General features: G+C 51.2%; 1 long non-coding RNA gene and 1 other non-coding gene across 2 annotated transcripts; both read right to left on the reverse strand.

Annotated features, from left to right (window-relative positions):
• Positions 1-19,896: 19,896 nt before the first annotated feature.
• LOC116270472 lies at positions 19,897-20,037 on the reverse strand. The gene has a single exon (XR_004178499.1). It is a non-coding gene; the product is annotated as a U4 spliceosomal RNA (small nuclear RNA).
• An 18,582-nt stretch (positions 20,038-38,619) lies between these two features.
• Positions 38,620-46,914, reverse strand: LOC108581555. The gene is made up of 2 exons (XR_001893860.3): positions 41,018-46,914; positions 38,620-39,321 (listed from the first exon to the last, which is right to left on the reverse strand). It is a non-coding gene; the product is annotated as an uncharacterized LOC108581555 (long non-coding RNA).
• Between the last annotated feature and the right edge of the window lie 24,324 nt (positions 46,915-71,238).

Raw genomic sequence — 71,238 nt, forward strand, 5'->3', positions numbered from 1 at the left:
AGCTGGGACTACAGGTGCCCGCCACCTCACCCAACTAGTTTTTTGTATTTTTTAGTAGAAATGGGGTTTCACCATGTTAGCCAGGATGGTCTCGATCTCCTGACCTCGTGATCCGCCTGTCTCGGCCTCCCAAAGTGCTGGGATTATAGGCTTGAGCCACTGCGCCCGGCCTAACCAAGGGCTTTAAGTCCTGAGTGTAATGATGGCTTTTCCACTTACTGGTTGTGTGATCTTGATTGTGTTATTAATAGGGAGGCCAGACCAAATACAGGATGTTCAGTTAAATTTGAATTTCAGGCCAGGTGCAGTGGCTCACGCCTGTAATCCCAGCACTTTGGGAGGCTGAGGTGGGCAGATCACCTGAGGTCAGGAGTTCGAGACCAGTCTGGGCAATATGGCAACCCCCCGTCTCAACTAAAAATACAAAAATTAGCCGGGCATGGTGGCAGACACCTGTAATCCCAACTACTCAGGAGGCTGAGGCAGGAGAATAACTTGAATCCAGGACGTGGAGATGGCAGTTAGCTGAGATTGTGCCACTGCACTCCAGCCTGGGTGACAGAACGAGACTCTGCCTAAAACAAACAAACAAAAATTTGATTTTCAGATAAACAATAAAGAGTTTTTAGTATAAGAATGTTGCATGCAATATTTGCTAACCCTGGCAACTGCAGTTATTCTTGTCTATAAAATGGAGCTGTTGTGAAAAGTAAATGGGATCATGCATTAAAAAGAACTTGCCACAAAGCAGCATCTGATGAATGTTAAAAAAATTAAAAATGGGCTGGGTGTGGTGGCTCACAGCTGTAATCCCAGCACTTTGGGAGGCCGAGGTGGGCAGATCACGAGGTCAGGAGATCGAAACCATCCTGGCTAACACGGTGAAATCCTGTCTCTACTAAAAATACAAAAAGTTAGCCAGGCATGGTTGCGGTCACCTGTAGTACCAGCTACTCTGGAGGCTGAGGCAGGAGAATGGCATGAACTCAAGAGGAGGAGTTTGCAGTGAGCCGAGATCACGCCACTGCACTCCAGCCTGGGAGACAGAGTGAGACTCCATCTCAAAAAAAAAAAAAAAAAATTACAAATGAGGCTGGGCACAGTGGCTCATGCCTGTAATTCCAGCACTTTGGGAGGCCGAGGCAGGTGGATTACCTGAGGTCAGGAGTTCAAGAACGGCCTGACCAACATGGTGAAACCTCGTCCCTTCTAAAAATACAAAAAATTAGCCGGGCATGGGGGTGGGCGCCTGTAATCCCAGCTACTCAGGAGGCTGAGGCAGGAGAATCACTTGAACCCGGGAGGCGGAGGCTGCAGTAAGCCGAGATCATGCCATTACACTCCAGGCTGGGCAACAAGAGCAAAACTCCGTCTCAAAAAAAAAAAAAAAAAAAAACATAAAAATATAAAATGAAAAACAAACCCTGGTAGAAGGCCATATAAATTATCTCAGGCCTCTTCCCTTTCCTCACCTTAAAACCCTTCACAACTAGGGTCAATAAACTTTTTCTGGAAAGTTCCAGACAGGAAATCTTTTAGGTTTTATGGCCCACGCAGTCTCTGCTGTGGTGGCACAAAAGCAGTCAGAGACAGTATGTGATCAATGGATGTGGCTGTGTTCCAGTCAAACTTTATTTACAAAAGCAGGTGGGGGTAGGGTTCAGTCTGGGGCATTTGCCGCTGCCTGCTCTCCTGGGAGCAACTGGGTACTCAGCAAGTGATTTGATCTTAGGTCTTCACCTTCCTTCTGTATTTGCTCATGGTTGGCTCATGGCCAAGCACAGGTGTTTTGTTCTTGTTTATCAGAAAGCCACACACACAGAGCCCTGACAACCACAGGCCTGGGGCCTGGCTTCCCTGGGAGCTTGCAGCCCCCTGGCTCACCACGCCCAGAGTATATGGACAAGGCCTGGTGTTACCCTAAAGCTGCCACAGACAGGAGGGTGGCCCACCCCAGCAGGCTGGCTTTCGAGGCACACATGGTTCCGTGCTCCATTGGCCAGGGATTGCCATAGCAACCGGGGTTGCCGCGGCCGCCTCCTGCTCAGTGCTGAAGAGGTGTGTTCCCTTGCAAATGAAGTCTCTAGCGGGGAAAAAAAAAAGAACCAATGTCTCCAATCTTCAAAGGTGTCATTAGGTCTGGAAGGACCTAGTTCCTTTCAAATCCTTCCATGGCCATTTCGAAGTTACTGTCCTTGTAAGGCAGGGACGTGGAAAGATTTGAAAGAAATAAAATAAGACCAGTAATAATGATGATAAAAGAAATATCCAAATCGTCTGTGGTGTATGTTCAGGATTTGCCGGTCCATGATCTCAATGTATCTTCACCATCTGGAGCATTTCGTCTAAGTCATGAGACTGCCTGACACCTACTGCCTGTCGGGAGCCATTCTAGGCCCCAGGGATTCAATGATGAAGCAGACAGACGTTGTCTCTGCTCTCATGGACTTTATAGTTTAATGCAGGGTTTGCCAGGGAGCCAAGGAAAGAGGAAATAAAATATTACAAACTGCAAGAAGTGCAGTGAAGGGGAGGCACAGGGCATGGAGCACTAAACAAAAATTATGGAAGGTCATTGACTTGGACTAAACTCCTGTACAAGGCCCCAACAAGTCAGACTAAACATCAAAGTGGAGTCACCCAGGCTAAAGTCCCGCATCACTAAACTGAAACTAAGTTGTTAGCTGACCGCTCAAGAAATCAGCAGAGAGGTGACAGCCAATTTCCCAAACAGGCTGGTTTCAATCTTCCACTGACACGATAATAAAGTTGCCTCTATTTTAATCCTTACACATAAAAAGGTAGCCTGGCTGAAGTTAACAAATAAGTTAATTTGCTATTGTTCTGTCTCCCTGTCCCCGTCTTACAAGGACAGTGGCTTTGAAATAACCAATCTACTTTTTGTCCTCTGTGTCCTTTCTGTCTATAAAGGCAACCTCTGCTCAGCACATCAGAACACGTACTCTGTTTCATGGAATCCTGTGTTGCTCAATTCTAGAATCACAAATAAAGCCAATCGAGATCTTTAACTAAGTTCATTGTAATTTTGTCTTTTGACAAGAGTAAGAGATTAATGTGTCTTTGGGGTAAACCTACCTGGGTAGTAGTATGGTGAGGGCTGGCCTCTCAAAGGAGATAATATTTAAACTGAGGGGCCGAAGGGTAGCAGATGAAGTCAGAAGCAAGGGCCAAACCCCAAAGCACCTTCTGGTCATGGTTTCCCCCATACTGTTCTCATGAAAGTGAATAAGTCTCACAAGATCTGATAGTTTTCCTTATCAGGGGTTTCTGCTTTTGCATCTTTGCATTTTCTCTTGCCTCCACCATGTGAGAAGTGCCTTTAGCTTCCTGCGCTGATTCTGAGGCCTCCCCAGCCTAGGTGACGAGAGCAAAACTCCGTCTCAAAAAAAAAAAAGGACAAAAATATAAATGAGTGGGGCAAGGATTGGAGGAGCAACAGGAGAAAGGTATTGTTACCCAGAGATGAGTAAGAGGCTGATGCCCCTGGGCCCATGAGCCCACATGCTTCCATCCTCGTTACACAATTGAGCAACTGAGGCTAAACTTTTCAATAAAATGAAGGGCCTTGTTTTTATTATATACAGCCAAAAAAAAAAGAAAAAAAAAAGATTTAGAAAAATGTAACTAAATGGATGAAATACTGAGTAAATGCTAAAAATAATCATAAGAGCCCCTACAAGTCATTAAGAGAAACACTGACAACCAACAGGAAATTAGGTACGGTTATTAACAAATGGTTCTCCCCAAAGGGAACACAGGTGGCTCTGAAATATATGAAAAGATGCTCACTTCACTGATGGTAAGAGGAATGGAGAATAAAAATCCCGCGGCGTATTAGGGTTCTCCCGAGAAACAGAACCTAGAGGGTATACAGTCATACACTGCACACCAGCATTTCATTCAACCACGGACTGCACACGTGATGGTGCTCCCATAAAACCATAGTGCTTCCACAAAATTAAACACCGCATTGTTACTGTACCTTTTCTATGTTTAGATATGTTTAGATACACAAATACTTACTATTCATTGTGTTCTAACTGCTACAGTATTCAGTACAATAACATGCTGTACAAGTTTGTAGCCTGGAAGAAACAGGTTCTACCATACAGCCTGGGTGTGTAGCAGGCTATGCCCCGTAGGTGAGTGTAAGCTCTGACATTCACCAAACAACAAAATCGCCGAAGGACCCATTTCTCAGACTGTATCCCTGTTAAATGACATGCGACTGGGTAGATGGATGGATGGATAGATAGATAGAAGAGAAGGGGTTTGTTAGGCGAATGGCCTCGCAGTTATGGAGGCTGAGAAGTCCCGTGACAGGCTGTCTGCAAGCTGGAGACCCCGGGATGCTGGCAGCATAGCTCAGTGCAAGTCCAAAGCCTCAGAACCAGGGAAGCTCTCAGTCTCGGGGTGATGGCCTGGGAATCTGGCTCGAGGAGCCGGGATGCAGAGGGTACTACTGGTGTGCGGCACTGTACCTGGCTTTCTTCACTGACTTTTTTCTGGAAAAATAGGTGAACTAGAAATCATCTTTCAGTCGTCCTAGTCAAATGCCCAACTAAGTTATAAAACTTTGGGAGTGAAAATTTTTTGGTATAAAAATTAAATGAGATAAAGTATGAACATTTGCTTAGCTTAGATCCTGACATGTGGCAATCATTCGATAAATGGCAGTTGTTAGTACAATACTAACCTATGATTAATGGAAATTCATGTAACAGAAAATTCTGAACTTAAGAAACTAAGTCTATTTTGTTCCCCACTTAGAACCCAGGGTCTAGCAGAGGTGTGATGTATAGAAGACGCTTCATCTGTATTTGTTGAAGGAATGAACCCCACTGTAGTCTCCAGTCCCATTGTTAAAACCTAACCTTGCCATTACCAGCGACAGCAACCACCACTGAACTCAAATTCCAGCTGACTTCCCAACCACCGAACCCTTGAGTTGCCCAGCAGCCCTGCATGTCCCTAATGCCCTTCAGCTCCCCTGGGTGACTCGGCCTTGCCCCCTGGCATGTCTTTACGCTTGCCCGCATCTGCACCTGACGCTCTCCTTCCTCCACGGAGGGGCTGTTCACGCTCCTTCCCAAGGCACAGATTCGTACCAGCCCCTAGTCCCCCTTCCCGCTTCATCCTGCATTTCCCCCACCAAGTGGATTCTTCCCATTTGCATGTACATGTGCTGTTATTTATTTTTTTTATCTGTAGTCAGAGACCCCAGCCCAGCCCCTTCACTGAACTCCAGGCTCATTTTTCCAACAGTGTCCTCAAGAGCCCCACCTGGGTGTCTAACAGGCATTTCAAACTCACCACGTCTGGAGCTGTACCTCTGAGCTCACCCTGACAAGGTCCTTCCTGTGCTAAGCTCAGGCGAAAAACCTGGAGTCACCTTGAGTTACCTTACCCGCTCACCTCTTGAACGCCCTCCCCTTCATTTCCTGCAGGCACACTGGCAACCTTGCCCTTCCTGGAGCACACGGACGTCCAGACCTCTGCCTGGCTGCCCCTCACCATCTCCACTCAAACCGCAGCTTCTCAGGGCAGCTTTCCCCAGGCACCTCTCAAGCGGAACCTGGGCATGCCTATGCCCCAGCTGTTCCACTCCTACATCTGCACTCAGTAGCAACACCCTTGCATGTTCACCAAGAGACACGTCTAAGTATGCGTCCAGCAGCACTGCTCATGATACATTTTGAAAACATTTCTAATTTACCTTTGAGTTACTCCAGCACTTCTTCTAAACCTCACACAGAGCCCCACAGGGGACTAGGGTCTTGTCGGGCGAAAGGCCCGCCCTGCCTCACCGCCTTTCCACTTCGCCTTCTCCAGAGCTGGGCAGACTTCCTCATTTGCCCGGGGAAGCGGTGCGGCCAGGGGTTGAGGGCCAAGTTCTGAATCCAGCCTGCTGGAGTTTGAATCCAGCTCTTTCTCTTGCTGTGTGGCCTTGGCCAAGCTGTTTAACTTCTCCGTGCTCGCTTCCTCATCTGTAACGTGGGGATAATAACACCACTCGCCTCCCACGGCTGCTCATGAGGATTAGCCGAGTTCACACCTGTAACTGTTTGGAATGGCGCCTGCTGCAAGGCAGGGCTCAGTAACTGTTGCTCATTATTTCTGTAGCAAGGTCTGCTGGCTTAGTGGAGGCAAATGGGTCTGGGTCAAAGTGCGAGGCTGCCACGTGGAGTTACACAGCTGCATCCAAGTGGCTCAGCCTCTCTGAGCCTCAGTTTCTTCATCTGTAAAGCAGTTAGTGGTAAGTGCTTCTCAGTGTTTCCAAGAGGAAACTAATGCTTGACAAGTTCCTGCTGCGTTTTTCGGTGCCTAGATCCTCGCTCCCTTTTGCTCCCGCCACTGTCCTCATTTGGAAATCCAGCTCCCTATGCCCAGGTATGGCCATCCCTGCAATCCCTTTCCAATGGATTACAGAATGCCAGACTTGGAAGAGATGTTAGACCTGGACTGTCTAGTCTAGGTTGCTCAGTTTACAGATAGGGAGACCGAGGCCTATAGTGGGCAGTGATAGTCCACAGTCACACACCTCACGGTTCTGCTCACTTTATACCTCCTTCTCTGTGACAACTTAGACATGTTCGGCCCCTCGAGTGACCTGCTGTCCCCACTTGCCTGGGACCAAAGACATTCCTGGGACCAGGACTTTCCTGTTAACGCTAGGATGGGGTGTTCACTCTGGCCACCTCCAGAAGAAACGTGCTTGGAAATGTCAAATGCTGAGAAAACGTAATGGGCTTTAAGAACAGTGTTTAAGAATCACTGGGTCACGGGTGTGCACATATGCCCGAGCTCATCAAATCGTACACTTTAAATGTGTGCAGTTTATTTGATATCAATTATATCTCAATAAAGCTGTAAATGAAAGAAAAGAAAGAGATCCATCAATTAATTGGCCCTGAGAGATAGCAGTTGGTCATAAAATTGCAGTGGTGAGTATTAGTTGAACATGTGTTATGTGCCAAGCACTTTACATGCATTGCCTCCTCCTCATGGTGGCTGGAAATCTTTCTTTGTTGTGTCAAGAGGGAAACTGGGGCCCAGAGGGGTGAGTGAGTTGTCCAAAGGCCCACAGTCAGTCCTCCAGCAGTGTTTGCTTTATATTCTATTTATCTCATATGTGTATTGAGAGATCTTCATTTCCTCATCAAGAAATGCAGACAAGGCCAGGCATGGTGGCTCACACCTACAATCCCAGCACTTTGGGAAGCCAAGGTAGATTGGCCCAGGAGTTCAAGACCAGCCTGGGCAATATGGAGAAACCCCATCTCTACTAAAAATACAAGAAATTAGCCAGGTGTTGTGGCGCAGCCTGTAGTCCCAGCTACTCGGGAGGCTGAGATGGGAGGATCCCTTGAGCTTGGGAGGCAGAGGTTCCAGTGAACTGAGATTGTGCCACTGCACTCCAGCCTGGGGCACAGAGCCAGACCTTGTCTCAAAAAAAAAAAAAAAAAAAAAAAAAAGAAAGAAAGAAAGAAAAAAAGAAATGCAGGTGAACACAAGGAAGTTTATGGCTTAAACTGCTTTATTATGCAACAGCCCTTGCCAGAGACCTAGGAAGTGTCCTCCCAGACTCAAGGAAAGGAGCAATTGGAGTTCTTTGCTCAAGCCTGTCTTGGAAGCCACAGAGTACAGAGTCTACCAAATCTCCAGGCTTGGTTCCCAAGGGAAACGGAGATGGGGCCTCATGGAGCTCAGTTCTGGTGAATCTTTCCTAGTAGGGGGTGTCTGGGTCTCTGGATCACAGAGTTGCAAGATTCAGATTCACCTAACTTGAAATCAGAAAGAGTCCCTAATCCCCCCACTCCCCATTAGCAGATGGGATAAGCTAATGCCCAGAGAGGGGGCATGACTTTCCAAGGTCACACAGCAAGACAGCGGAATCCCAGGTGGGCCTCCTGACTGTGCTCTGACCATTTAGGTTCCCCTGAGCAGCACTGAACGGGATGTCTGCAAGGCAGAGACTTTGGAGAACTTACAGTTTTGAGGTTCCCTAAGCTGGCTGCAGAATCACCTGAGAATCTTTGAAGAGATACCCATGTCTGGACCCCACCCCAGACCAGCTAAATCAAAACCTCTGGGGGTGAGACCTGACATAGACATCCTTCTAAAGCTCCTCAAGTAATTCTAATGCGTGGCTGGCACTGAGCACCACTGCTCTACACAAACTAAGCGTGAGCCCCAAAGATGGGAAATGCCAGGCTGTAGTGAGAGCTCTGAAGACCAGACAGGAGCTCACCCCTGGTCTTCAACCCCACCTTCAGGGATTTTTTTTTGAGACAGGGTCTCATTCTGTCACCCAGGCTGGAGTGCAGTGGCATGGTATCGGCTCTCTGCAACCTCTGTCTCCTGTGTTCAAGTGATTCTCTTGCCTCAGCCTCCTAAGTAGCTGGGATTATAGGCCCCCCCAACCATGCCCCGCTAATTTTTGTATTTTTAGTAGAGACGGGGTTTCACCATGTTGGGCAAGCTGGTCTCGAACTCCTGACCTTGTGATCCACCCACTTCGGCCTCCTAAAGTGCTGGGATTACAGGCATGAGTCACTGCGTCTGTCCCAGGGCTCTTTCCAATCCAATACGCTGCTGCCTTCTACAAAGAGTCTGATGTTTGATCCCCATCAGAGCAGCGCCAAATCTGGCCGGGGAGGATGTTGTGCTCAGATGTGTTTGGAGCAGAGAGCCCCAGTGAGGGAGGCAGACTCCAGGTCAAGTCCCGAGCAAGTTGAGAATTCTAGTGTCACCATAGCTGAGTTCACTAATTTCCAGACTTGGAGAGACATAGCCACCCCACTATCCCCTAAGTCATTCTGTCCACCCTCCCAGTGGCAAGGCCTCTACGGTCTCTGTCATTCCAGCCGACCTGCAGTGTTTATTGCTAGTGCTAATTCACAGATGAACTGAATGAGGCCTCAGGGAGGTTAAGCAACTTGTCCATGGTCACAGGCCGATAAACAGGCCTTGGCCAATAATTTGAACCCAGTTCAGCATAAAACCAAAGAACATGTTCTTGTTCCAGTCTTTTGCCAACTCCATTTGGGTCTTTCCTGGATAGGCTCACATTAGCCATTTGGTCATCATGCACCCTGGTGTCTTTCTAGCCCCAAGTGCTCCTTTCCTTGAGTCTGGGAGGACACTGCCTCAGTGTCCGGCAATGGGCTGTTTCCTCCTGCTCCTCCTTGCCCAGAAACCAATGGCCGGATTATGGACCAGGGGCACACACAGCGTCTGTCAGGGTCTGAGACTGAACCTGAGGCTTGAGACCCATTAAGAACCAGCTCTGGCTCCAAAAATCTGCCTGTTGATCTCTGCAAAGAGCTGGTATAGCTGGAAGAGAAACAATTAAATCAGAGCCAAGATTCTGTGAGGCTTATGTTGCAGCAAAGCCTGTCATCTGAAGCCTGGACTTCCTTTTTCATCTTCATTTAAAAGGAGGGTGTTTATGCAAATTTGTCATGAAGGTTTAGCAATCTTGGCTTGTCCTGGTGCCAAGCTCTGCTTCCTAATTGGATCAGGGGTAATTGTTAATGCTTACAACCAATGTTCCTCTTAAAATTGCATGCTTTGTAAGAGTGGCTCTTGAAAACATATAATTCTGATGTCGTGAAACCATTGCATCAATGCAGAGTTTTGAAAACATGGAAAAGTTCACCAGGAAACTGAGGGGGTTGTTATTCTTACTTGTGACAGTCTTGGATGTCACTGGTTGTGATGCTGTCTGGACATCATGGAGAAGGAGACACAGGCACTTGTGGGTTGATGTCTCAATCATACAGGAAGATCGGTAATTCTGGGATGGGACACAAAGAAGAAAGAGAATCAGATTAGGAGGCCTGGCCATGCTGTGCCCCAGGCTGCTCAGCTGTCTGAGGCAAATCTTTGCAGCCTCAGTTTCCTCACCTGTGAAATGAAAGGGTTGGGCTAGATGCCCCCAAGTGACTTTGAGTCACTGAGAAACTTCACTTCTCTGGGCTTCACTTTTCCCATATGGCAGTCAAAGGTATTGACCTGGATGACTCAGAAAGAGCCTGGCCCTAAAATTCCATCACCTCTGAAATGTTCTAGTATTGCTGAATGATTCCCAGCCTGCAAGAGGTGTTGCTGGGCATCCCCCTTCATCGTCTTCTTCCCTTCTTCCCAGCAAAGTTAGTGGAATATTTCCTTGACTGCACGTAGCTTGATCTTTCCAGTGCTGGTAATACGGGTGGATTTAAGGAAATTTCATTTTCTCCTTTCATAGTCAATCACAGTTTAGCCTTTTTTTTATCCATTATAAATGTATCGATGGATGATGGGGGAGAATGAAAGGTGCAGAGCAGGCTTAGAGTCACATTCTTCCTTCTTTATTTTGAGACAGAGTCTCGCTCTGTCTCCCAGGCTGGAGTGCGGTGGTGCGATCTCAGCTCACTGCAACCTCTGCCTCCTGGATTCAAGCAATTATCCTGCCTCAGCCTTCCAGGTCACTGGGACTACAGGTGCACACCACCACACCCGGCTAATTTTTGTACTTTTAGTAGAGATAGGGTTTCACCATGTTGACCAGGGTGGTCTTGAACTCCTGAGCTCAGGTGATCCTCCGTCCTTGGCCTCTCAAAGTGCTGGGATTACAGGTGTGAGCCATGGTGCCCAGCTGAAACCCCCATTTATTTCTAAAGGGAAACATGGGAGTCTAGATGCCAGAATGCACACAAATCCTAGATTGAATTGGGGGAAAAACCTTGAAAAAGCAAGGCCAAATTGGCAGAAAGGTGGAAAATGTCACTGGAGGCCAGAAAGTCAAGAAAACAGAAATCCGGAGAGAAAAGTGGTCACTGAGGCTGGGGTTTACCTGGACAGACACTGAGTCACATAGGTGGGATCCCAGCGACTCGTTCGAGGCGGAAGGTCACACTGGAGACCCACCCCCAGCATAAAGCCACCACCACCACTTCTAAGAAAGGTGTTTGGGATTCTTGCCTGCCTGTGCCTGGACTCTGGCTTTAGGGGAAAAAAAGAAAAATTGTCCACTGAAAATGTGTAGCATAAGCCCCAAATCTTACTCAGGTTTAGGGCCAGAATTCTAGCAACCTACTGCCACTTTTTTTTTTTTGTTTTTCCTTCTAGCTGCCTTTTAAACAAAAATCCTGTTGCTGATTTAAATAAATGTTTGGCTTTGGGTCTTTCAGGCCACACAGATAGCATGAATTCCAATGCCTGGCAGGAGCAAACAGGAATCCTATCTGAGGGAAAAGCACTTAAAGCCAGGCCTCAGTGGATTTCCACAGATAAAATTCTAAGGAACATGAGCTGTCAACTAAAAATCACCAGACACATGCCAAACAAGTAAGCAGAAAAATCAATTCCAGAACCAGACCCTTAAGACTGCACATATTGGAAATATCAGACCTGGAATACAAAACAGGTAGGGTTGAGGTTTTGTTTTTTTTTTTTTTTTTTTTTTTGAGACGGAGTCTCGCTCTGTCGCCCAGGCTGGAGTGCAGTGGCGCGATCTCGGCTCACTGCAAGCTCCGCCTCCCGGGTTCACGCCATTCTCCTGCCTCAGCCTCCCGAGTAGCTGGGACTACAGGCGCCCACAACCGCGCCCGGCTAATTTTTTGTATTTTTAGTAGAGACGGGGTTTCACCGTGGTCTCGATCTCCTGACCTTGTGATCCGCCCGCCTCGGCCTCCCAAAGTGCTGGGATTACAGGCGTGAGCCACCGCGCCCGGCTGTTTTTTTTTTTTTTGAGAGAGAGAGGGTCTTGCTCTGTCACTCAGGCTGGTCTTGAACTCCTGACCCCAGGTGATCCACCCACTTCAGCCTCCCAAAGTGCTGGGATTACAGGCATGAGCCACTGTGCCTAGCTGATTAATTTTAGATTCTATTTCAGAAACTATGCATATCAAGATATCTAGATAAGTACGAAAGGGGTAATAATTGGTGTGTAAACTTCCAAACCAGAAGGGGGAAAAAATGGAATAAGAAAATCAATCAATACAATACAAAAGAGTAAGACAGCGAAAAAAAAAAAAAAACAACAGAAAAAGTGGGATGATTAGAAAGCACAAAATAAGATGGTAGGAATGATTCAAATATGTCAATCATTTCCCAGTAAATGTAAACAGACTAAATTATCTGGATAAAAGACAAAGATCATTGGAATGGCTGAAAAAGGTGGTTAGAAGAGATTTATTAATAACATAAGAAGAGAGGAAAGTCAAAAGTAAAAGGATGTTTAAAGATGTAAGTAAAATACTTACCAAAAGAAATGATATGAATATTTATTTAAAAATGAGAAAACAGACAATATGACCTCTATCACTATTTCTATTTCGAATTTCATGGAGTCTTAGTATAATAAAAATATTAAAATAAAACTTGTAAACACTAGAAAGAAAAAAATTGCCATTATTCACATATTATATAATTGTCTTCAAAGAAAATTCAAAATATACTACAAACCTACTCACATGGTAAAAATTTAAATGAGTATTGAGTGAAAATTAACTTCCCTCTTATCCCGGTCACCAGCTCTCCTTCCCAGCAGCAACTACTGTTACTGATTTTCTAGAGTACCCTTTCAAAGATATTCTATCTACCTATCTTCAGACTTAATGATTTTACTCCAAGACCCCCTGTGTGATTCTTTTACAATCACACCCCCAGCAGCATTCTCAAAGGGCTTGTCTCCCATATTGTGTGTCTGGGGGAGCTGCATTCAATGTGTCAGCAAGCTTTCACTGAGCACCCACTATGTACCAGGTACTGTGCTGGGGACTAAAAGATGAAGAAAACATTATCCTTCCCTGAAGGTTCTCAGGATCTAGTGAGGAGAGACAGGGAACCAACTAAGCCTCATATGGCAGATCAAATGATAGATGTCAGATGTCATAATGGAGGTAGAGAGAGGTAAAGAAAGCCTGGGGAAGCCCAGAGGAGAGAGGAATGGACTTGGCATCAAAACAGGACTACAGAGGAGGAACTTGAAGAACAAGTAGGGTTTTCAGGTGTAAAGAAGGTGGGGAAAAGCACTCTAAGCTAAAGGAATAACGTGATGAAGTGCAGAGACACAGAAGAGCTTAGTGTGTTTGCCAAAGCGGGGAAGTGGTCTGATGGGGCTTTGTGGTTTGGGGCAGGGTGGTGCTGGAATGGAGAGGCCAAAACGAGTCAGATGGTGAAGAACCTCAAATGCTAGGCCAAGGGTTTATGACTCAGGCACAGGCACAGGGGAGAGAAGAGAGGGGTGATGTGAGCAGGTCCATGTTTCCAGAAGCTTACTCTGCCTTGTTTAGGGGCCCCACGTCCCTGTCCATTCCCTCTTCCTAGGCCTCCCCTCCACCAAGGTGGTCTTTGTTTTCTGGGTGCACTGGCAAGTAGTGTGGGATGGATTTGCTCTAATACTGAGCAGTTCCCTGCAATTTCAGAAACACCTATCATCAAGCTTGAGGGGCAAAACTGCAGGAGGAGTTTAGGGGAAGAAGCCTGACCCCTATATAGGGGATGTTGTATCATAATTTTATCCCACGTGACTGTCATATTTCAAGGCCTTGGGCAAATGGCACCTCTTCCAAGAAACTACAATGTCACTATTATCTTTTCTGGAGAAACTTTCTTTACCTTCCTTATGCTCATCTAGCACGTCCCCTACTGACTTTATTGGAACACTTGCTGGGCCAGCCCTTGTATGAATTTAGTTGGATTATATGAATCCATCAAGTAACTGCAGAGGTCCACCCATGCCAGGACCTGAACCCAGCTCTGAGGATGTAGAAATGAAAACATTGAGTCCTTGTCTTCAAGGAAAGAAGCTCACCCCAGAGATCACCTGGGGATCTCTATCTGCATAGTAAAACAACATTTGTTCCTGTGCAGCTCTACCTCTCACCTTCCTGTAACTTGTCCCATCTAGCGCTGAAAGAGAATCAATTACCAACCATCGTCTGAGCATCGGGCCTAGTCATTTCCCCACACCCCTCTCTGTTATGAAGAGGGCATTAAGCCTCAACCATCTGGTCCCTCTTCGAGTTCATGTTTTGTAAACACTGTTGCACATGTGTGCACATAATACCTTTGTTAAGATTTTCTCTTGTTAACCTGTTTTTTGTCATAGGGGTGTTGGCTGTGACCCTTTATGATGGGGAGAAAGGGCATCACCCCTTTCTGTCTCTACATTTTCAAGGTTTATTTACATTCTAGCATGTGTCAGAATTCCATGCCTTTTTATGGCTGAATAATATTCCATCGCGTGAATATGCCACGTTTCGTGTATCCATTCATCTATTGAAGGACGTTCGGGTTGTTTTGCTATGGTCAATAATGCTGCTATGAACGTGAGTGTACAAGTACCTGTGTGGGTCCCTGATGTTTTGGGTAGATACTTGGGAGTGGAATTGCTAGGTCACACAGCAGTTACTATGCTGAACTGTGTGAGGAGATTCCTCCCTCTCAGCAGTTCTTATGCTCACCTTCCTTTCTGTGTCTACTGCTGCCTTCTGCCTTCAGAAGCCCCCTCCTTCTTTCTGCACCTGGGCTAAGACAGTAGCTTCCTATTTGGTGTCTGCTTCCCACACCCACCTCCAGAGCTCATCCCAAAGCGTGATGGTGCTGTGGACCAAACTGTCTCCCAAATGCATGCATCAAAGATCTTACTCAGCTGTGACTGTATTTGGAGACAGGGCCTTTATGGAGGTAACTAAGGTTAATGGAGGTTATAAGGGTGACCTCAGTTACCTAATCCAATAGGACTGGTTTGGAAATAGATTTCTGTTGTCTAAGCTCCCAGCCTGTGGTATTGTAACATGGCAGCCCGAGCACATGAACGCAGGTGGTGAGCTGCTCTTCCCCTGAGCCACACTGCCGAGGCTGCCCTGCCAGAAAACCGGAAAGCGTTCCGTGACCTGAATCCCAACGCCCATCACCTGAGGTCGGCCATTCCTTGCCGCACCCTGACCGTCTCCTTTGCCTCTTCCACCCCCACGCCTTCATTTCACCTTTCAATGTTATGCATTCAGCCCTGTCCAACGTCCCTACCCCCTGAGGCCCCACTCCCACCCCCTACTTCCTCTAACTTCCCTGACTCACTCGCCACGTCTTCATCCCTTTTAGTACTCCCCTGACTCCTTTCTGCACTACGACTTCTAGTAATTTCACTCTCTAGTACCCCGACTTATCCCCTGACTCCTCGAGGGTTCTCTTCGCATTTCCACTTTAGTCCCCTCTGTCCCCCTCTCCCTCGACACCGACCGACTCCTTCCCTGACCGACCCCCACCCCCGACTCCCCGACTCCCTTGCACCCCAATCTCCCGACCTCCCAGACCGACTCCTTCGCACTCCTCCCACCGCACCCCTAACCTCCTCGACCCCATCCCCAGGCTCCCCCTGACCTCTTGCCCCCTCGACTCTCTTAATTCCCTCGACTTCTAGGTTCTCGACTTTCGCACCCCACCCTCCCAGCACCCCCCACCCCAGCACCCCAACCTCTGCACCCCCACTCCCCCAGCCCCACCTCCCAGTGCCCCCCACCTCCCTCCAGCACCCCCACCCCCAGGCCCCCCACCCCCAGCACCCCACCCCACCCCCCACCCTTCTGCACCCCCAACCCTGACCCCCACCCCCTGCCCCCGGACTCCTCCCTTGTGCCCCCACTTCCCTTCTGCACCCCACCCCTCTGTGCTCCCCCTCGACTCCCCACCCCTGACTCCTCCGTGAGACCCCCACTGCACTCCCATCCTCCCGTGACTCTGTGCCTCCCTGAGTTCCTCCGGAGGCCCCTCCCCACTCCCACCCCCGCCCCCCACCCCTCCCGCACCCCACCCCACCACCCCCACCCTTCCCCAGCACCCCAACCTCCCCAGCACCCCACCCCCCACCCCCTGACCCTCCCAGGCCCCCCGACCCCTCCAGACCCCGACCCCAGTGCCCCCGACCTCCCACCCCCACCCTCCCGACACCCCCACCTCTTCTGCACTCCCCTGAACCTTCTGCACCCCCCACCTTCTAGTACCCCTAACTCCCTCCCCGACCCTCTAATTCTCGAATCCTTCCTGACCTCGACTTCCCTCGACCTCCTGCCCCCACCTCTGCACCCCACCCCCCAGCCCCCTGACCCCGCACCGACCCTCCCGCACCGACTCCTTCTGCACGAACCCTCCGACCCCCGACTCCTCGGCGGCCCCGACCCTCCGTGGCCCCCACCTCCCAGACCCCCGACCCCCAGGCCCCCTCGCACCCTCTGCACCGACTCCTCCGACACCCCGACTTCGACCGAACCTCCGACCGATCTCAGGTTCCCCATTCCTTCCAGGTTCCCCTCGACTTCGACTTCGACTTCGAACCCCTCGACTTTCGAATGACCTCCCACTCCCCCACCTTCACCTCTAACCCTCCCACCCCACCCCCTGCCCCCTCCCGCCCCCACCTCCCGCACCCCACCCCCGCCCCCCACCCCTCTGCACCCCTGACCCCCAGCACCCCCACCCCCAGGCTCCCACTTCCTGCACTGTGACCTCCCACCCCTACTCCTTCTGCCCCACTCCCCTGCACTCCTCCCACTCCTGCACTCCTCCCGACTCCCCCTCTGTGCCCCTGACCTCCCAGACCCCCAGCACTTCTACTCCCTCTAAAGAGATCCCACTCTGCAAACCCCCTAATTTCCTCTAGCAATTTCTACTTCCCCAGTACCTCCCACTCCCCCTAGTGCCCCCACCCCATCTAGTACCCCCACACCCCCAGTACCTCCCACTCCCTCTAGTACGCCCCACACCCCCTAGTCCCCCCCAGTCACTTTGGAATGCCTTCTCCTGCTTTCTGCTTATTCCCCTCCTGCAGGAGCTGCCCTTGGGGATGTGGTGCACGAGTGCAGTGATGTCCACTCGAGAAGTTCCTTGGGACATTTGCATTAGTGCCATCTCTGTGCACATACAGTGACACAGTCGTTCAGCCCAGAAACTTGTGAACACACAGCTAGTACTGACCGAGCACCTATTCCATGCAGACTTTAAGAGGATACTTTGAGATATAAATAAGAGAAAAAGCTCAAAATGGCTTGTAATAGTCATAGCTGACCCTTACATAATACTTACAACATGCCAGATGCGATTTGAATACTTTCTACACATTAACCCCTTCAATCCTCACGATGATCTCATAAACCAGATTCAGTTATTATCACCATCCCCATTTCACAGATGAGGAAACTGAGAAGGGAGAGAAAATAAACAAGCCAAAAGTCCTTGGTGGTAGTGGTGGTGGATTGGGCCGTCAAGCTCCATAGTCTTTGCCCCTGGCCCCCACTATCCCATGTCTCTGACCTTGGGACAGCTTTCTCTCACTTAATGAGATGTCTCAAGGTGGGGACATCCCATGGGAAATTAATTCAACCGCTCAAGGCTGTCACCAAGGGCTTGGCTTCTTTTCATCTCGACACTCTGCCGCCGTTAGCCTCTTGGCTTTTATGTTGGTTATTATCCCTTTATGTCACAATATGGCTGCAGCAGTTCTAAGTATCATGTTCTCACCCAGCCACACCCAAAGGTCAGAAAGAGAGAAAGCCCCTTCTTTATGGCTCTTTTTTTAAGAGTAAGGGAAACTTTCCCCAAATTCACCCAGAGATTTCCCCTCGTGTCCTGTTAGTCAGAATGAAGTTACACGCCTGTTCATAAACTAATCACCGGGTCACCCTGACTGACTTAGACCAATCAAGACACTCTACTAGGCTCCCAGGGAGTCCTGCTTCTCCCGAAGCGTGTGGCTGCCTGAAAACCTGAATAAAACAGGCGTCTGGCTTGCTGGTAAAGGAGAGGAACTGGAAGGGTTGCAGGCCTGTCACACACCATCGCTATTTCTGGCTGTCACATCAGCCTTGTGAGATCAGGACTTTTATCGTTTTATAAATAAGGAAACCAAGAATCAGAGACAAGGAGGTGCTTGGCCAAGGTCAGCGGCTGGTGAGTGAGAGAGTCCGCATGCTCAGCCCATCCCCAGGAGTCTGGCAAGGCTGGAAATTGGTCTTTCTTTTCCCATCCTAGACTGATTGCGTTGGAAAGATTCATGCTCGGTCAGCTGGCTCTTGCTGTCCCTTCCTGACGGCTGTGACTCTGAGAACAGTTTAATTTCAGAAACCCTCACAGGGTGGCTCCTCTCCCTGCCAGGCATCAGGAGGCCCCAGAGGAGCAGCAGAGACAAGACTCGCTGTCCAGACTCCCTTCTGGAGAGACTGCGGTCAGGGAGCCTAGGCTGACCCTCGTGTTCTCATGCCTCGGTCCTGTTGATAAGACGGAAGTCTGTGCTGGGTTCCTATCCACAAAGCCCTTGCGGGGAGTGGGTCCCACGCGCTGCTTCTGCAGACCCAGCTCGTCCTGTTTCCGGTTTCTTTTTCTTTTTTTTGAGACGGAGTCTCGCTCTGTTGCGATCCGACCCCCTCAGCCTCCGGAGGTGCTGGGATTACAGGCGTGAGCTACCGCGCCCGCCCGGCCCTGTTTCTGGTTTCTAATTCTCTTAGGACGTCATTGCCTTTGATCTTCTGAGCCCCCGGAAGGGCTCAGCCCTCTCACATCTGCCTTCCTCCTAGAGGTGCGGCGCCTGCCTTTCCGCCGCGCAAGGGAGGGGAGTGACTGGGCGCCCAAGTCCTGTTGCCCGTCCCCTCTCCCTTGCCTGTGCTCAGAGCCAGGGACTCTGCTATTTGTAGGCCCTGCAGGCTCTGTCTGGGGTCTTTCCCCAGGTGAGGCTGTGCGTCCGGGAAGCAGAGGCAGCCTGGAGTTCCTTCTGGATGCCTGCCAGGGCTGCGCTGTTTGCCTGGAGAGGCCATCGGCACCACTGAGAAGGTCCCTGGGACTCGCTGCTCAGACACAAATGTGGCAGCCAGTCAGGAGCTACGTTCTTCTTTGCTGGAAACAAGCAAGGATAGACTGTGATTTTCCTCTCCCTCTGTTGTGTATTTTTCACTCCTGTCTCTCCACCCACCCATCCATCCGTCCATCCACTCATCCATGCACCCACCCACCCACCCATCCATCCATCCATCCACTCATCCATCCACCCACCCACCCATCTATCCACCCATCCATCCACCCATCCACCCATCCACCCATCCACCCACCCATCGAACCATCCACCCACCCATCGAACCATCCATCCACCCACCCACCCATCTATCCACCCATCCATCCATCTATCCATCCACCCATCCATCCATCCATCCATCCACTCATCCATCCACCCACCCACCCATCTATCTACCCATCCATCCACCCATCCATCCATCCATCCACCCATCCACCATCCACCCACCCACCCATCGAACCATCCACCCACCCATCGAACCATCCACCCACCCATTGAACCATCCACCCACCCATCCATCCATCCACCCATCCATCCATCTATCCATCCACCCACCCATCCATCCATCCATCCATTCATCCATCCACCCATCCACCCATCCACCCACCCATCGAACCATCCACCCACTCCACCCATCCATCCATCCATCCACCCACCCACCCATTGAACCATCCACCCACCCACCCATCCATCCACCCATCCATCCATCCATTCACCCACCTACCCATCCACCCGTCCATCCATCCATTCACCCACCCACCCATCCACCCATCCACCCATCTATCCATCCACCCACCTGTCACATAGCATAGCAAATACAACAAAGACTCACGTATGGTTCCTGCCCCTACACCCTCAACACTCACATCCTGGTGGGGGACTCCTACAACCAACGAATGCAGAAGGTTTTAGCTCCCTGATGGGCATTTGTATTTGAAGTTGGGGGTGGGGAGCTGCACAAATGTGCACAACTTAATAGAGGTCTCTGGCATTGTGCCAAAGTGAAGCTGAGAAGGAGTTAAATTTTTGTTTTTTTGGTTGTTCAGCCTCTGTAGAGAGTCTCAACAATTCTCGATGCCAACTATATTTCAAGTTGTCATGGCAAGCTATTGGGAAAAGTTTCCAATTAGCAATAATCACGCCTCAGGCAAACCTCATTGGCTATGGTACTGCCACTGCAGAAAGCTGAGGAGTTATTTTTAAGCAAGGGCGCTGCCTTCCCAGCATGTCTTAAATTTCTCCAGAGTGAGTCAGATCACCCCTGTTCTTGGGGACCTCTTACACTGGCTTCTGGTCACCAGGTCTAGGGGAGGTTAGTGACCTTAGCCCTGGAAGGGGAGCCTCAAAGTCACTGGTGAGCCTCAAAAGAGGCTGGCAGGGCTGCCTGCCCAGACCCATCTGCTACAGTTACAATGGGGAGTGTCCTTGGGTAATGAACTGCTATGTAGAGCTCATGATTAAGCACTAATTAATTATTAATGCACTGTGTCATAATTTTGCCTGGCCCTTTCTATGCCAAAGAATTGTATCCCGCAGTTCCATTTCTGATCCCACATTTTCTGATTTGTGGCCATGGTGGCCCCTTTTCAAGCTCACCTGTCTCTGCAGTGGCCGGATGGAGCATTGATGGTACCTGCGCCACGAGGTCATTGTCCACTGGTAGTAGGTGGCATGGATGATGACTCGTGGGTGTAACGTGTGTAAACAACAACAGATACACCAGCTGGGGTCAGCCACACCTGGAATTCTGGCTGTAATGCTGCTGTGGTTTGGATATTTGTCTCCTGAAACCTCATGTTGAAATTTGATCCCGGATGTTGGAGGTGGGGGCTTATGGGAGGTGTTTGCATCATGGGGACAAATCCCTCATGAAGGTCTTGGTACTGTCCTTGTCCTTGTTATAATGAGTAGGTTCTCACTCTATTAGTTCCCTCAAAAGCTGGTTGTTTAAAGAGCCTGGCATATCCCCCTCCTCTCTCTGGCTTTCCCTCTCCGCATGTGATCCTTACACATACCGGCTTCCCTTTGCCTTCTGCTGTGAGTGGAAACAGCCTGAAGCCCTCACCAGAGGCAGATGCTGGCACCGTGCTTGTTGTACAGTCTGCAGAACCATGAGCCAAAGAAACCTCTTTTGTTTGTAAGTTACCCAGTCTCAGGTATATCCTTTATGGCAATGCAAATGGACTAAGGCAAATGTACTCACCTTGGTGTTACCTCAACCATGTTACTTAACCCTTTGAGCCCTTCTCATCCATACAGGAAGGAGAAGAGTAGCACCTGCCTCACATGTTTTACCAGAAAGAGGACCTCAGGCTCCAGTGATGGATTGGGACATGTCTTGTCCTGAGGTTTCCTTTGCTGTACTTCACTTGGGGCCATCTCAGGAACCTCGGAGACACCACTTGGAGGAGGCACTCAGCTCTGCCTCTGGCCTGCACCTGTCCTTGGTTTATGGGTGGGGTCAGTTGTTGGGACTATTTTAGTTACAGGTTCCAGAAATCCATCTTCAAGCTGCAAAGGGGAATTCTTGTAAGGATTTGGGGGTATCTCCCAGAATCTGAGGGTGAGAACTGAGCTGGTTTTCAGGAGCGATGGGAACTCGTGGTTCGGCTCCACCTATGTCTCGTCCTGGCTCCTCTTTGTGAATATGCATTTTTCTTTTCCTGGAGATGAGATTTTCCTCCTTCTCTGTCTATGTGGCATGACATGTAGTCACAAATGCTCCCAAAATTTAGCTTCTCGTAATCCCAATGCTTTGGGAGGCTGAGGCGGGTGGATCACCTGACTTCAGGAGTTCAAGACCAGCCTGGCCAACATGGTGAAACCCTGTCTCTACTAAAAACACAAAAAATTAGCCGGGCCTGGTGGCAGGCGCCTGTAGTCCCAGCTGCTCGGGAGGCTGAGGCAGGGGAATCACCTGAACGTGGGAGGTGGAGCTTGCAGTGAGCCGAGATCTCACCACTGCACTCCAGTCTGGGTGGCTAGAGCAAAGCTCTGTCTCAAAAAAGAAAAGAAAAGAAAAGAAAAGAAATGCAGCTTCTCTACTCAAGTTATTAGTTAAGACTGAGCTGACATGTCTTGGTCCTAAGTTCCAGATGTCCAGCTGGGGCCAGGGGTCTGTGACTGGCACATCACCTGCAGCCACAGGTGGGGTCTGAGAGACCGGCGTTCGCTGGCAATACACGAACAGTGAGAAAGCCGGGCCAGCAGTCCTCAATGAGGTGGGGTGGTGTTGGGACGAGCAGGGTCCCAGGAAAAGGGGTTGTGGAAACTGCTCTGCCACCACCTGCCTGGGGCTGCTTACTGAGAGGACACAGTTTCCTGGAGTGTCATCATTCCCCCATGATGGCTTCCAAGAGGCTGAGTGAGCATGCACTTAGGGCACCAGCAAGGCCAGCAACAACACTGAAAACATTTTTTTTTTCCTGGTAAAAATTGTTTGGGTTTTTTTTAGATGGAGTTCTGTCACCCAGACTGGAGTGTATTTGCTAGATCCCGGCTCACTGCATCCTCTGCCTCCTGGGTTCAAGGGATTGTCCTGTCTCAGCCTCCCAAGTAGCTGGGACTACAGGTTCACACCACCACGCCCAGCTATTTTTTCTATTTTCAGTAGAGACATGGTTTTGCCATGTTGCCCCAGCTAGTCTCAAACTCCTGGCCTCAAATGATCCTCCTGCCTCGGCCTCCCAAATGCTGAGATTACAGGCATGAACCACCGCACCCAGCCAAAAATTGTTTTTAAAAATCAAAGTCATCATAAGAAAAAAATTAGAAGCCTTCTGGACTTTTCTTACGCTTCTTATAAAGTTGATGATTGTTTTTATCTTGAATGATATTATTGGGTGCATTGGATTGCAGAGTGTCCCCCCAAAATTCATGTTCTTCCCAGAAGCTCAGAGTGTGACCTTATTTGGAAATAGGGTCATTGCAGATGTGATTAGTTAAGACGGAGTCATACTGGAGTAGAGCAGGCCCTAACTCCAAAAAAGATTGATGTCATATGAAGAGGAGAAGAGACAGAGACACCACACACAGGGAGAGAGCCACACAGGGAGGCAGGGGCTGGAGGGAGGCACCTGCAAGCCAGGGAACGCCATGGCTGCTGATGACACCAGAAGTTACAAAAGTCAGGAAGGGTCCTCCCCTGGAGCCTTCAGCAGGATCACAGCCCCGTGGACGTTTGTATGTCAGGTTTCTAGCCTCCAGTGTGTGAGGGGACACGTTTGTGTTGCTCTGAGCCACTCAGTTTGTGGTTCTTCCTCACAGCAGCCACGGGTTGGGTTGGGGGGGTTTATGCTTTTCAATACTTGCAGCATAAAACGCCCCAAAGTTCTTAGTGTATTCCTGGATAGAGGTGAACAGCACAGGCTGGAGAGTTATCTGTGTCTGAATAAAAACCTTATCTCTGCTATTTACTAGTTATATTGCCTTGGCAGGTAATGTAACCTCTTTGTGCCTCAGTTTCCACATTGGTAAAATGAGGTGAATAATCCTACCCAGGTAACGGAGGTGTAAATCAGCTACTGCATGCAAAGGCTTGAAAAGGTGCCTGGCATGTGACAAGGCCTCAGTGTAAAACACGTGTTCTCATCACATCCCTCAGCAGGTCGGATGATGGCGGGGGTGGCCAGTCCAGGGACTGTGGGCTCCCTTTCTAGGTAGGCAGGCTGAGAGGGGTCATCTGCAGGGACCTGGCTTTGTTGGGGGCCGCCTGGGAACTGTGAACTTCCTGCAGGAAGAGCTCTTTTCCTGGGGCAGGCTGCTGTAGGAGGGGTCCTCTGGCACCGGGACAGGAACTAAAGCTGGTCTGGATCTGCTCAGGGACTCAGCAGAGCCTCAGCCCCGAGCCACCCAGCTGCTGGTCTAGTGGGGGACATGTTTACCACCAGGCCCTTTGCCCCGTGATTCTCTGCCCGACGGAGAATTGGCCCCATCCAAGCCTTGCCCTGTACTTATGACCATTTTAAACACATCTGCAGATGCTGTCATATTCAATAAAATATATCCTTGGAAAGGCAATGTGAAATTTATAGTGGCTTTTCATTCTTGCACATTTTCTCAATTACGGATACTAAAAGCCTAATCATGATCGTGTGAGGCTTTGTAATAAAATGGTTTCATAAAATGTTGAGAAAGTGTCTGAAAAACGTTGGAAGCCTGTCCCACTGGAGGGTGACCCCTCCGCAATCCCGACAGGAGGCTGTGCAAGCTGGAGGCCACACCTGCCACAGGAACTCCTGCCTCCAGGGGAGCCTGTCTACAGGCAGCTCTGATTTTCAGAAAGCTGACAGCTACGCTGCCTGTGACCCTGCCTTTAAGCCGGCGACTACGCTGCCTGCAACCCTGCCTTCCTGTCACTGCACCCCACGGTCCTGTTATCCCTCCTGGAGCACCTGAGAACAAGGGTCCCTCTTTTCCCCACCACAGTCCTCCCCATCCCCCGCTTCTGCTGACTGCCATCTTCAAGGTCACTCCCTGGGCCACCTCACCAGGGCCTTTAGCCCAGCTCAGCCCCTTCTGCAGGCAGCACCACTGGCGCTGGTGGCTGCCCTGACTCTCGGTCCCCTGTGAGTGTCCTGTCTTTATTTTGCAGCAGAAGGGGAAGGATCCAAGGAGAAAGCCAATAGGTGTCCTCACGAATCCAGAAACGTCTCTCCCTTCCCACCACCTTGGAGAAGTGGTGCCTCCCCCTGCTACTGCCATCCCCTTTCCTCCCCACACACACTGTGGGAAGCAGCACGGTGCCATGGAAAGGCCTAGAACTGGGAATCAGGGCACGTTGGGTGTGCATTCCTTTTGTACCACTCACTAGCTTTGCAACCCAGGCAACTTCCTTGACCTCTGCCTTCAGTTTCTTCATCCAAAAATGAGATTGGCAATTCCACCTCCCAGGGCTTTTATAAGGATTAGGTGCATGGTACTTAGTAGGTGCTTTGTAAATATTAGATAAGCCTCGACCTCCTGGGCTCAAGCAATCCTCCCACCTCAGCCTCCAGAGTAGCTGGGACTATAGGTGCACACCATCACACCCACCTAATTTTAAAATTTTTTATAGTGACAGGGTCTCGTTCAAGTGATCCTGCCACCTTGGCCTTCCAAAATGTTGAGATTACAGGCATGAGCCAAAATTCTTGAACAGGGGCCACAGGATCATATTACAACTTCATAATATTTACTTGGAGAGAATTAAACTGATAAGTGGATATAACAGGTGTCAGATTCATCTTTTCCCTGGCCAGAGCACCTCAAGAAGAAAAGAGTGATCCCAATCACCATTCCTGAAGCAAATCCTGTCCTCTGGTTCTATCCTCACCTGGAGGCCTCTAGCATCCTTCGAAGATGCTTCTCCGCAATTCCTTCCAGAAGTCTCCGCAGATGCTTGCCTGTGCTTGGCCATGCTGGAGTGACCACGTGGATCATGTCCCGGCTCTTCTTCTAGGTGCTCAGGACCGCTGGGGGTGGGGGTGGGGAAGTGAGAAATTGGAGGTTGATGCATTACCTACGGATCCTTAATGAGTACCCCAAAACCTAGCAGCTTACAACAGCTTTATGATCTTACACAGTTTCCGAGGGTCGGAAGCCCAGCTTAGCTGGGTGCCTCTGGCTCGGGGCCTCCTGGGAGGCTGTAGCTTGGCTAGATCTGCATCACTGAAATCCCGGAAGGCTGGAGGATCCATTTCTAAGATGGGGAACTCCCATGGCTGGTGGCTGGTGTTCTCAGTTCCAGGATGGCTGCTGTCTGGGGCCCCCAGGGAACCGCCAGCCACCTCCAGACTCCATAGAGGTGTCTCCAGGGCAGTTGACTCCACAGAGTAAGTGATTTGGGAGCAGCAAGTGACAGTGCCACCAAAGCAGAAGCTGCAGTGTCCTTTATAACCTAACCTCAGAAGTGACATGCCCTCCCTGTGGCTGTGTTTACTGAGTTGAGTCCACACTCCAGGAGCAGGCTGTGAGGGCCAGGAAATGGGATCACTGGGCGCCCCTCTGGAGCCTGGCTCCCATGGCTGCTAAGCATAGCATCCAAGCAGAGAGGCCTGGGCACTCTTAAGTGACATTTCCCTCAGTCTGGGCAGCCTGAGGAGTTGTCGTCTACTCTGAGCCGGGGTGGGGGAGCCATCTGCTCCCAAGCTCTTCCCGGGGCAGTGCCAGATAATCCAGGCAACCCCCCTTTTCTATAATGTTTTTCCTACGAGCCATTACATTCCTCCTCTTTGATCTAGAAATCACCTTACTGTTGCCCTTACCATGAGCTTTCCAAACCAACAACCTCAAATTAATAATCAGCACAGCTCTCGTACTAATTACCATTTTAGTCCTAGTCCTAGTCCTAGGTCCTTGGTGGGGAACTCCCACCTGGGGAGGCTCAGCCAGTGACCCAAAGGACCCGTCCTCATGTTAATCTGCCCCCGCCCAGTCTCAGGTGTTCCAGAAGGCAGAGCGTTCCTCGTGCGACCCACAGGGCAAACCTCCTGTCATGGCATCAGGACCAGGCTACATAGTTTGGGAGGCCCAGTGCCAAATGAAATGTGTGGACCCTTGTTCAAAAATTATTAGGAATTTTGGCAGGGCTCAGTGGCTCATGCCTGTAATCTCAGTGCTTTGGGAGGCTAAGGTGGGAGGATCACTTGAGTCTAGGAGTTTGAGACCAGCCTGGGCAATGTAGTGAGTGAGACTCCATTTCTACAAAAAATTTAAAAATTAGCTGGGTGTGTTGGCATGCACTTGTAGTCCCAGCTACCTGGGAGGCTGAGAAGGGAGGGTTGCTTGAGCTGGGAAGGTAGAGGCTGCAGAGAGCCATGATTGCACCTCTGCACTCCAGCCTGGGCAACAGCGAGATCCCATCTCAAAAAAAAAATAAATAAATGTTTTAACATGATGACAACATCAAAGCAATTGCAGGAACCTTGTAAGTGCGGGGCTCTGTGCACCTCTGTGGGTCACATGGCCATGAATAGCATGCAGCAGGTCTGTTGGAGTGAAAGGTGTCACAGTGGGTTTGCGTCTCTGTCCCAGGGCCTGGCACTGGGATGTACTCCCTTGGCCAAGGCTGCTTATGTCCCTAGCCCTGGTGAAGATGTGGCTGATGGTCACAGCATCTTCACAGACCCCTCCCCTACCCCCATAGAGTCAATTCACTTCACTTCAAGGGTCATGGGAGTCTGAAATGTTTATGAAGCTGCCTGTTAATTCTTACTTAGTTTTAAACGTGGCCCCTTTTTCTACAACTCAGACAGAAGTCACATCAGGCCTGAGAATAAACTCTGCCTACTTAATTTCAATTCTCTCAGACTCCTCAGCGTTTCAGAAATATATTTTATTTATGTATGTATGTATGTATATATGTACGGAGACAGGGTCTCACTTTGTTGTCAGCTGGAGTGCAGTGTGATCACAGCTCACTGCAACCTTGAATTCCTGGGCTTAAGTGATCCTCCCGCCTCAGGTTCCCAAAGTGCTGGGATTAAGGGCATGAGCCACTGTCTTTCAACATATAGTAGCTGGTTTATTTCATAATTGCTATGTTTTGAATGTGTCCCCCAGAAGTTAGGGCTTTAGAAACCTAATCCCTTTGCCCTCTTGAATGGATTAATGGATTCATGAGGGCTTTACCTTTACGAATGGGTCAATGTCACTATCACAGGAGTAGTTTTATTATCACAGGAGTGATTTTGTTATAACATGGAGCTCTCTCTGGCTCTCTCGCTCTTGCTCTCTCACCATGTCCCATGCTGGGATGCATCGTCATGCAGCACAAAGGCCCTCGCCAGAGGCTGGTGCCATGCTCTTGGACTTCTCAGCCTCCAGAACTGTGAGCTAAATAACCTTTCTTTAAAAAAATAAATTACCCAGTCTGTGATATTCTGTTATAGCAACAGAAAACAGATTAAGACAGTAATTCTATGTATTATTTTATTTGATTTGTTATTGGCAGTCACCAAACTACCAAAGGGGTTCATGGCACAAAAAGGATAAGACTGTTAGGAGCAGATGACCTGGCAAATGCAGATGTGGAAAAGGAATAGGCTTGGAGCAAATGCAAGGTTTAATCACTCTTTCAGGGTTTTATGCTCCTTGCCTCTATTAATTTAGTAAATGGCTTTGTCACGGGTGTGTTATTGTTTGCTTTTCTTTGATGGCATCCCTCATGTCTGGGCTGAGCAGGTGACTAAGCACTTGGGACTTGATGGGCTGAAGATGGGACATCCCCAGGCTCTCTGTTCTTGGAGAAACAGCTGCAGCAGGTTCCTTGAATATGTGTCAGGATCTAATTTTCCTAGGAGGAAAAAAAAACCCCTGTGAAACTATATATGCAAATGTGAAAGAACAGAGAGGAGGTTATCTCCCTTGGGCGTTCCCTTCTCCTCCTAGTCATTTGTTGAGCATTTACATGCATCGCCCCCATTTAATTCTCATAGAGCCTGGGAAGTAGTTTTCTATTCCTACTTAACAGAAGAGGAAACGTTACAGGAGATATTTCAAGACTTACTCCAGGTAAAGCTGTTTGCAAGTGACAGAGCTAGAACTTGGTGGTCTCAAAGCCTGTGTCACACTGTTCTCACTGCCTCTGTGTCCAGCCCATGCAGGGCAGGGAGAAGAGCACCAGGGTGGCCTTAGGCAACTCATGGGTGTCTGGGGAATCAAACAAGGCAGCATATACCTGATGAAAGGAGCCTCAGAAATTCAAAGCAAGTGATTGCTTTCATCTAGGGTGGTCCGAGAAGTCTTTCTTGAGCTAGATCATAACAGATTCAGACATGGAGAGGTGGAGAGAAAGCTGTGGGGCTGATCGTGGGGGGCAGGGGCAACAAGGGGATGGGTAAGGACAGATCAAAGGAGGTGCAGGGGATCAGTAAGAGAGGAGGCTGATGGCCTGGGATGGATGAATGCAAGCCTGATTCCCAAGTTGAGCAGTTTATACTTATTTCAGCAGGATATTGGGGAGCCACCAAAGGTTCTTGAGAGGGGAAGTCATACAATAAAGCTTCACTTTAAGAAATGAATTGGGAGTTGGAAGATGGTTTAGGGGGTGGCAGGCCTGGAGACTGTGAAACTGGTTAGGAAGTTATTGCAACTGCTTGGGTGAGAAATGCTGAGGACCTGAAATAAGGTGATGGAGGGGAGACAGGAAGGTCAGCAGGAGCTGGATGCCTGATCGCATGGCAGGGCACGGGTGGCTGGGAGGACCCAGTGGGGCATGTGGACAAGAGAGAAATCAAGGGAGGCTGAGAGGACCAGCCATATGGCTCTTAGCATTGGAGTGACTGTGGGGAGTTTTAGCTCATTCATCCTGCAGTTTCCCATAGGTCCTGCAAGGGAAGTCCAATTGGCCTGTGATAGAGACCTGTCTGGAGCCCAGGCTCTCCAAGCTGTCTCCTGGTTTCCAGGAGAGATCAGCCCTTGCCCCAGGCCTGCTACATTGGCTTTCGCTTTTCCCACAATTTAGCCCCAGAAGTGGTGGGAGCAGAAGCTTTGACCACAAACTGGAGCCATGAAGCCAGTTGTGGTGGCATGAAATGAACGGCCTCAGACCTGCGGAAGTATTGCACCTGTTCATAGATGATCAAAGGAGCGGCAGGTGCATTTTCTTCCTCCTTTGCAAATGGCCAATTGCCCTGAGTTTTCCATGAAAGAAGGGCCATGGAGAGTAATGGTGCAGCTCTCAGACTCTGGAGCCCAACTATTACAGGTGGGCCCAAATCCCAGCTCTGCCGGGTACTTGCCGTGAGACTTTGGGCCAGTTACTTAATCTCTCTGTCCATCAGTTGCTTCATCTGTAAAATGAGAATAATATTGGTATGCCCCTCCACGGACTACAGAGGATAAGTGAGTTAAAACACATAATGCTAATCGTGCCTGGTATGTAGTTGGTGCTTAATAAATAAATGTTGAATGAATTTGTTTTTTAGAACGAAACATCCCAAGGAGAAGAATCAGAGGTGATTTTTTTTTTCCCTTTTGCATGTGAAATGGAAAAATCTAGATAAGAAAGGGCCTAGCTTTGTTCTGGCCACTTCACAATAGTCCACTTGAGTTGGGGGAGAGGAGAGTTACTGGAGGGAGTACGCTAAAAACTCATGAAAAATGATTTCCTTTCTCTGCTTGTTGAAATTCTGCCTTCAAGGCCCAGTTTAAGTGTCACCTCCTCAGAGGAGCCCTCCTTGGTTTCCACCTTTCCTCACCCCTGTCAGACTCGTGGGTTCCTTCTCTATTCTCCCCAGTGTTCAGCATGTAGGTTGATGGTAGCACTCACTAATTCTGCTTTGTTTTACCTGTACTCAAGTTCATGGCTGTCTCCTCTCTGTGGTGGAGCTTTGCATTAGTTGGGTCTGGGAAGTCCTACCTACAGCTGACAAGCTGGGCTGGGCTCCAGGCCATCACAGGTCCTCCATCAGCAGCTCTGTCCACCCTGGCCTTGTTCCTTCAGACAAATGTGGCCAATGCGTTGAATTAACAGCACTTTTAGGATCAAATCACAAAGCAACTCCCGATTTAGTCAGTGGAATCACCTCTTCCCTGGCCACTGCTGCAAACTCAGGCAATCCTATAACTTTTCTGGTTGCTCTTAGTTAATAAAAACTGTCTCACTGCAGGAAGGTGAAATGTCCCGTCCAGAATTTGAGTTAAAATGAAGGCTTCTTGCCTCTGCCGTCCTGAGCTTGCTGCAGGTAGGAAGCCTGCAGCTGGCAAGGGGCTTAGCTTTTCCCTCCTTCCTCACTCAGCTCACTGTCCACATGCTACTCAGACTTCCCGGCATTTGACCCAGCGGACGGCTCCTGCAGGTGTCTCCCCTGGCTCCTGTGAGGCCCACTGGCCTTGGTTCCGCTCTTTCTGAGGCTGTGACATTGGAGTTGTCTCTTTGGCTCTTCTCTGTCCATACTCTGTCCCTGGAAAGCTGCACCCCAGCAACATTCCCATCTCTCCCTTCAACCCAGACCCTCCCTGAGCTCCAGACTCTGGTTTCCAGTGCTGGATTCCAGTGTTCAACCTGACAACAGCCGCTGGCGCCAAGGCTTCCTGAACTCAGTAACTGCCCCCACTTAATTGCTGAGATGAGAAACCCCTGGCAGTGCTTGTTTTCTCCCTTTCACTCCAAATCCACGCACAATCTAGCCCTAAGTTCTGCAGGCTCTGCAGCAATGGTTCTCAGCCCAGAGTGACTGTGGCCCCCAGGGGACATTTGGCAATGTCTGAAGACATGTTTTATTGTCTTAATTGGGGGTGGGTGGTGCTATGGGTGTCTAGTGGACTGAGGCCAGGGATGCTTCTAAACACCCTACAGTGCACAGGCCAGATCCCACAGTGAAGTGTCTTCCAGTCCAAAATGTCAGTAGCAGCACCCCAAGAAACCCCGCTCTGCAGCCAGAATGCATCCTGCACCCCACGCTCCTCCCGCCTCCACTGCCGTGGCCCGGCCAGAGCAACATCTCGTCTGGCCTGACTGACTGCAATGGCCTTTTTCACTCTTGCCCTCCCGCAGACTGGTTTCCACTGCACAGCCAGCAGTGCCTTTCTTTCTTTTTTTTTTTTTTTTTTTTTTTTTTTTTTGAGACGGAGTCTTGCTCTGTCACCCAGGCTGGAGTGCAGTGGTGTGATCTCAGCTCACTGTAACCTCTGCCTCCTGGGTTCAAGCGATTCTTGTGCCTCAGCCTCTTGAGTAGCTGGGATTACAGGCACATGCCACCACACCCAGCTAATTTTTTGGGTACTTTTAGTAGAGATGGGTTTTCACCATGTTGGTGAGGCTGGTCTCGAACTCCTAACTGCCTCAGCCTCCCAAAGTGCTGGGATTACAGGCATGAGCCACGGCGCCTGGCCAGCAGTGCCTTTCTAAAACAGGAAGATCCTGCCCTTCCCCAGCCTAAAACCTTCCGGTGCTTTTCCGTGGCTCTTAGAACCAAACTCATCTCTGATCAGCAAAGCTCCGGACAGTCCCTGCTGCCCATCATCCTCCAGGCTCAGTCTCAGGCATGGCTGCCCTGGCCTGTCTCTTGTCCCTTGCTGGGGGACTTTACTCTTGCCATCCCATGGGCTTAGCATGCTCCTCCCAGACCTCAGTGCACCTCCTCATCTCTCAGGTCTCTGCTCCCACGAGCCAATCTCAGGAAGCTGGGGGGGCGGTGGGCGGGCTGTGGCCCAGGGCGGGTTTGGGGCTGTGCTTTGTGACTCAGCGCAGGTTCACTCCTCTGCACTGGGGTGTGGTGGGGGTGATGCTGCTTTGAGTCAAAGCAGCTACAAAACTCCGAGAGCAAGTCAGCTGTTTTCTACATCTGGAAGCGGGCCGGGCTCCTTCTTAGATTTATCGAAGGCAGGCAGCCGCTGACCCCTCCCTTTGCTGTTGGAGGTGAGGAGAAGGAAGGGGACACAGGCCCTGGGAACTCGCCCCTGCTGAGTTACTCTACCTTTGGCAGCCTGAAGTTCGGGCTCCTGGCCCAGCATTGCAGGTCCCCCGCTGTCGGGATGGACCCCAGGCTCAGAACCCTCATCTGGTCAGGGCTCTCCCCCTGCCTGGAACCAACCCACAGACCTTCCATTCCCTCCCTTGACTCAGGACTCAGGCCAGGGCAAAAGTAAGGGGCACAAGTGGGGAGAAAACCTGTGGAGGTGCCTGCTTGGTGCAAGTTCAGGCAGAGGCGCTTGACGTGACACTTCCCCTTTAACTGACTCATCACTCCCAGCGTCCAGGCTGCGTCATGGCCGTTATGCAGAGAAGTCAACCAAAGCGCAGAGAGTTCATTGACGGGACAGAGCCTCGCAGGGGAACAGATTCAATCGCAGAACTCAGGCCCAAATGACTCCGCACCACGCGTGCAAGTGCAGACACACACACACACAGCCTGCCTGTGCTGCTGAGGGTGCAATAAGGACCAAGACCAAGAGAAAGAGTAGCCAAGGGAAGAGGGACAGGCCTTTGTTGGGACAGTCCTGGTGGCAAAGGGCATTTTGGCTGAGAAACCCCTAAAGTTAGATTTGACCCCATGACTGGGGTGGGGGGCACAAACTTATCTCAGAGCTGTCAACTCCCCTGCTCTGGGGTCTGGTTGATCCGTGCAGGGACACAGCCCTGTGTGCTGAGAGGAAAGCTGGCCCGGGGGGGGGGGGGCGGGACAGGCACCCAAGGGCCCCGTGGCCCTCCCTTTTCTTCCCCAGGTGGCTGCCCCGCCCCAGAGGCGCTCCTGCCACCCGCCCCTGAGGGGGACGCCTCCAGCCACTTGTCCCAGCCTCGGGAGTCTCCACAGCAGAGACAGACATAGGAGGGTGAGTTCTGAGGAGATTCGGAGTTCTGAGGGGATTGGGATCCTCTCCAGGGATGAGGGAGCCGGGCTGGAGGGGCTCGTGGGGAGCGGGGGGCCTCTGCTCCTGCTGATAGAAGAGGAGCGCGCTGTGGGCATCTAGTGAACTGAGGCTGATAGAAAAGAAGGGGCCCCTGGCCAGGCTCCGTGCTGAGGGCCAGGCGCCTTTGTTGCTTTTGAAGAGAGAGAGTCTTGGGGGAGCAAGCCCGCGGCTGCCTCTTCCTCCCTCAGATGATCCCTTTGCCCTAATTGGACACCCGGTGGGGCTCAGAGTTGATGGGGTCACAGGGGACCTGCCAGCTCAGGAAAGAAGAAGGTGAGCAACAAGGACAACTTCGGTTCTCCCATTCAGGGATGGGGTGGCCTCGGGCAGGTTACCCCATGGCTCTGCTCCTAAGCCTCCTCCCTGGGAAACCGGGCCAACACCTCCTACCTCACGGGCAGGCCGTGAGAACCAAACCTCGGGGTCATTCGCCACCAGGAAATGCAAACGAAAGCCACAGTGAGATGCCACCACACGCCCACGGCTACAGTGACCATCAGTAATGGCGGTGGGGGGGCGGGGGGCAGACGCCCCCCCACCTCCCCGCTCCTCTCTGGCGGGAACCGAAAACAGCCTAGCCCCCTTGGAAAAGTTTGACCATTTCTTAGAAAGTTCCACATCACCTCCTTATACTAGATGGAAGAAGAGTGTGTGCTGCATGATTCCATTCAGATAAGTTTCTAGAAAATGCACACTCGTCACAGTGACAGAGGCAGATCACAGTCTGCCTGGAGAGGGAGGGTGCGCAGGGGCAGGAGGGACAGGTGACAGAGGGGCACATGGCTTCTGGAGGCGGTTTCACAGGTGTAGACATGTCAAACTCATCAAATTGTACTGCTTCATTAAATATCAGTTACACCTGGGTAAAGCTGTAGACAATATCTTTTTGGAGGCAATAAAGGGCGGATTTATGCTGCAAAAAAATGGCAAGGCAAGTGAGGCGCCTGGCACAGGAATGTCGGCCGCTGGACATGTGAGCCCAGACTAGTTTCTCACAACTTCCATTCATTCTTTCCTCCCCGAACACGGAAACGGAGCAAGGGGAGGGACGGGAGCTCCGAGCCCTGCCTGCAGGAGCGCCCAGAGACACGCACCACAGAACTGGGTCACGGTGCTGGGGATCCAGGACAGGAGGGCCTCACAGACGCCCGGAAGGTTCGGAGGAAGCGGCTGGAGAGCAGGCAGAGAAGAGGGTGAAGGAAGATTGCAGAGAGGAAATGGCATATGGGGTTGTGAGGGACTCTCCTCGAGGCCACTGCTTAGGGCTGTCTGGGCTGGTGAGTGGGGCCTAAGGGATCCTCTCCTCCACGTGGTGGGGTATGGAACACGGGACATGGGACAGGAGAGCTCAGCCCAGGAGTGGTCCCAGAGCCCCTGGGAGCAGAGCAGCCACAAGCAGATGAGGGGCCCGGAAGCAAGAGGGGCTGAAGGGCCAAGACTTTGGTGGGGTATCAGTTTCCCAGGGCTCCGTAACGACCAGGTCAGGAAAGGCACCGGGTGGCACCGCTTTGGGAGAAAGAGCCTCCCGTGCCCCTAATCCCTAACCCTTACCCGGGGGCAGGGAAGCCACTGGGATTCCGGGATGAGGCCTTCGCAGGCTTCTTTCGGGAAGTGGCTCCCGTTTGAGAATGAGGGTGGAACACAGGGAGATGGAGGCGGCACAGCGTGGAGCACCGGCTCCAGGGTCTGATGAAGTAGCTTCATATTTGCCTCTGCCACATCCTAGCAAGGTGACTTTGGGCGCAGTACTTTGCCTTTCTGGCCCTCTGGGTGACTGGTTGTTACTTTTATTTTCTTCTGAACTCTCGGTAACATCTAGCATGTATATGAGCCTGACTAATGGTTCACTTCGTTCGTTCATTCAGACACTCATTGATCAAATCTGACCAGCTCACACTCTCCTGGGTTAGCCGTTAAATCCCAGCACCTGTAGCCAGGTGGACGTCGTTCCCCACAGCTGGGTCCTGCTGGGGACTCATCTCCCTGTGCTCTTGCCACACACCTACCTGCAGTTTCCAGATTGTGCCAGGCTCCCTGGTGCTGCTGAGCCTCTGCAAGTGTGGCTCCCCTGCCTGAAACACCCCCACCCTCCTGCTGGTCTGGCCGCCTCCCAGTCAGCCTTGTCCAGTTACATTTTCCTGCCTCACTTCCCCACTGAGTGAGTGTGGCCCCTCTCAGCTCTCCCAGCCTCTTACCCTTGGGCCTCAAGTTTGGCAGCTGACACACAAGCTACAGTCACAACTGGTCTGCCACCCATTGCAGACGGGGCTCCTGGAAGGGTGATGCTACGGCTCCCCCCACCTCTAGCACGGTGCCCAGCACAGAATGGGAGCTGAGGAAATGTTTGTAGCAAGAGGTAAAACTGCTTCACAGTATGTGTTATGAGTTGAACTGTTTCCCCCAAAAAGGTATGTTGAAGTCTTATGACCTGAATTGTGTTTCTCCAAAATCCATATGTTGAAGCCCTAACCCCTGTACCTCAGAATGTGACTGCATTTGGAGAAAGGGCCTTTAAAAAGTAGTGTAATTAAGTTAAAATGAGGTCATGTGGGTGGGCTGTAATCCCATCTGCCTGGAGTGCTTACGAGAAGGGAAGATATGGACATAGCCACACCTGGAGGAAAGGCCAGGTGAAGACACGGGGAGGAGACGTTCCTCTGCAAGCCAAGGAGAGAAACCAGCCCTGCGAACCCCTTGGTCATGGACTTCCAGCCTCCAGAACTGGGAGAAATCCATTTCTATTGTTTAAGCCCCTGGGTCTGCAGTACTTTGTTATGGCAGTCCCGGCAAACAAATACAAAGTCCTAAGCCCCGGTGCCTCCAAAGGACCCTTATTTGGAATTAGGGTGATTGCAGATGTGATAAGTTAAGATGATGTCATACTGGAGTAGGGTGGGCCCTGATCCAATATGAATGTATCCTGATAAAAAGGGGAAATGTGGACACAGACACGCACACAGGGAGACCGCCATGCGGACACGAAGGCAGAGATTGAGGTGACACATGTAGAAGCCCAGGAATGCCAAAGGTGGCCAGAAAACCATCCAGAGCTGGGGAGGCCTGGAATAGAGTCTCCGTCACAGCCCCAGCAGGAACCATCCCTGCTCGCACCTTGATCAGAGACTTTTGACCTGCAGAACTGCAAGGCAGTGAATTTCTATTGCTTCAAGCCACCTAGTTTGTGGTACTTTGTTAGGGCAGCTCTGGCAAACTAACAGAATATGGGAGATTAAAATATCACCCCACTACAAGTTCATCCAAACAAGGGGTTCTGCTGGCAGCAGCACAAAGCTACCATGAAAACACCTAATTATGAGAAATGAGCTCCCAGACCCTCCTGCCCGTCACTCCCCGATCTTATCAACTTCTGCCCCCTCCACTCACACAGACAACTGTTTACATGTCTGTGTTGCCCCCAAGCCAGCCACCCCCAGAACCATGCTCTGCCCATTGCTGGGCTCAGTAAATACTCTCACTTACGGCTAGGTCACCCATCCAGAGTCGTCCTCTGTTCCCTGAAATCCCATCTCCAGGAAATCCAGACCCAGGCGGCACTGAGCCCTCCCACGTGGGTACAAGAGCACATTTAGACCAAATTTCAGTCGGTCCAGGGAAGCCCTGGATGCCAAACTTTTGCACCTTCTGGTGCTTCCCGACATGCCACCCGTGGCTGACTTGCGTTCTACCTTGGCTGCTGCCTGTCCACCTGCACACCTGTCCACACCCCAGCTCCAAATAAGGAGAGGAACTAAACCCAGCACTGCCCCATGGCAAGCTGTGGAGAAGGAATGGGAGTGGGTGGAGATGTACCTCCCTGCTCCGTGGACGTGTGGTTAGGAAACGCCATTCCTGGCCAGGAGCAGAAGCTGGACTGGGGTGAGCCGAAATCTCGGCCAAGACTCGACCTTCAGGGAGTGCCTGAGACGCTGCACAGCCAACAAACTGCGGGGCCAGGGACACTTGCAGAACGAGGATTGGCCTACTTTAGCCCCCTGCCCAAGGCTTCAATCCCCTCTGCAGTCTCCCTGCTGAGGGGACACCGCTGTTTGAACACCTCAGCTGATGTGGGACAGCTGGCATCTTTCCTGCCTAGACCTGAGAATGGCTGGCCGAGGCTGAGGCTTGGGGCGACTCATTCCCTTCCAAACTTGCTCATATCCGTGCAGTGGGCCACAGTTCCTGTCTGGGAGCCCCCCACTCCTACAGGTCTTCCTCAGCAGCCTTCCCCATGGCTCCATGTAAAATTTCACCCCCACTCATTTTTCCTGCCATGTTTCTCTTCTTGTCACTTTCCACCCTCTAAGTCCTGTTTGTGTATTTAACTGATTGCTTTTGGTCACCGTCTGTCTCCTTCCGCAGAGAGGCCGCCTGGGAGGGAGGGTTTATTTGAGGGCTTGGGGTTGCTATGGCAGGCACAAAGTCTGCAGCTGTGGCCTGCCCGAATAGAAGAGAGGCTGGAGCGCTAAGTGGGAGGCATTTCTGCAGTGGGTCCACAGCCACGCAGGGCTGGCTGGAGGGGGCTAGGCGGGGGTCCCACAGGGAGGCAATGGGTCCTAGTAGCTGCTCCGGGTCTCCTGCAGAAGAGGTTGCAATTTCAGATCCGTGAGCTTCTCCTCATTCCAAACACTGGCTTCCTCCACTTCTTTTTCCTCTCCTGGGAATAATTGGAAAAATGATTCCTAAGTTGTCAGGAGAAAATAAAGAAACCATAGCGACCGATTTGCAGCCTCTCCTAAATCAGCCAAATGAGAAATGGATTTGGAACCACCTCTGGAGGGGGCGGCTAACATCTCCAGGAAGGCGATAACCATAGATTGTGTTTCAGCAGGCGAGGAGGGGCAGGGCTGGGGTGAAGCTGCCGAAAGCCTCCCTCAGCCACCCCCTGCGCGTCTAGTCCCTTCCCTGGCTCAGGGCTGGCCAGAAAGACAGCGACGTTTCATGCAGGGCTCCGCAGGCGGCAGGCGTTCCACACCTATTCCCTCACTTCTCTGAAAATAGCCCTGGGAAGTAGGCAGTGTTACTGACTCCAGGTCACAGACCAGGACACACAGACCTGCCTGTGGCCACAGAGCTAGTTCATGGGAGGAGGCTGGAGCCACTGCTCATGCTGACATTGGCCTGGTCCCCACAACTGTGCCTTTTCTGTTGTGTCCCCAGAATTTTAACATTCTCCAGCTAGACACAGGCCAAGACCAACAACGCTTCACTTGGTGAAGACCATTTCGTGTTCCTCCAGCAGCCTCTGTGACCTCGGGCGAGCCATTCTGTCAAGTAATCCTGAATTTACCTCCCAGTGACAATGTGTCTCTGGGTCATCATCAGACTTCTCAGGGCAGACCCACGGGACTGTGGAGAAAAGGGCTTGAAGGAAGGAGGAGATTTGTGCCAGAGCCCCTGGTGCTTTCAAAGTCAAATAAAATATACAGACAAATCTCTAAGTTTAAAATGTTTTATTTGGGAAGCAAGAATTTCAGTTTGGGACATACACACAGACTGGGCGGTGTTCAGTATGTCCAAAGAACAAAGAGAAGGTTGGAGGTTTCATAAAAATGAGAAATGTTAACGGATTGTTAGGAAAGCAAGTTCGTTAGCACTGGAAACGTTTTGGGGATCCAGCAAGCTCTGATTGGTGGGTGGGTGAAACTGGTCTTAGATTTCCGCAGGTCGTTTCAGTAGCTATTAGATCAAACTGGTTTCAGGTTGCAACACTTGTTCCAGCAGCCAGGGTTGGAGACAGTTATATTCTTGGAGCAATGTTACATGCTTTTTCCCCTGGTCTCCTAACTCTGCTGGCCTATGACAACAGTGACCTTTGTATGATCAACTTTCACAGTGGCAACAGGAGGAACCAGATCTGAGCCCACACCCATGCCTTCTGGCCGGCTTTCTCTCTCTTGCTCCTAGCAGGGAAATGCAGGGTGAGTGACAGAAGTGGACTCAGCTACACGCAACATCGAGTGATCTAGGTTCCAGGTTCAGCACTTTGTCCATTTTCTTATCAACATAGAGAATTCGTGCTTTGAAATTTTGTCAAGTTCAGGTCTGAGCAGCCTGATGCAGAAGTTCCCAGGTCAGGGACTCCAGGGCAGGGAGTTGGAGGGGTGAGCTGGCTGCAAAGTCTCTGGTCAATGTAGGTTCTGGAAAGAAAGAAGGAAGGGAGTCTCCTTACTTTATCTCTCTGGTCTCTGAAACAGTGTCTGCCGTTCTGAGTCCTCAGCTGCCTGTAGCTCTCTACAGAACAGACCCCACCCTGCTGTCCTTACAAAAGGCCAACTTGGTATCCAGCATCTCAGATGTTGCCACAAGGGGCAACACCAGGGGTTGGGTGACTCCCTAGCCAGAACTCCAAGGCTACACACAGCTATTTAGACAAAAGAAGTGTGCTTGTTTATTTGCTTTAGAATGCAATTTCATGAGTGACATTTAGCATTTGTTGAGCCCCTTTGTTTACAAAGTGCTTCCACCCACATGGTCTCACTGGACCACCTGTGAGGGAGCACAACGTGACCTCCACCTTAAGGACTGAGGATGGGACTCAGCCAGGAGCCCAGGACTGTCCAACTCCTATTCTAGGGGGTTCTTTACATCCACAGAGGTTTCGAAACCAAGGAGCGTGCCTTATGGAGCATTTAAATTGCATTTGTTGTTTAATGACTCTTATTTACTTATCACAAATACGATTTTTTTTTTTTTTTTTTTTTTGAGACAGTCTTGCTCTTTTCGCCCAGGCTGGAGTGCAGTGCCGTGATCTCGGCTCACTGCAAGCTCCGCCTCCCAGGTTCATGCCATTCTCCTGCCTCAGCCTCCCGAGTAGCTGGGACTACAGGTGCCCACCACCACGCCCAGCTAATTTTTTCTCTTTGTATTTTTTAATAGAGACGGGGTTTCACCATGTTAGCCAGGATGGTCTCGATCTCCTGACCTCGTGATCCACCCGCCTCACCTCCCACAAATACGATTTTTAGTGATACGAGAGCCAAGTCGCAAAGATGAGATTAAACATGTCCTCTCTTCTGTTGCACTGGCTTCTCTACATCATGGTAACGGGTTGTCAGGTTCAACTGCAGCATTGCTGTTAGAGGCAAAGGTAGTCAGGAAGCTCATTCTTGCAATCTCTGGAACTTTAGTAAAAACTCAAGGATATCTATTTTTTCCTTTCCCTAGAATTTTCTCAGCGTTCTCACTAATCAGATAATGTTAGCTTTATTTTGCATCCATTCATTTACTGAAGCCTACATGTGTTTCAGTAACTGTGCTAAAAGATTCTGTTTGTCCCTATTTGAGGGCATTCTCAGTTCAGTGGGAGTTGGTGGCAGTGGCAGGTATGTACAGTTACAAGGTGATGCAATGACAGTGGCAGGCAGAGGGAGGTCTGGGAGCACAGAGGGGAGGCACCTAATCCAGACTAGTAATATCAGGGAGGGCTTCTTGGAGGAGGTGACATCTGAGTTTCCCAAAGGAGAGGGTAGCCAAGGGAAGGAAAAGAAGTTGCAGGAAGAAGAGAGGGGCTGTTGAAGGAACTGGGGCACGGGAGCATTGGGTACTCAAACAAGGAGTGGTCTGGGGAGATGGACCTTAGGGAACACAGTGGGAGTGGGAAAAGCTCAGCCCAGCCCTCTGTATGCTGAGTCACTGGGAGACTTAAAACAAAGAAGACCTTTCTTAAAGAGCAGTTTTAGGTTCACAGCAAAACTGAGCAGAAGGTACAGAGAGTTCCCACAGAGCCCCTGCCCCCAGCAGAGTTGTACGTTTGTTACAATAACGAGCCTGCATCAACACATCATTATCATCCCACTGGAAGATTCTGAGCGGGGGAAAACATTTTCACATTACCTTTTACAAAGTCTTCTTCCTGGCACTGAGTCACAGTCTTTTTAAAGAATTAATGGTGTAGGTTGTTACTTAGCATTTCCCCGGAGCAAATGTTTCTATGATCCCCAAAAGCCAGAGGCTACGATGTCTTCTTGTCCCACGCTGTAGATCTGTAAACCTAGAACAATGCCTGGTCTAGCAGATGCTTAGAAAGTAGAGGAGGGTAGAGGCGGGAGGAAAGCAGGGGTAGAGGGAGGGAGGGAGGAAAGGGAGGGAGGGAGGAAGATAGCAACAAGGTCTGTTGTGTATTTCCGAAACATCATTCTGGCAGCAAATAGAGGAAAGACGGCAGAGGGTGTGGCTTGTGGTCAGGGACAGTTAGGAGGCTACTGTCATGTTCCAGGTGCAAAGGGCAAGTGGTCTGAGTAGGTAGCCGTGGTGGAGAGGAGGGGACATTGAAAAGGTGGGCTCTACCCCATCAGGTGCCTGAGGACGTGAGTGCAATAGAAAACCACCAGGAAGGTTTCGAGACCCAGGCCCAGCTCTCAGTCTTCTCTGAACCATCGAAGTAGAGGGAGAGTTTGTAAGGACTCCAAAGGGAAAGAGAACACGGGAGGGAAGGCGGGTTGGAGAGGGTCAGGTAGGATACTTAAGTTGGATTGAGTTTGAAATATACAAACTAAGGAAAATGTCAGATGGTTCTTGTTTATTGTCTAAAGAGTAGAGGGGAGAAGAACAGAAAACAGACGTTTACGTTGGTTGGGTGTTAGATGAAAGGCCCCGAGTCCTCTGCTTCTGAGTGAGAATGACGATGCGCCATGGGATGATAGGGCCCTTTGGAGGTTCTGTCTGCAAGGTAATCTGTTTGCAGATGAGCTCAGGCGCGGGGAAGGTGCATGGTGTGAGTGTGGCTTGCTGAACTCACAGCGAGCCATTTCAGGGATGCTGGGACGGAAGCCGCCCTCCCTTTCCTGCCTCTGCTTCCAAGTTCTTTCTCTGCAGCCCTGTCAACGCGCCGCCTTTGCTTCATAGCACATTTCCTAATAGGCTCTGGCGGCACTGAGGCAGCCTTCATATTCCATTTGTTCCTTGGATAATAAGCTTAGCCTCGAAGCCAAAAAGAGAAAGCTCTGATGATTGTTAAATACACATGCACGGGGCTGACTGCTCCCCAAAACCTCCAGTCAGACATTGCACCAGCTCAGCAAGGCCATTTGCATCCAGGCAAATGGCCCTCAATGACTAGTAGAAATCCAACTGTATCTTGGCAAGGAAGGCCTTCAGTATGCAGCATTAATTTGGTTTGCACAGTGGAATGGAACACATCTTTAGTTCCTTTTAGGGAACCTGACTTACGCGTTCTCCAAAGGGTGCTTCCTGGGGGCTCCCAGGCATTGGAAATGCCGGCTGTAACTCATCTCAGGGGCTCCCTAGTCCCAAGCACAATCTGCCTTATTTTTTTTCCAGTTTTATAGCTCAGAGAGGATTGCGATGACGAGGTCACCTGAATCCTAATCACGCTTCGAGTCATCATTAGGACTTGATGCATTTGTTCTGGCACGGACAGCACCGCTGCAGCTCACAGCCAGAATGATTCTGTCTGGCTTCCCGCTCCACACCAGAAGTCTGGAAATGCAGGCTGTTCTTTTCCATTTGGAGTCCTGGGATCTGGGTTATTATTGCCAAAGGCAAAGGAATGAGTTTCTAGAATTATCACTTGGAGGAGCAATGCACCAGGGAGTAAACCTAGGAAGTTTCCAGAAAACTAGAACGTGATGATCTCCACAGTATACTCTGAATGTGAAAACCCAACTAATAGAACATTCGGAGGTCAGTGCAGGACTCCCCAGCCTGTCTCCACCAGGCCTTTTAGTCAATCTAGGAGGGCAGAAAAATCACTTCAATTTTAGGCTCTTACTGCGCTCTTGGGGCAAAAATAAGCCTGTGGCCTTCAGGGGTCTCCAAGACACCTGCTCAGTAAGGAAGTTTAGTCTCAACCTCCAGAATGAACTAGGCTCAATTCAAACAAAATTGGTGAGGACCCACTAGTGCCAGGTGGGAGGTGACTAAGGTGGGCATAGGGGAAGGGATACCCTCAGTCCTGTGGTCACAGACTTGCTAGCTGGGCCCTCACCCCAGAGAGCAGCCACCCAGGGGCTGCAGCAACAGAAAGCCTTCCCCACTGTTAAAGCCTAAGGCCTTGTCCAGGGAAGACTAAGGCCTGGAGGAAATCACCTGGGGAAGAACTGGGACTAAAGGGCTGTGCTTTGTGCCAGGATCAGGCATACGGTTGTGCGTGTTGTCCACTGTGCAAGGACATCCAGCTGAAAGGTGAGCAAGGGCTAGATTCCAGCATGCCTGCCACACACCACAGTGTGTGCCCATGGTGTTGCATCTGTCCAGAAGGGGCATCCTTCTCTAAGTCACACAGACAGACCCTGTGGGCTCACTAGGGCCCTGGACATGAAGAGAATGAAACAGCTTCGGGAAGGGGTCAGTGAAATGTGGCCGAGCAGCACAGGGCTGCAGACAGGACGGAAAATACTCCCTTTACCACACTGGCTGCCTTGCCTTTGGCGCTTTGGAAGGGAATTGAGGAATTAACAACCAAACTCACTCTATTCCATTCCTAGCACCTTGGACACATCCATGGCCATGTTAACTCTACCTACGCCTCCTCCTGGACTTGCGAGCAGTTATTCCCAACGAATCCCTGCAGGTGCTGCACGAGACAGATCTCTGCATGGGCAGCTCATCCTGCCAGCTGGAGTCAAGGTTATCTCATCCAGGCTGGCTGAAACCCGTAAGCAGTCCTCTTTCGGAATTCTGCCTGCTGTGCTAACCAAATGTAGTTCATGTTACCTGTCTTTTTAAAATATTTCTAGCCTTTTTCCCCCTGTATATTCATGATTTAATTTTGTATACCACTTTTGTCAGTTGCTACACGCTAAGCATTTTCCATAGTGCCACGTCATTTCCACACTGCCATGTGTCAGTATGGCCATATTATCGCCAGTTAAGCAGGGCTCTGTAGTCTGACTAATCATTATCAAATGGTTTACTTAGCAGACACATGTGCCCCTGGCAGGAAACATTGAGTGGTGGGTAGAAGATCTCTCCTCAACTCTGTTCTGTTCAACATTTTTGCTGATAGCCAGGATGAAGGTGTAGCATGCAGACCACTCAACAAATTGGCAAAAGACACAGAACTGGAAAGGGTAATACATTGTTTGGACAAGGTAGTCAAGATTCAAGATTGCCCAGCAATGCTTCCCTGGAAACTTTTTCTTACCTACCCCTGTCTGCATAGGGTTTTGTCAGAAAACATTTTAAATGGTCCATTTTCAAGGCATGATAAATCTAAGCACTGGCAGCCAGCCTGTGAATGTAACAGCACGGCTCACGCTCCTAGAAGGTCACGATACACGAACAGAATGTAGAAGAGGGGTCAGCCCATAAAAGGGAAGAAAGTTCCATTATTGGGAAATTGAAACTTAAGAGGCGAAGAGGAGAGGGTATAACCTTATAAGGGGGATAATGACACTTAGGCAATGTCCGGGAAGACTGTCACCCCACAGTACTCAGCCATGAGGAACTGGGGGAGGGACTTGCATGCTGGGAGATAAATTACCTGCTGTAGCTGCCCCAGGTGTGCCTACCAGCCACCCAACCTGGCAAGACCTCTATTAAAAGTCTCACTTTCGCTATTCTTTGTGCCTGAGTCCATTCTTTGGGTCTGGACAGGTGAGCGTGTTTCTCACAGTTTTGCTCAGCAGCCGCAACCACAGCAGGTGGCTCATCGGCGCAAGGTGGGCGAGAGACCCGAACTGGGCCAGAGAAACTTCCTGATGATTTGGGAATTGGGGCTTACAGATTCCAGGCATCTCCAGGTGGCTTGAGCATAGCACATCAGCTAGGGAGACACTGTGGCTGTGTTTTGTCTTGTGACCCCGAAGCGGAGGAGGCTGGTTGGGAGAGAGACTCAGTGAGAAGGTGCAGAGAGAAGCAAGAGAAAAGAGAGGCAACTAGAACCCTGCTTCATTCGTTCCTGAAGCCCAGTCACATTTCTGCCCCCTTATTCAGAGAGTCCATATCATGAGAATACAATCCCCTCGGCCTGGGTTGGCATCTATGTTCATTGCAGCTGAGAAGGTCCCAGTGAAGCCAGCCGGCAGATCTGCAGTCTTGGTCTCCAGTTGACAAAGTTCAACAGAGTCAATAGGCTGCAGAAGAATCAAGCCCCAAATTGGGGGGAAGACTACATTTGGAGGGTGACAGTTTTGGTGTGACCTTGGCAAACAGTAGGATGCCTAAGGAAGTCCCCTGGACAGTGAAATCAGGCTCTACACTCAATGGCTGAAAGAATCAGAAACATTTTGGCAGAGGAAGGGAAGAAGATTTGGCAGAAAAACATATTTGTCATATAGGGTGTGGAGAACCAAGGTCCGAACTAGGACAAACAAATGAAAGATGCCTGAATGCAAATTTTGGCAAGTTTTTTCTAGCAGGTATCTGCTAGTGGGCGGGGTTTCCTGGGAAGAGGCAGCCAATAGGCACGAGTTTTAGCAGAGGCTGGGCGACCGCACGGTGGGTAGGTGAACTTCCTGAACAGAGGTGGTTGGACGCATCCTTCCAGCCCATGGTTCTGGGGTTGGCGTGAAGTGGGCATTTTCCCTATCCTCTGTAGACTGAGGAGTGACCCTCTAACAGATGCTTCAGAAATCCCAGGAGTAGAACGTTTGGCTTGAACTCCTCCTCCCAAGCAGTCCCTCATTTAGGAAATCATTCGAGGGACTGGGGAGGTCCTGGGCAGTGAAGGACCTCACCCCAATGGAAGCAGCAAAAGAAGCATTCTCTGAGTGAAAGACAGTGCCCACAGTGGCCCGCCAAGAGTATGTGGCCCTCCCTGATTGTCCCTACCTCTGTTGGGAACCTAGAGGGGGCAGGAGGACATATGAGTAAGTGCATCCCCTAAAGAAGGACACGGGGGCTGTTGCCTTGCAGAGGGTCGCATGCTGGGCTTGTCTGGTGAACTGGAATCTCTCAATTCGAAGTCCACAGGCAGACGGGGAAGTAATTTCCTAGAAATTAAGTCTGAACACTCCACAGCCTCTCCTCAAAGAGTGAATATGGGCTGGCAGCTGGGGCGCACGGGGGCCTTGTGTGTGCATGTGTAAGGGTGTGTACTGTTATGTGTGTGCACATCCTCACACACATACACACCCTCACACATGTACATCTGCACACACACACCTGCCTCTACACACCCACATGTGCACACGCTCACACACCAGTGCACATCAGGGGAAGCTTTCTTCTCTCCTGAGGAAGCTCCTGGCAGGAGAGTTGAGCTGGACCGACCTGAGGCCTGCAGGCCAAGGAGGCTGAGGACTGGGAAATGGTGCAGGGCCCAGCATAGCTGCAGAAATCTGACCCCAGGCTGAGCATGTCAGCACAGTGACCATGAAGCAGCAGCCCAGCAGGCGGGGGCTCCCTCCCCAGCCCAGAAGGTTTGCTATAGGGTGCAGAGCGGCCAGCCAGCCTCAGGCCCACTCCAGTTAGAGCTGAGCCGGCAGCGTCTGTCCTCCACCAGCCCTGCCCCAGTGGCCCAGGCTTGCAGTTTCCTCCTGCTCCTGCAGCAGGGCCCTGACTCATTCATACCTCTCAGGCCTGTCCCCCATCTCCCACTCGGTTCCCAGCACTGTCCACAGACATTCTTTTAAAGGAGACTTTGCTTGCCTCACTCCCCTCCTTAAAACTCAACAGTGACCCATTCCTCAGCAAAAAAGCAGGCATTTTTCAGCCTAGCATTGCCTAGCATTTTAGAATAATAACACACTTCTCAAGCCCTGATCTGAGTGCTTTTACATACACAGTTGACCCTTGAACAATACGGGTCCACTTATGCACAGATTTTTCTCCATCAAAGTTACACCATATGCCCGCCCTTCCTGCCTCCCCTCCCACCTCCTCTACCTCTTCTGCCTCTGCACCCCTGAGACAGCAAGACCAACCCCTCCTCTTCCTCCCCAGCCTACTCAATATGAAGACAACAAAGATGAATGTACTTCCCCTTAATGAAGGGTGACATGTTTTCTCTTCCTGATATTCTTAATAACATTTTCTCCTCTCCAGCTTACTGTATTGTTAGAATATGGTGTACATAATATATATATACTGTATAAAATATGTATTAATCAACTCTTTATGTTATCAGTAAGGCTTATAGTCAACAGTAGGCTATTAGTAGTTAACTTTGGGGGGAGCCTAAGGTTATATATGTATTTTCTTTTTTTTCTTTTTGAGACAGGGTCTCCCTCTGTCACCTAGGCTGTAGTGCAGTAGCATAATCATGGCCCCCTGTAGCCTCGACCTCCCAGGCTCAAGCAATTCTCTCACCTCGACCTCCTGAGAAGCTGGAACTACAGGCGCAGGCCACCATACCAGAGTGGTTTTATTCTAATGTTTGTAGAGACAGGGTCTTCCTATGTTGCCCAGGCTGGTCTTCAACTCCTGGGCTCAAGTGATCCTCTCACCTTGGCCATCCAAAGTGCTGGGATTACAGGTGTGAGCCACCGCACCGGCCTTTACATGGATATTCAACTCCATGGTGGGGGGGCAGTGTCCCCTAACCCCCCTGTTGTTCAAAGGTCAACCGTATTTGCCTCTTCATCCTCACAATCACCCCCTTGAAGGAGGCATTATTATGACGATTATCCCCATATTATAAGTGAGGGAACTCAGGCAGGAGGAGGAGCTCATCACTTGCCCACTAGCACAGACAATAGGGGACAGATCCAAGTTCAAACTCAGACAGTCTGACATCTCAGCCCACACCCTTGCAGCTCAAAGTGTGGTCCCTGGACCAGTGCATCAGCATCACCCGAGAGCTTGTTAGAAATGCAGAGGCTCAGGCCCCCAAACCTGCTGAGTCAGGAAGGTCCCTGAGATCTGAGAAGCTCTGCTTGGGTTTCAGAGCCAGGTCCCCTCTCACCCGCCTGACTCAGCCCTGTCAGCCCCATGCCTTTGCTTGTGCCGTCCTTCAGCCTGGAGCTCTCTGCCCTGGTGTGGGGACCCTCCAGGCCACCCACCACATCCACAAGTAGCTCGCGTGCTCCCTCCTCTTCTGACCTCCCTGGTCCATGGCTCCTCCATCCCCTAGGGAAGGATCAGTCCCTCTCACCTTGAGCTCTTGATGTGAGGTCGTGCCTCAGTTATTGTTCTGACATTGCAGAGGGTATTTGTGAGTTGGACTTGGACGAATTCCCCTTTTTGCGTGTACACATGCATGAGTGCACACATCTCATGTTCCTCGTGGAACCGGACAGCTGGCCTCTGAACCCCAGTCCCTGTACCTGTCAGCCGGGGCTCCCCTCCTCTTTCCCTCCTCCTTGAATCCAGCTCTGAGGACCTTGGTCCTCCACGCCTGGCCTGATCCCTAATGAAGCCCTTGATCTCAGAACTCAGTGCATCATTCCCCACCCCACCAGCCAGGAGGAGCCGGACAGCTTTGCCTGCCTTTTGCCTTTCCCTTCTGATACTTTCCTCCTTGATCTCGAGCCCTGTCGGTAGCAAAGGGCAAGGAGGGGCCTCCCAGCAGAGCAGCTGGTGCCCTTCGCCACGGGTCACACCTCCCTGCCCCAACACCTGGCCTTGGTGGCTAAGGGCGATTAGGAAGGGTTGGCTGGGCAGTGGCAGCCAGCACAGAGGGCCCAATCTGGCCCGAGAGCCAGGTGGGCAGAGTGTTGGAGGGAGCAGGCAGGAGAAGAGCAAAGGCTTGGGAGCTGAATCCTGTCTCCACAGCATCTGCTGCGGCCTCACTCCTCAGCACTTCGGCTCCCTCCTTCTCAGCTGGGGAGAATGAGACAGCCCACGAGGCTGAGGCATTATGAGGATGAGAGGAAGCGCCTCATGTCAAGAGAACTGAGTATTTAGCCAATTGCCATTTGATGGACTTCTGGACAGTCAGAACTGGAGTTCATAAGGAATCACTACCAGGCAGGGAAGCTGTGTCCTGTGCAAGGGGGCACGGCCAGCTGTTAACAGAATGAGACGACGCTTTCCCCATCCTGGTGTCCTGCCCGTGGCCCTCTGTGGCTCCCCTTCGTTGATTAGGAAAATGGAATCAGGGTGGCGCCTCGGGAGAAAATGCTGTGGATCCCAGGGTCAAAGCTCGTTGTGCCCTTGGTGAGCTGTTTGCCCTGAGAAGAACCCAGCCAAGATAGCTCCTGAGTTGTCTCCCTTGACCACTGCTGGGCCTGGACGTCCCTAGAGAGTGGGCTGAAGCCAGGTCATGTTCCCGTCGTTGGAGAAGTGGAAAAAAAGGGGCTGCCATCCCGCCTCTCTGACAAACACAGGGAGGTGCCCCTGCGCCTCTGCCACTCTGCCAGGGATACAGACACTCAGGCAGCACCACAGGCCCCAAGAGGCACAGGCACACCGACAAAAGCAAACCCATACCAGGGACACAGACACCACACACATTTAGTCATTGCCGGCGGTCCCCAGGTCCCAGAGACCCTCACAGAAGCTCAAGGACTCGAATGAGGTGTTGGTATGTTCAACACCCAGGCCCCCCACACACACCTGTGTACGCCCACACGCTGCCACGCTGACCTGTGGGTGGGGGCAGGCACATGAGTGGGCACTGAGCCTTGGCCTGAGCAGGTGCGTGGGTGTCCCCCCACACTCAAATGGGCAGCTGGAAAGCAGGGTCAGGCCTCAGGTGCAGAGCACAGCGGCCATGAGTGGGGGTGGTGGGCGTTGCCATGGAGATGAGAGCCGGAGAGGCAGCACTGCAGGCGAGCTCCGTGTGGGCGGGTGAGCCCGCAGATCCACAGATCAGCTCCGTGTGGGCGGGTGAGCCCGCAGATCCACAGATCAGCTCCGTGTGGGCAGTGCTGGAGGCTCCGGGACGGGAGGAGGCTCTTGAGGTGGGGGTGGGGCTGAGGGGCTCTGGAATGAAGGGAGCAGCTGCTTGTGTTGCAGGCCTGGGTGCGGGGTCATGAACTTGTGGTCTTGGCTGGGAGCACGGACAGACTATGGGGCCTCTGCCTCCCCCAATCAGTGCCACTCACTCCCACTCCTGTCCCCCACCGGCAACTGTGCCGAGCTCACAGCCAAGGCAAAGCTATCAGGGAGGGCGAGCAGAGGCGGGGAGCTAAGGATCAGGGCTGGTTTGGGGAAAACAGCTGAGGAGGGTCTGGCTGATTCTCCCCACCTCCTGGCATCACCTGACCTGCTCTTTCTTTTCCACTGTCCCTCCTTTGCAGTCTAGTGGAATGGGAATCACACAGGATTGGGAGTTAAACAGTAAATCAGGATGCCGGTCCCTGTCGACCAACTCTGGGACGGTGAGCAACCTGCCCAGTGAATGTCAACCTGGGTCTTCACATCTGTAAAATGGGATGAGGAACCCTGATCAACCTACCTCCAGAGCTGCTGAGAAGGTCCAATGACTCTCAGGAAATTCAACTAGACAGACATGGACAGACGCCTACTATGCACCAGCACGCTGCGGCGCTCCAGGGACGGAGAGGAGCACACTCTCGCAGAGCTCACCAGCGAGTGGGTGGGAGAGGAGTGCGTACAAACAGGACAGCTCGGACAAGCGCCAGGACTCAGCCTGTTCCCGCAGCTCCTGGGAGTGCCTGCTGAGGGCCAAGTACTGGGGTGCAAGGAGGCAAGAGCGGCGGCAGAGGAGCCCAGGGACTGCATGGGAGTCAAATCACAGAAGAGCGGTGGCTTCCCCCAGAGCGGCCTCACATGCATCCGACTCGTTCATCCTCATAACCCGCCAGGTGGAGCCACTGAATGCGCTCCCCATTTTACACGTGAGAAAGCTGTGATCAGAAAGAATAAACAGCTGTCCCAAGTGCAAATCCCAGGGGTGGAGCTGGGATTTGACCCCCATCTGGCAGGTCCCAGAGTCCCTGCTTTGGGCCACTGAGCTCAGCTGCTTCTCCTGGCCTCACCCTTCCATGTGCCTATGGCCTCTGGGAAGAGTTGCCCGGTGTCAAAGGCCCTCCCCTGCTCCCTGCCCCGACCCTGGCCTGGGCTGCGGTTCCACCAGCCACTCACCCCTCGGCCTGCCCCGTTCCCTTCTCCTTGCCTGCCTTCAATAAGACAGTCCAGGGGCGCGGACAGATAGCACAGTGTCACAGAGCCCGACAGCACTGACATCGGCGTCCTGCGCCACCACTTGCGAGCTGTGGCAAGGCCATGGAGGCTCTCTGAGCGCTGTTCCCGCACTGCAGTCCACACACGGGCAGTGCGGGGCATGAGCCGGGCCCTCAACACCTTCAGTGCTCACGAGGCACTCTGCACACCCCTGTGCTTCCAGAAGGGGCCATCTGTCCCCTGTTTCCAGGCAGTGGAAGGTGGAGTCTAGCCTGGCAGGACAGGAGGCAGACGCTGGGCCTTGTCTCCAGAGAAACCTGCCTCCTCCCTCACTCGCTGTGTGTCCTGGGGAAAATCACAAGGCCTCTCTGAGTTTTGTTCCTGGGGCCTTCCACCCCAGGGTCCCAGACGGGATCCAGCAGGACCCGAGGGCCATGGGTCTGAGCTGGCAGGATCTGAGCTTGGAGATCTTGCCCCTCTCCAGAGGACCAGCACCTCTCCCAGCTCCTCCAAGTGGCCCCCTGGTAGCCTCCCTGGGCCCTGTGAATGGGAGAGGGGGAAGAAGCAGCTGTCACCTGGGTTTGAGGGGGCACTGGCGGATGGCAGAGGAAGCCTGCCTGGGCTGGGAGTGGGCACCCTACGGCTCCCCTCTCTGGGCCTGGCTCCCCCACCGCTGACAGCCTGGGCTGTGAACAGGCCTGTGGGAGGGCCTGCACGTGGGGATGCCCCCACCTCCCCAGGGAGGATGTGAGGCCGAGGCTGACCCCGGTCTCAGGCACAGCCTTACAGTGGGCAGCTTTGAGAAACCCTGTGAGAAGGGCCAGCTCTGGGCTCAGAGGCCAGGGAGGGCGTGGGAGAAAGAGGCAGTGCCCCCGCACTGGCTGGCATCTCTTGAGGTTTCTGTAGAAATGTTTGCTCTGGCAGGAAAAAAAAATCTGTTGCCATGGTAACCTATGTCTTCTCTCCCCAGCTGAGTCCTCAGAGGGCAAATCGTCTCAGAATTACCAGGGATGCGTGGCCGGCTACACTTAGGGGAAGCTTCCCGAACCCAGGCCTCCCTGCAGGGTGAAGGAGCCACATTCGCTCAAACACTGGAGCCTCATTCATTCATTCATTCATTCAACAATCACTGAGACTGTACGCGCCACCCTGTGCTGGGCCTGCGGATGTGGAAATTCATCCAATTCGGTCCCAGAACTCAAGGAGCTCAGGGTCTGGTGGGAAGATGGGTGTGTAAACGTGAATCCACGGAGGTGGTGAGATCTTTGACAGGGGATGGCGGAATGCTGCAGAAGCACAAAGGGAAGGTGGGAGGGCTTCCTGGAGGAGGCCCGCTTTGGCTGGGTCTTTGGGTTGCTCTAGACCCTGGAAGCCCTTAGAGCCCGACCCCCTGCCTGGTGCTGCACCCATTTTACAGAGGAGAACACTGAGGTCCAGATAGGGTGAATGACTTGCCAGGGTCATAAAAGGAAAGGCAGCTTCGTATCCGACCTGAATAAATAATGTATTCTGGATTTTAATTATTTAAAAAGCCTCCATTTCACTGAGTCTCATCAAAAATAGAAACTCTCTTCCTTTCACTCTAGATTTCTCTTGAAAGTGGCAGGTGGGCGCAGAGGTGGGGCCCGGGCCTCTGAAGTGTCCTGCTTGTGGCAGCGGCTGTGATGCAGAGGCCACGAGCCCCCAGCCTCTGCCGGAGAAATGACAAGTGACCGTCATCCTGGAGCCTCCCCCTTGCCTTAGGCCACTCCGCACCTGGTCCTCAGATGGGTGGTCAGCGCCCCGCTGTTCCCGCAGGACTCGGGTGGTCCCCCAAGTCCACCAGCCTCTCTTTCCTCCCAGGCACACGGGGGTCATGACAGCACCTCTTGGAGATGTTGAAAGAATCTTGCGTTGGGTGTCTGTGGGGGGAGGGGGTCCCATCTCTGTCCCCAGACCTGACACACCATAGACCCCCAACCTATGGACATTTCCATCCTTCAAGGACAGGCCTTAGAGAAAGGAAGAAAACCAAATCGCCAAGAGGTGTGAGAAGAAAGGGCTGGGGAGGGAAAGCCAGGACACACCGGCCTGCTGTTGGCCATTGGGGTGATCTTGTGGCTTTGAAAATCCGGATCAGTTCCCCAAAACTCAGCCAGTCAGGGGCTCCCGCTCGCCACTGTGCTCTGCAGCATTCCCGCCCCTTGTTCCTCGGTATCTTACCAAGCCCGCATCACACAGATCAGCTTCTTTTCCATGGGAAGCAGCCAACGACAGCTCCAGCCCAGCACCAGACAGAATCTCACTGAGGCTTCCAAGCGCCACCACCCCCATCTGTCTTCCTTGTCGTGTGCCCCTGGGGCTTAGCTCTGAACACAGACGTCACCCAAACAGGGTAGGCCACCACAAGTCAAGGTCTCACTTCCAAACCACAGCACACTCAACTCCAGTCCACCTCTCCCTGCTTCGCTGTCCCCAGACCCCATCTGTAACATTTGCATCTCCGCTGGAGAAGGTCGAAGGCCAACCACCAAACCCCAAGCCCCCTCCAGCTCCTGCCCCCGCCACACTGCCCTTGACATTCCTCCCTCACGCTGGGACCCTCCGCTGGGCTCTGTGATGAACAAGCGCTGCAAAACTGCGGGCGCTGCAGCTCTCCAGGTGATCTCTATCGAATAAACACTGCCAGGTCCCAAACCGTCTGGGAGGTAAATACTATTACTAAGTAACGGGCAAGTGGTCATGAGCTTTGGCGTGGCAGAAGCAGGGCAGAAATGGAGGTCAGCGTCTCTGCCTCCAATTCCCGCCCTTCCCCTCTCTCCAGCCTTCTTTATCTCATTTGATCTGGACAGCTGTGGAGGGCTACCACTCCCCACTTTACAGGCTAGGGAGCCTCAAAAAGCAAAGCGACTTGCCCAGAGCTCTGGAACAAATCCCTCAACCTCCACAGGGGCTGCATGAATGTCGCTGGTGGCTTAAACCACCAAAACGTGTTGTCTCCCAGTTCTGGAGGCCAGAAGTCCAACAGCAACGTGCGAGCAGGGTTGGTTCCTGCTGGGGCTGTAAGGGAGACTGCTCCAGGCCTCTCCCTCCGTGTCTGGCGGTTTGCTGGCCATCTTCCACGTTCCTTGGCTTCTAGATGCATCTCCCAGTCTCTGCCTTCATGCTCACATGGCCTGGGTCTGTGTCCAAATGTCCTGTAAAAATAAGAACACTGGTCATCGTGGGTTAGGGCCCACCCTACTCCAGAGTGGCCTCATCTTCACAAATCACATCTGCAATGACCCTGTTTCCAAATACAGTCACATTCTGAGTTCCGTGGGGTTAATGTCAACGTGGGAATTGGGAGACACAATTCAGCCGTAAGGGAGGCTCAGGAGTCATCCCCAGAGGTCATCCCCGAAGGCAGGGTGTGCTCATCCCATCCTGACCCACAGAAGCCACTGTGTTCATCCCATCCCTACCTGCAGAAGCCACTGCAGAGGCAACTGGCCTGGCCCCAAGAAAGCTTCCCGAGGACTCTGACTTCTACCAAAAGGCTGAGGAGCACTTGGAGCAGGAAGGAAGGAGCTCATGTGGAGGCTGTCCCACTTCCCCCGGGAGTCCCACTTCCATCCTGAGAGCCTGGACCTGGACTGAGGGCAGAGTCTGCAGTTCCAGTCCCCGAGATCCACTCTCCTGCCCATGACTTCCAGTCCCAGGGCTCATCTCTGTGGTCCTTAAAGGCAGTGGCTATGGCAGCAGGAGTGGGGATGGCAGAAGGACCTCTACACAAGACTGCTTGGGATCCCAATTCCCACGTGTTAGCTGTATCTTCAGACAACTGACTTTTCCCTTCTGAACTTGAGTTTTCTCCTCCAGGAAAAATGGGGCTTTGCAGGGTTGCTGTGGGGACAGCGCCTGAGCTCACCTAGGCAGGGACAGCAAGTTCCCACCTGGCCCCAGAAGAGACCAAGCTTGCTTTTCTAGTGTCCAAAAAGCCCCCAAACCAAGATGCCAACCCCACACCCAGCATGCCCCCATAGCTGGCTCCAGGCACAATCTTCTTCACTGGCTTAAAAAAGAAAAATCTCTTGGGACCCCAAGGCAGGTGGATTGCCTGAGCTCAGGAGTTCAAGACCAGCCTGGCCAAGATGGTGAAACCCGGTTCTACTAAAATACAAAAACATTAGCCGGGCGTGGTGGCACGCGCCTGTAGTCCCAGCTACTTGGGAAGCTGAGGCAGGAGAATTGCAGTGAGCCGAGTGAGCAGAGGTTGCAGTGAGCCGAGATTGCACCACGGTACTCCAGCTTGGGTGACAGGGCAAGACTCTGTCTCAAAAAAAAAAAAGAAAAAAAGAAAAGTGTCTCCCGAAAATGAGGTCAGATTGTAAGTCACGCTTCGTATTCTTCCCCAGTGCCAGACAGAATGGACCTGAGGGGTGGCTTCAGCCACTTCTGTCCAGAAGCCTTCAGACTGCCTCTGAGTGAGTTGGCCCAACCAGGAAGGTGGGGTTTAGATAAGAGAAAGGGGGACATCATTTCCAATGTATTCTGGGGGTGTCCTTTTTCCTTTCTCTTCCTTGGCCAGAATGAGTCCCTCTGGGAGGGGGACACAAGAGGACCTCAGAGATGGGTCCTGGTCGGGGACTCAGGAAACAGAACGTGTCGCCATTCTGCCTGCTCTCCGCTGTGGGACGAGTCCTCACTGCCATGGGACAAGTGAGGGTTCCAGACAAGGACCTGCCACGGACCAACCCAGCCACTTGGGGCAATGACTTTCTCTCCCTCAAACCTCCGTTTCCTCACCTGAGGTAGGGAGCTCTCTAACCTCACCCAGCCCCTTTCACGGAGCCATTGAGGCGATCAGAGGACCGGTGTCAAATGTGAAAAATGCCTCGGATGCTGTGAAATGCCAGAGGTGTGAGCTTTGGGCGGGGCCCCTAGAGTTCTCTGGCAACGAAGGGCTGCAGAAGCCATGCCAATGATGCACACGGACTCTGAGCTCCAGGGAGAGAAGGGGGAAAGTTCAGTCTACGTGGCAGGTGGGATAGAGCAAGCGGGGAGCCCAGACCTGCCGACCCCCAGGCCTGGCTGAACCAGCCCTTCCTCTGGGCCTGCAGGGGGTCGGGGGGGGCTCCCCTTTGCACAGTAGAGGTGCTCCTGGGCGCAGCAGCCTGGCATAAAGCATTTTAAGCCCAGGGTGTTTGGGGGCAGGTCTTACTGTTGGTTATTTTCACAGGGACAAGTCAGACTCTGCATAACAGTGGGGACTGAGGAAGCTCCTGGCTGGCAGGGCTTGGCTGGATCTTGCACTGCCTCCCACCTCCCTCCTGGAGGCCAGGAACACCATCCTGCCCCTGAGGCCTTGGCCAGAGATGTCCCCTCAGCCTGGCTGTCCTTCCCACTCCTTCCCAGCTGGGGAGCAGCACCCTTCAACCACCTGCCCATGGCCCCTGCTCCGGGAAGCCCCCCTCACAGCCAGCCGGAGGTGACTCTGCCCTCCCCGCCCTGGCCATAAAGTGTGGAGCGGTGGAAAGGGTGAGGCCCGGCTCTGGAAACCTGGCTTTTCCTCCCACTGCACCATGACTGTGAAACGTGAGCAAGCACTTTGCCTCTCCGAGCCTGGTTCCTTATCTATAATTGAGTCTAATTCCCAGGAGTGCTGGGGGGAGGAGGGTTAAATTTGTACATGGAAGAAATACTTTTGAGCATCTATTAAATACCAGGCTTAAAAATGCACATGTATATGTTAGTCATAAAAAAAAAAGCCAGGCCTGACTTTAGGCATTTATCAAAAAAGACAAAGCCTGTATGAGTGAATATTCCAATGGGGGACACAGTGGACAGATGACGCACTACTCAAACAAGAATAACAGGGCAGGGCAAGGGTGTAGAGTCATCCACGGAGGGTGCTGTGCTCTCTATAGACACCACAGGCATTAATAAATGCTGAATGCATGGATGGATGGATGGATGGATGGATGGATGGATGGATGGATGCATCGATGGAGGGTGGGTGGGTAGATGGATGGATGGATGGATGGATGGAGGCTGCCTCATACCCCCACCTCTCATAACCAACAATGGTCATGGTTGTCACCCACAGTATCTCCTTCTCAGAAGAGCTTGCCAAAGCCCCAAGTTGGGCCAAGGAGCAGCCAGAAGGGGGCTCTGAGTGGAGGTGGGCCTGGCGCCCCTCCCACACTGCCTCCTCCTCTCCTAGGACCATCTTGGAGGTAGCCTCCCCTTGCAAGGAGGCTGGCAGGGCAGAGAGGGTCACCCAAGGCCTGGAAGGAGCCCCAGCAGCTGACAGCAAGTGTCCCAGGCACAGGGCGAAGGCTCTGCCTGTTTCCTGTCTGGACCTCACAATGCCCTCGTGTGGCAGGCCTTCCTCCCGGGAGCTGGTGCTGAGAGGGTGGTGGAGGAGAGGAGGAAATCCCACCTCGGGGGATCGGGGGCCAGGAGAGTCAGCAGGGCCTTCAGAAGTCCCCTGATCCAGCTTTCTCACTTCTAGGTGGGGACATGGAGCCCAACAGAGGGTGAGGACTGCCAGAGGTAACACAGCGTCAGGGATGGGGCAGAATGAAGCCAGGTCTACCTGAGTCCCTTTACAATTTACCTTCAAAAGCCCCCAGGGGCTGCTGAATGTTTCCTCCCCTTTTAAATGCACGCTGCCCTTGGTCTTGTCCTTGACTAGGCCCTTGGTCCTGTCCTTGGCTTTGCCTTTGGTCCTGTCCCTGCCCTTGGCTTTGTCCCTGCCCTTGACTATGTCCTTGGCCTTGTCCTTGGCTCTGCCCTTGGCCCTGTCCTTGGCCTTGCCTTTGGCCCTGTCCCTGCCCTTGGCTCTGTCCTTAGTGGCCTTGCTCCCTGGCATGCCCCCTCCCTCACCCACCGCTCCCTGTCTTACTAATCCAAGGCCACCCTGCTTGTCTCTCATGTCCCTCAGGCCTTTTGTCAACTGTGGAGATGATGACACTCAGTGAGTAACTATGGCTTATGGCTTATGGCTTGTGGCTTAAGGAAAGGCACTCCAAGTTTCCACCCCACATGCCCGGTCTCTAGAGGGTCCTAATGTGAGACCACAGTCTCAGGCAAACCATTCCAGGGCATGAGGCTGAAGAAGTGTCTGACAGCCCCAGGCCAGGCAGCACTGCCAGCACCTCTCCTCAAGGTGGAGCTCTCCTCTCTGCCTCCACAGGAGTCAGCAGTTCACTCAGCAGGCGGGTGCACAGGCACATGTGGGCACATGCAGGCACACACAGGCTCACATGGGCACACACACAGGAATACACAGGCACACATGGGCACACTCGGGGCACACACAGGCACACACAGGCTCACGTGGGCACATGGGCATACACAGGCACACGTGGGCACATTCGGGGCACACATGGGCCCATGCAAGCACACATGGACACACACAGGCACACATGGACACGCACAGGCACACATGGACACATACGGTCACCCACACGGGCAAACACTCCCAGTTACTCCAACCTACCTCCAGACCTTCCCGACCTGGATCCTCCCCATCTGGGCATCCTGGGTGGAAGGCAGGGCTCCCCCAACACCTGCCTGACTGAATAGAAAAAGAAAATAAATAAAAATGGAGCCTCTCCTCAGCTTCTTGGGGAAGTCGTGGGCCAGCCAGGGGTTGGCAGGAACCAAATGGGCTGGGTCAGCACCACATGAATCAGGGGATTTGAGAATTGTTGGGCGAGAGGTTCTGCAAATCACCAGATCACAGCACTGTGGAGACACGGTGTTTAACTTCACAGAATTCAGAATTGCAGACTCTCGGGAACACGCACAGCTGTCCCCAGCCTCCTCCCTACAGACGTCTCCAAATCCCAGGCAGCACCCCCTGAAGCCCCTGCCTGGCTTCCCTGCTGCTGTCGGCTTCACTCCCTTCCTGTCCACGAGGCCCACCCTCCCCAGCGACCTTCTGCCCAGCCACAGCCATTAGCTCCCTGCTGCTCAGAAGCCATAGCAGGCTCATTTTAGTGAGGAGGACAGAGTTCACTAGCTCACCCTCTGCCGACTCCCTCACTACCAAGCTCCTTTCCCTTCCAGTCTCCCCCAGAGGGGCCACACTATGCATGCATAGGAAAAAACGTCCAGGCACGAGCCCTGATACACACCTATCGTTTGTTTGAAAATGATGTCCCTGACAGTGCAAGATGACTGGCCTCCTCCTGGGGTGGCTCAGGGCTCCCAGAAAGCATGAGAGGGGCTAGTGGAAGCTGCTGGCCTCCCGAGGCCCAGCCCGGCCACCACCCGCCTTCCTTGGCTGCCTCTCACTGACCAGAGCGACCAGAGAATTTGCCCGGATTCGGGAAGTGGCATGGGGTGGGGTGGGGTGGGGGGGGGGTGACGATGAAACAGCTTTGAAGATGGAGGGAGGGCCATGAGCTAAGGACCAGGGCAACCTCAGGAGTGGGAAAAGGCAAGGAACCAGCTTCCCCGCAGAGTCTCCGGAAGGAAGATGGCCTGCTGATGCCCCCGTTGCTGCCCAGGGAGACCTGCTGCGGATTTCCGACCTCCAGAACTATAAAATAGTAAATGTGTCTTGCAAAATCACAAATTGGTGGCTTAAAACCATGAAATTTGTGGTAACTTGTGACAGCAGCAATAGGAAATTGATACAAGTATGTATCCAACTGCTATTGTATGTGTTAGTGTTGTCAGAGTGGCGAGAAACAGACATCAGCTTTAGCTACCTTTAGCAAAAAAAGCCCACAAAAAACCCAGAAAATGTATGAAAAGATACTGTCCCAGCTCACAGGGCCAAAGTGCTGAGCAGCCACTCACAGGAAGCAGGAAACAGAGAGGCTCTGGGTGGATCAGCAGAGCAAGAACTTCCTGCCCTTCTCTCAAGGCACCCGCCTGGTGGGGGCTCCACGCAAGTTCCAGGCTCCATGAACCTGGATCCCAACTTCACTGGAAGGGGCCTGCCTCCACCTATGATGGCTAGGAGGGGGAACTGCTGGGCCAGGAAGCCACCCCCATGGGTACCTGCTGGAGCCCAAAGCCCCATTCCAGTTAGTAAGCTGCAGCGGGTGCAGAACTTAAACCTGCAGCCCCAAGGCCACGCCTCTCTCCAGGCCACAGTTGCTCTCAAAGGCAGGCCGGTCAGGCAGCATGTGTGGCCTGAGCAGGATGCTAGACAGCCGGGGAAGGGGAGGCAGGAAGAGGCATAGCTCCAGCTGGCAGAACCCTGGGGTCAGGAGGAGAAGACGGAGAAGCCCATGAAGTCCAGATGCTAGAGACTCATGAGCTGCATTTGGCCACAGACAGTTTTATTCAGCTTGCGTGGTTTTTGTCTGCCTCTCTGTATAATGGCTACAATATACTGAAGACATTAACAAGATGGATTTGCAATTTCCTTTCAATTCACATTTCTTTGCAGCCTCCCATCTCCAAAGTGAGGAATGAGTTTATGGCTTCAGAGAAGGAGCTGAGGTTTCTACCCAGTGCCAAATAAAAGGTCTTTGCTTTGAGACTGAAAGTTCACTTTTTAGAGCACAGAGAATTTTTAGCACATGTTTCTGCTGAGGGCTGGGTAGGAAATCTTTTAGGTCAGTGGGTTTGTGGTTGGCAGGTTTGTGGTCTCGGTTGCAACTCCTCAACGCTGCTGTTGAAACACGAAAGTGAGCGGACATGGCAGTGATTCAATAAAACTTTATCGGTTGCAGACATGGCAGTGATTCAATAAAACTTTATCGGTCCTGGAATTTACACTTCATATAATTTTCACATGTTATGAAACATTATACTTGTTTTGATTTTTTTCAACTATTTAAAAATGTAGCAACCATTTTTAGGCAGCTGGCTATACAAAAGACATGGCAGGCTGGCTTTTGGTCCCCGAACTACTGTTTACATGTCTTTATTCTAAAACTAGAGTTAGAGTGACCACTCGTCCAGGCTTGCCTGGGACCTTCTGCTTTAGCATGAGAGTGCTCTGCTCTGTCGGTGATTAGATGGAGGGATGACCCAGGTTTGTCTGCCTCGGGTCTTCCCTGGCTCCCAGGTGACCTCACCTGCAGTTAGGAGGTTCTGAGGGGACAGGGGCTGTGCCCTTGTAACAGAGGCTGCTGGACAGATGGACCAGGCCCAGGATGGGTTGGGAGGCACAGCCAGACCTCACGGGGTTCCTATAGCACTGGTGAAAGTGAAGGAGGTTCCTGTAAGAAGGAAGGACCTCGAACCTGACGGGCTAAGAGACAGCAGATCTCAGACCTCAGACCTCTAGCCTCAGGCATCGCACAGGCTAAGCAAGGACAGGCAGACATGGGGTGTGGGCCTAGTGGCTAGAGGAACCAGTTCGACAGTCCCCAGCCAGTCCATGTCACTTGGTTTTGTCCCCTGCCTGACCCCTGCAGACTCCAGATTTCCAACACCTGGTAGGCGGTTGGGAGGTGTGGAAAGGGAGTACTGGGCGCCAGGAAAATGGGGTTCCCGGAAGATGACTCAGGCAGCCCCAGAATATGTCTCCGTCACTAATAAAGTCCAGAAGCAAGCCTGTGCCCATCCACTGCGATGATGGTTTCTATGTGATGTTACTGTCATGAAGCCAAACCTGCGGTAATGCCAACCCCTAAAGGCAACCAGGACTTCAGCTAAGTCCAAGTCCTGCATTGCACCAATACATTCCGTGGACTTCGAGCAAGTCAGTTCTCCTCTCTAAGTTTTACTATCCTTGTCCATATAATGAGATGGGGTGGGTTTCCCACTGGATCTGAACATCTGTTTGTTTGTTTTTTTCTTTTCTTTTCTTTTTTTGAGACAGAGTCTTGCTCTGTCGCACAGGCTGGAGTGCAATGGCGCGATCTCGGCTCACTGCAACCTACAGCTCCTGGGTTCAAGTGATTCTCCTGCCTCAGCCTCTGGAGTAGCTGGGACTACAGGCATGAGCCACCACGCCCGGCTAATTTTTGTATTTTTAGTAGAGATGAGGTTTCACCATGTTGGCCAGGCTGGTCTCCTGACCTCAGGTGATCCACCCGCCTCAGCCTCCCAAAGTGCTGGGATTATAGGCGTGAGCCACCTCATCCGACCAACATCTCAGTTTTAAAATCTCAAGCTAGTACTGACTGGTAAGAAAGAAAAGCAACCTCTTCAAATGGCAAAAGCCTGTCTACTAACCCCTGTAGAATATAAAAAGAAAATCAGCTAGGTGAGCACGGAAATCCTGTTTTTAGGGCAAATTTCCTTTGGGTTATAAATAAGCAGTTCTTAGCGGAAGGTCCCCCACACTGGACCTGGGAGGCCCATACCACTTTACCCTTGACCCAGGCACGTTGATGTTGGCAGTAAAGGATGTGACATGCCAGAGGGAGCTGAGGCTCCTGGTGACAGCTGTTGCCAAGGTAACAGCAGGCCAGTCTGCAAACAGGTAGAAACAACGGGCTCTTCTCACCTTGGAAATTGCCAGGAAGCTGATTAAGTGTTTTAGAATCACAGATGGGAGCCGAGAAGCCTTCTTCCCTGGAAACTCACAGCGCAAAGCCACCCTTGCTGGGCTGGGAGTAAGAAGCCTGGGTTCTCAGTCTGTGCCGCGATCACAGGCACTCCTTACTTTGTTGGACCTCGGATACTGTGCAGTTTTTACAAACTGAAGGTTTGTGGCAATGCTGTGTCAAGCAGGCCTATCGGTACCATCCTTCCAACAGCACCTGCTAACCCTATGTCTCGTGCCACATTTTGGTAATTCTCGCAATATTTCAAACTTTTTCCTTATTATTATATCTGCTATGTTGATCTGTGATCAGCAACCTTTGGTGTTATTTGATGTTACTACTGTAATTGTTTTGGGGCACCATGAACCATGCCCACATAAGATGGTGAATTTAATCAATAAATGGCATGTGTTCTCACTGCTCCACTGACCAGCCATTCCCCTGTCTCTCTCTCCCTCTTCTTTTCTTCCTCCCTCTCCTTGGTTCTTCTTATTCCCTCAGACACGACAAATATTGAAATTAGGCAAATTAACAACCTTACAATGGCCTCTGAGTGTTCAAGTGAAAGGAAAAGTCAGTCTCTCACTTTACTTCAACAGCTAGACGTGATGAAGCTAGTGAGGAAGGCATACTGAAAGCTGAGAATGGCTGGAAGTTTGGCCTCTTATGCCATACAGCCCAGTTGTGAAGGCAGAGAAAAAGAAGTTCTTGAAGGAATTTAAAAGTGTTACTCCAGTGAACACATGAATAATAAGAGCAAAGCAGACTTATTGCCAAAAGGGAGCAAGTTTTAGTAGCCTGGATAGAAGCTCAAACCAGCTGCAACCTTCCCTTAAGCCACAGCCTAATCTAGAGCAAGGCCCTAACTCTCTATGAAGGCTGAGAGGGGTGAGGAAGCTGCAGAAGAAAAGCTTGAAGCTAGTAGAGGTTGGTTCATAAGGTTTGTATTAGTCCGTTTTCACACTACTGTAAAGAACTACCTGAGGCTGGGTAATTTATGAAGAAAAGAGGTTTGATTGACTCACAGTTCCACAGGATTAACAGAGAGCATGGCTGGGAGGCCTCAGGAAACTGACAATCATGGCAGAAAGCGAACTGGAAGCAAGGGCCTTCTTCACATGGTGGCAGGAGAGAGCCGGGGGTAAGTGCCACACACTTTTAAACCATCAGGTCTCATGAGAACTCACTCACTATCATGAGAACAGCAGGGGGAAAATCTGCCCGCATGATCCAGTCACCTCCCACCAGGCCCCTCCTCCAATTTGACATGAGATTTGAGTGGGGACACAAATCCACACCCTATCAAGGTTGAAGGAAAGAAGCCAGAACATGAAAGTGCAAGGGGAAGCCGCAAGTGCTGGTGAAGAAGCTGCAGCAAGTCATCCAGAAGATCCAGCTAACATCCTTGATGAAGGCGGCTCCACCAAACAACAGGTTTTCTTTTTTTTTTTTTTTTTTTTGAGACAGAGTCTTGCTCTGTCTCCCAGGCTGGACTGCAGTGGCCGGATCTCAGCTCACTGCAAGCTCCGCCTCCCAGGTTTACGCCATTCTCCTGCCTCAGCCTCTCGAGTAGCTGGGACTACAGGCGCCCGCCACCTCGCCCGGCTAGTTTTTTGTATTTTTTAGTAGAGACGGGGTTTCACCGTGTTAGCCAGGATGGTCTCGATCTCCTGACCTCGTGATCCGCCCGTCTCGGCCTCCCAAAGTGCTGGGATTACAGGCTTGAGCCACTGCACCCGGCCCAAACAACAGGTTTTCAATGTAAATGAAACAGCCTTCTATTAGAAGATGATACCATCTAGGTCTTTCATAGCGAAAAAGGGCAAGTCAATGCCTGGCTGCAAAACTTTGGAGGACAGGCTGCCTGCTTTGTTAGGGGATAATGCAGCTGGTAACTTTAAGTTGAAACCAGTGTTAGTTTACCATTCCAAAAATGCTAGGGTCGTTAAGAAGTATGCTGAATCTACTCATCTGTGCTCTGTGAATGAAACACTCAAGCCTGGATGACAGCACCTCTGTTTACAGCATAGTTTATTAACTATTTTAAGTCCACTGTTAAGACCTACTGCTCAGAAAAAAAGATTCCTTTCAAACATTACTGCTCATTGACAATGTACCTAGTCTTTGATGGAAATGCTCCAAGAGCTTTGATGGAGATGTACAGGAGGTTAGTGTTGTTTTCATATCTGCTAACACAACATCCATTCTACAGCCCAAGATCAAGGAGTAATTTCAATTTTCAAGTGGAATTATTTAAGAAATCTTTTTCACAGGCTGTAGTTGTCATAGCTGCCATAGATAGTGAATTCTTTGATGGATCTGGGCAAAATACATTGGAAACCTTCTAGAAAGGATTCACTATTCTAGATGCTATTAGAACATTCATGATTTATGGGAGGAGGTCAAAATATCAACATTAACAAGAGTTTGGAAAAAGTTAATTCCTCCCCTCGTGGATGACTGTGAGGGACTCAGTGGATGAAGTAACTGCAGATGTGGTGGAAACAGCAAGAGAACTAGATCCTAAGCAAATAAATGTGGGAACAGAAAGAAAACCAAATACCGCATGTTCTCACTTACAAGTGTGAGCTAACTATCGGGTACTCATGGACATAAAGATAGTAATGGACACTGGGAACTACTAGATGGGGAAAAGAGGGAAGGGGACAAGGGTTGAAAAATGTTGGGTACTCTGCTCAGTGCCAGGGTGACGGGATCAGTCATGCCCCAAACCTCAGCATCATGCAATGTACCCAAGTAGCAAACCTGCACATGTGGCCCCTAAATCTAAAATAAAAGTTGAAAAAGATAAAAAGAGAGAGAACTAGAACGAGAGGTGGAGCCTAAAGCCATGAGTGATCTCATGATAAAACTTGAATGGATGAGGAGTTGCTTCTTACGGATAAGCAGAGAAAGTGGTTTCTTGAGACAAAATCTCCCCCTGGTGAAAACGCCATGGACATTGTTGAAATGACAACAAAGGATTTGGAATATTCCATAAACTTAGTTGATAAAGCAGTGGCAGGGTTTGAGAGGAGTGACTCTACATTTGAAAGCAGTTCTACCGTGGGTAAAATGCTACCAAACGGCACGGCATACTACAGGGAAATCTTCCATGAAAGGAAGCACCAATCGATGCAGCAAGCCTCACTGCTGTCTTACTTTAAACATTGCCACAGCCTCCCCAACCTTCAGCAGTCACCACCCTGATCAGTCAGCAGCCATCAGCATCAAGGCAAGACCCTCTACCAGTAAGATTAGGACTCACTGAAGGCTCAGATGATCATTAGCATTTTTTAGTAATAACATATTTTTATTTTTTGTTTTGAGACAGAGTCTTGCTCTGTCACCCAGGTTGGAGTTCAGTGGCACGATCTCAGCTCACTGCAACCTCCGCCTGCTGGGTTCAAGCGATTCTCCTGCTTCAGCCTCCCAAGTAGCTGGGACTACAGGCATACACCACCACACCTTGTTAATTTTTGTATTTTTAGTAGAGATGGGGTTTCATCATGTTGGCCAGGCTAGTCTCCATCTCCTGACCTCAGTGATATGCCTACCTTGGCCTCCCAAAGTGTTGGGATTATAGGCATGAACCATTGTGCCCAGCCACATATGTTTAAATTAATGTACATTAGGTTTTTTAGACACAACGTGATCAATGCTCTTGTACACTTAATAGACTATGGTACACTGTAAACATAACTATTCTATGCATTGGGAAACTAAAAACATTGTGTGCCTTGCTTTAGTGCCGTAGTCTGGAACTGAATCTGGAATATATCCAAGGTATGCTTGTATTTGCTATGTTCCTCCAGGAAATTACTTTTTCTCTGTTTCTCCAACTGGAAGGATTATATTAAACCTGGGGAAAGGCCCTTGAAGGATTTCATGGCACCTTCAGGGGACACTGTGGACCTGAAAATGATATTGATTTATTTTTTTCAAGGGAACTCTTTTATTTTTATTGCATAAAATTTTGAAGCATTTAAGTGACAAAGAATACTATAAGCAGAATAATATTTATTTTTAAAAAAGAAATGTAAAACAAGAAAGTAATGGTAGGAAAATGTTAATTCCTTTAGCCTATGAATTTGTTGCAAAATGAATAAAACTACTGATAGGTTCAGTTAGGAGTATCTTTTGGGGTTTTTTGGTAGGGTTTGCAAAACTCTTTTGAGGTAAATATTAGGGTGCTTTTGTGTAGTTCTGATAACAGTGCATAGCGTATAGAAATGTTCTTTGTGGTTTCTCCTGTCTCCATCTGGGCATGTCAAAGTTCAATTATGGTTTAAGCCATAGAGGACTTTTTATCACTCCTCGGCCTTTTGGCTAAGATTAAGTATAACAGTGGATCTTTTGTCTCAATCAAATTACCATACTTGCGTATCTCATTCGAGGGCCAATGAAAAAAAAGAATGTATTTACAAGGATTATATTAAAATCATCAAATACATGGGCCAGGCGCAGTGGCTCATGACTGTAATCCCAGCACTTTGGGATTCTGAGGCAGACAGAAGGATTGCTTGCGCACAGGAGTTCGAAACCAGCCTGGGCAACATAACAAGATCCTATCTCTATAAAAATTAAAAAATAAAAAATTAGCCGGGTATGATGGCACATGCCTGCAGTTCCAGATACTCAGGAGGCTAAGGCGAGAGGTTCACTTGAGCCCAGGAGTTTGAGGTTACAGTGAGCTATGATGGCACCACTGCACTTCAGCCTGAGCGACAGTCAGACCTCATCTCTTTTTCAAAAAGTTATCAAATATATAAAGAACACTATTTTAGGAAGTATAGTTTTGTTTTTTTGAGACAGAGTCTTGCTCTGTCACCCAGGCTGGAGTGCTGTAGTGCGAGCTCGCCTCGCTGCAACCTCTGACTCCCGGGTTCAAACGATTCTTGTGCCTTGGCTTCCCAAGTAGCTGGGATTACAGGTGCCCGCCACCACGGCCAGCTAATTTTTGTATTTTTAGTAGAAATGGAGTTCCACCATGTTGACCAGACTGGTCTCGAACTCCTGACCTCAGGTGATCTGCCCGCCACAGCCTCCCAAAGTGCTGGGATTACAGGCGTGAACCACCACGCCTGGCTCAAAATTACTTTAAAGAGAAAAAACAGGCAAACATCCTCTGCCGTGGGGCCGGCTGCTGTAAGTGCTGAGTTACGCCTGCATGTGGCTCTGGGTCTGAGAACCCCCATAGCTTGACCCACCTCCTCCCTGGGGACCTGATGACACCCAGATCCCCGGTCATCCAGGGCTGGGCTGTGCAGGGACAAAGGGCCCTTCAGGAAATGCTAGAATTTAAACTCTGCTTCCCCCAACTTCTCTCTGCTGTCATCACTTTCATTTCTTAGTTTAATGAGCTTTCTCTCCGTGGAAAGAGCTGCCAGCCACCTTTCTTGAGTGGTTTGCATAGGAGGAGGGGTTCCCTCCAGGTCCTTCCCAAGGTCTTGGGCATCTTCCTGCAGAGTTGCGCTTCTCGGGTGTGTGGCTGAAGCTTTCAGGCGCACTGGAAAGTGTCTTCTCCATTTCTTAGCAGTAAATTTCCTCCTCGATGACTTTTCTGCGAGTTTCTCCTGATGTTCTTATTGTAGGGCAGGCAGGATGGGGAGTTTCGCCTGAAGCCTCTGAGTCTCACTTGCAAGCTGTGGCCTTGCAGACTGCAAAGATGCTGGCTCAATTTACAAACTCTTCATTTCAGCTGGAAGCGCTTCATTTGTTTGATTTTCTTCACGTGGCTTTTATCTGGCTTTTCTCCCTCAAGCCTCCTTAAAAAATCGTGTAAGCTAACAGCACTGATTGTTTCTTCAAATCATTTTCTGACAGATTGTCTTGGTCTCCATTTTCCAGTGCCCTCTTTCTGTCTGATTCCAAGCTGCAATCTTCTCTAAAGCGAGCACGAAAGCTTATCTCCAGCATGGTTCAGTCAGAGGTCTCTGCGGGCTGTCACCGCATCCTGTCCCATGCACATGTTCTGGTTTCCAAGACTTCTCTCCATGCCTTCGTTCCTTTGTTCCTGCCCTCTCTCCTTCTGTGCCATAGGTGCTGGGGAGAGCAGTTGGTATGATCTGGATGTTTTATGGTGTTTTTTTGTTTTGTTTTGATACGGAGTTTTGCTCTGCCACCCAGGCTGGAGTGCAGTGGCGTGATCTCAGCTCACTGCAACCTCTGCCTCCTGGGTTCAAGTGATTCTCCTGCCTCAGCCTCCCGAGTAGCTAGGATTACAGGCACCAGCTACCACACCTGGCTAATTTTTGTGTTTTTAGTAGAGACGGGGCTTCACCATGTTGGCCAGGCTGGTCTAGAACTCCCAACCTCAGGTGATCCACCCACCTCGGCCTCCCAAAATATTGGGATTACAGGTGTGAGCCACCGTGCCCGGCCTGATCTGGATGTTTGCTCCCTGCACATCTCATGTTGAAATGTGATCCGTGGTGTTAAAGGTGGGCCTGGAGGGAGGGGTTTGGGTCTTGGAGGCGGATCCCTCATGAATGGCTCAGTGCTGTCCTTGCAGTAATGAGTGAGTTCTCACTCCATGAGTTCATGCCAGATCTGATTGTTTAAAAGAGCCTGACGTCTCCCCTCTCTCTCTTGCGTCTGCTCTTGCCATGTGACATGCTAGCTCCCTCTTCACCTTCCGCCATGACTGAAAGCTTCCTGAAGCCTCACCAGCAGCAGAAGCTGGCATTGTGCTTTGCTTCCTGTTCAGCCTGCAGAACTGTCAGCCAAATAAACCTCTTTTCTTTTTTTTTTTTTGTGACAGAGTCCTGCTCTGTCACCCAGGCTGGAGTGCAGTGGTAAGATCTCGGCTCAGTGCAACCTCTGCTTCCCAGTTCAAGCCTCAGCCTCCCAAGTAGCTGAGATTACAGGTGCCCAGCACCATGCCCGGCTAATTTTTTTTTTTCAGTACAGACAGGGTTTCACCATGTTGGCCAGGCTGGTCTCAAAATCCTGACCTCATGATCCACCTGCTTCCGCCTCCCAACCTCTTTTCTTTATAAATTACCCAGCCTCAGGTATTCCTTTATAGCAATGCAAAATGGGCTAATTCAGCAGTTTCAGGTTTTCCTGAAGAAGAGTGAAGATGAAGGTTTTTAGCCAAACCATCGGTATCTCCTCTAGAAGTCATTCCGTATTATTCGGAGATGCTTTCAGGATGTGTTTGGCATCAGTCACTTGGGATTGGTGGGATTCTGATGCATCATTCAGGGGCCCTGTCTGTGCACCAAGGTGAGTCCACGTCACCACATGGAATGAAGGTTTGGGGGTTGTTATCTATTTTTTTTCTAAAGGGTCTCCCTCATCGTCAAGTGAAGAGGCAGACCCGCCACATCTTCATCAAGTGCTGCCAGCTGGTTGTATCTTCAGGGACCTGACCTCCACAGCAGGGCATCGTGGGCTCCCCACCTGTATTATCACTCCAAGCTGCTCCCTGACTTGACTCTTCAACTCAGGTGGAAAGTCTCTTGGCTAGTTCTTTTTCTCTTTTTAAAGGATGTCGGGTCTTTACATAAAGTCAATGATAGCAGCATTTACCAGAATCTTCCAAGCAAACCTAGAGCCTTGGGTCTCGTCTTTCAGACCACGCCAGCACAACACAGTACAGCTGCCCCAGGCCCAGCTGGAAGGACACACGCTGGCCATCAGCAGGCCCTCCTCAGCAACGAGGGGCCCTGCAGCTCTGCCCGTGTTTGCCAGTGTCCTGTTGACTACAACTGACCACACGGAAGCCCAAACAAGTGCCCAGCCACCAGGGCAGCCCGCCATGGGCTGGAGAGCAGGGGCCAGGCTCCTTCTGGTCGCTTGCTCTGGCCACTGCTCAAATGGACTGTGATCCCATGTCCAGCACACTGGGGAAGTGGGAAAGGCCGAGGCAGCACAGGCCCTCCTGGGCCTCCAGGAGACCTAAAGGAACAAAGCAGGGCCCAGCCAGGACCCCTTGTGTGCTCAAAAGCTCATGAAGGCACGTGGAGGGTGCGGAGGCCGCCTAGGGGACTTTAGTGCCGTGTCCCCAGGTGAGGCTCCACCTTCTCATGTTAGCTGTCTCCTGCAGCTGGAAGCCTAACCTGCCTACAAGGTCACAGGGCCCTCTTTAAAGTCCCCTCTCTCCCTGCCCCCTCTCCTTGTTCCTGAAGGCCCCTCTCTCATTTGTGTCTGCTTATCTGCTGGGCAGGGGCCGAGGACCAAAGGGCTTCATGGAAGGCCTACTTTTCACTCATGAGAAACAGGGAGAAATTCATGGAACAGGCCATGTCTTAAGGTTTTACGGGTGTTCAGTGGCGCTGCTTTGTCCCCATTCAATCTAAGCATTCCTGGAAGGGGAGAGGAAATTCTCCTGGGTGTAACCACGACCAGACCCCACGAGGTTTTGAGCATGCAGTCCCCCAGCTGCCTGGGGTCCACAAGGGCGCCAAGTCTTCAGAAGTATGCTCTGTGGAGTGGCTGTCCCAGCAGTGGGGCTTTCCTTCCACTGAACTTGTCACCTCGTCTGTCTTTCTTTTGTCCTTTCTCTTTCTTTCTTTTCTTTCTTTTGTTTATTTCTTTCTTTCCTTCCTTTGAGACAGAGTCTCACACCGTCACCCAGCCTGGAGCGCAGGGTGACTTGGCTCACTGCAACTTCCACCTCCTGGGTTCCAGCGATTCTCGTGCCGCAGCCTCCCAAGTAGCTGGGATTACAGGCACGCACCACCACACCCG

This window comes from Papio anubis, chromosome 14 (genome assembly GCF_008728515.1).
Source record: "Papio anubis isolate 15944 chromosome 14, Panubis1.0, whole genome shotgun sequence".
Classification (NCBI taxonomy): Eukaryota; Metazoa; Chordata; class Mammalia; order Primates; family Cercopithecidae; genus Papio; species Papio anubis.